This window comes from Sorex fumeus, unplaced genomic scaffold (genome assembly GCF_029834395.1).
Source record: "Sorex fumeus unplaced genomic scaffold, SorFum_2.1 ptg000035l, whole genome shotgun sequence".
NCBI lineage: Eukaryota > Metazoa > Chordata > Mammalia > Eulipotyphla > Soricidae > Sorex > Sorex fumeus.
The window spans coordinates 17220188-17292276 of NW_026606092.1; positions in this window are offsets into that span (position 1 = coordinate 17220188).

A 72089-nucleotide genomic window follows, 5' to 3' on the forward strand; every position below is an offset into this window, starting at 1 on the left:
GTGACAGCAGTTGGGTAGTGGAGGTTGGCTGCAGGGGCTGGGTCCCTTGGGGCGGGGAGGGCTCTGACCTGCCCCCCTCTGGGGTGCCCTGAGTGAAAACAGCCTGGCGTGAAGTCTGGTGGCATAGTTATGGGGGTCTCATTTTATGCTCCCTTCGGGGAGAAGCAGCCATGAGTTCTGGAGGGTGGCTGATGAGGAGATTATCTGGCACCAGCAGAAGGTATGGCTGATGGGTGTGACCCTCTGAGTCACTGAAGACTGGGGGAAGCAGGCAGAGGATCTCTGCTCCTGGGTCCGGTTGAACTCAGAGTCAAGGTCACATTCTTACACTTCCCAACTGTCCATAATTCTTCACCACTGACTGTCCTTATGTCACGTCTAGTTTGTTTCTTTCTTCAGTTAATTATTTTTACTATATATTTTTTGATTGAGATTATTGGTGGACAATACAATGATTTGATTGAAGGAAGCCCCTGAGTATTGTGGAGTATGTACCTTCTCTCCACTCAGATAAAGGAGATCGAGTCCTGGGTCTCTCTAGTATCAAGAGGTACTGGATATGAAGATTTTCAAATGTATTACTCACAATGAGGGTGTAGTTTGAGAAAAGATTGAGAAAAATCATCTATAAGAACTCTAGAAACATTTAAGATATTTATGTGCAAAAGAGATGAAAAATAATCTCCCAACTGGAAATCTGAAGCAAGCATTGGTAAATTTAGAAATGGCTTATAAGTACATTAAAAGTAGAAAAGTGGTGTAATGGACAGGTAATGGTGGTGATGGTCACTGTTCATAGATATCTAGTGCATTTATCTTCAATTAATTTAATACTAAAATTATGCCAAAAAATCAACAGTGTTGGAAAATTTTAGCACCAGTAAGAACTTTAGACAATCATAAATGGAATAGTATACACTTAATTTTACTATATGTATTTACTTAATCATTCACATTTTCCTTCCTTTAAAATTTTTAGTATTATTTGTTTTGTTTTTTTGGTAGAGTTCTGCCTAAATTTCCTGTTTGGCATGTATAAAGACATTGCTTTTCTCCATTTTCCTTCTCTTTTTTTTTGGCCACATCTAGCAGTGCTCAGGGTTTACTCCTGGCTCTGTACTCAGGTATTGTTCTTGGCAGTGCTCAGGGCCCCATATGCAATGCTGGGGATAGATCCAGCATTAACATTATGCAAGGCAAGCACCTTAAACACTTTAATATCTCTCCTGCCCAGGATATCATGTTTTAACATCTACAGAGTCTCACTTGGATGTGGAACTGTGCAGAGTTTATGTCGTCAATCCTTAAGTCCTTACCATTCTAGTAAAGGTGAGTGCATAAAAAATACAATCAAAGTTGAATTTTATTATCTGCTCACAAAGACCATGCACACTGACAAAAGGTGATATATTCAGGAAGATTTTGAGTGAGTTATAACTAATATGTATAGAACAAGATGTGTATATAACAAAATATATACATATTTTTGAAAAGCAATGATGCTTATCTGGTGATCTGGTGCTATTTCCTTTATTAATAATGTTTGGATTGGCATGCAAATTTAAGGATTTTTTGCCAGATCCCTTCCCTAGAGTGATTCTTGAAATCCATGGAATTTAGACCTAGTGGCATTGTGAGATTCACATCATAAGAAGTCAATAAAATCTGAAATATTAGTTGAACTATAAAGTTATTGGCTATAATCAGGTAAATAAAAAGAACAAAGAATCAAAGGTTCTAGTGTCCATGTGAAATTTCCCATTATCACTGTGCACATTTCCCATCATAGCAGCCATACATCTTGGTAGGTATACACAAGGTTGTATAACCTTCACATTCATTCTTACTATGAACTTGTAAATGAAAGTCATTTGCAAATGCAACTTTATTTGGAAATAAGATCTCTGAAGATATAATTCCCTGAAGATGAAGTCATGCTGAATGAGTGTGACTGGTATTTAATCAATGACTGGTATCATTTTGAGAAAAGAGAAATTTAGATATAGACATATAGAATACTGCCTTGGGAAGACAGACATTCTTTTGACACAAGCCAAGGAACCCCAAGGACTATCAGCAACTTTCAGAAGCTAGAAGATTGTTCTTTGGAGGGAAGATAGCACAGTCAATCTCTTGGTTTAGCACTTGACACTTCCAGAATGATAACAGAATAAGTTACTCTTATTTTAGCTATCCAGTTTGTGTGTCTCTGTGTGTGTGTGTGCATGCGTGTGTGTTAGCCTTAGAAAACCAACATAGAAAATCTTATGTTGCTCTCAACTGTAGATTGAATGACATAAAAAATGTGCTAACAACCATGATCCATCCAAATATAAAAAGATGCCTGCTGCATTGGTGGTAGAGGGTGTAACGGATCTTTGCTTTAGAGATATTACTTTTTATTGCTATACTAAGAGAGGTCAGAGGGATTCCAGTCTGGGTTTCTGAGGAACCCCTTGAGAAACACTTGAAAGAACTGGAAGGCCTTGGCAAGTATCATTGGTCAGAAGCATTTCAATATTTGAAAAACCCTTGGAATTTTATTAGTGTGCTCTAGAAAAATACCTTGGTTAGTTTAGTCTCCAGTATCTCCCAAATTAGGTAATTTCAAAAAAATAGACATTGTTAGAAGACTACTATCATATTTTCCCCTGGGCGATACTTGTGATGGGGGTGATTGTAATTAGTTTTGGGAACAACTGAGAGGCATTTTTTGTTGTTGTTGTTCATTTTAGATGGTAGAGTTTCAGGGGGCACTGAGTGATTTTTTTTGAAAAAGGTACTTTATGCCAAATAAGTTTGGAACCTTTGATATTTTTCTTTTTGTCACTAGATAGATATGTATGATTCAAGAGTGACCCAAATTGGGCTAATTTGTATGATGCTCAGGACTTTTATTATTTGGCTAAGGAATAACATGCCCTCTCTGAGGAGATGTAATAGAGAAAGAACAAGGTCTCATTGTTTCTTGTTGAAAATTGTAACCTGGAAAGAAGCTAGCCTAGGGACAGAGCCCAAAATCAAAGAATGGAAGAACTGTGGCAACTGCAGCCAAATCATCTGGAACTTTGATCAGTTGCACCTGTGCCTCTCCCACCCCCTGAACTATTATGTCACTGTCACTGTCCTCCCGTTGTTCATCGATTTGCTCGAGCAGGCCCAGTAACATTGTGAGACTTGTTACTGTTTTTGGCATATCGAATACGCCATGGGTAGCTTGCCAGGCTTTGCTGTGTGGGCGAGATACTCTCGGTAGCTTGCCGGGCTCTCCGAGAGGGGCAGAGGAATCGAACTCAGGTTGGCCATGTTGGCTGTGTGCAAGGCAAACACCCTACCTGCTGTGCTATAGCTCCTCTTTCAATGTTTATGCAGTTTTGGGTTGGGTTTTCTGTTGTTTCTAACAAGAAGCATCCTCACCGATACAATCTCTGTGACTTTCTTAGGAGATATGAGGTTTTCTTAAAATCATTTTGATGTCTACTAATGTAATTACTTTATAATTACCTTGTGCCTTGTGTTCTGTTAGTAACTGAGACTCTAGCCAGCATTCAAGGAAATAGGACACTGATGAAAGACTTCTATTATCAAATTTTGTTGTGATGGTGGTAGTGGTGCTGAAAGGCAATGGGACTTATTCAGTGGTAGTGGTTGGGTTCACATGGTACTTGGGATTGAATTCAGGGCCTCATACATGCATGCTTGTGTACTGCCACTTCAGTCACTCTTGGCTCTTATTATTAATTTCATATTGAGTCCCTATTTTGGAACGCAACTCAAAGGTGAACAGACATGTGTATGGTCACACACATACACACACACACACACACACACGGTTATTTTCTTCACTACATTACTAGCTAGACATCATAAAAACTAATTTGTGTTATAGGTGCAGCTGATGGGTCAAATGGTACAACTAATGGGAGGGAAACTAATCTGTAGGGGATAGTGCAAAAATAATAGAAAGTGTTAAATAAATGTGGCTTTGTGGAAGAAATGCTCTTCTAGATGAATAACTCTAAAATAAATCAAATCATAGTGCAAAGGTCAATTTAAATACAGGAGCTAACAAAGGAATGGAGATATAGAGAAATGAATACAGGCAGCTTGGGAAAAATTATTAAGTTTAATTTTCTTTTCCTCTTTCTCAGCCTGCAAAATAAATCTTTCTTGTGCAGTTCTGTGGGTCATTTCAAAAGCAGGGTTAAGGAGAGGGTGGAAACAAAGTACCCATGTTCTCTGTTGCCCTTTGAAACATTTCTGTAGGCTCAATGGATTTAGAATGCCTTGAATCCTGTTCATTTATTTGCATGCTGAGCTAGAGGCTTCTTCTGGTTTATACTTCTCACGGTGGTTACTGTCTATACATTGTTAACAATAAATATTAGAAAATGCAATTCCAGTTTTAGCTAGCATTGCAGTTGCTTTTGATTGATTTTTAAATTAGTATAATGCTTTTAATAATAAGGGAAAAATTTAAAAGGAAACTGTAAAAATGATAAGTAGCTTTTCCCAGGATGCAATTCATGTTAAATTGCTTGTGTCTGAAGAATACGGAACAGAGATTTTATCAATACGTGCAGTACCACACATTTCCTATTTTAGTTGCTAATTAATATTCAGGTGTGCAGTGGAATACATAAAATTAAATGCTAATGCTATTTCATTTGTGATTTGACATGAACAAGTTGTTACTTTATGCAATTGTGCCGTGTCTATGTACATACACTATTATTTTTTCTTTAAAAAAAATTTTTTTGCAATCACATTATCTTCTTAAACTTGTTTCGATACCATTTTCTAAGGACATGATAAAATAAATCTTGGTTTCAAAATAGTCATTGTGTTCTGTAGTTAGGGATATTGTGCAGTTACCGAGAGTATCTTGCCCGCATGGCAAAGCCTGGCAAGCTACCTGTGCCGTATTCGATATGACAAAAACAGTAACAAGTCTCACAATGTTACTGGGCCCACTAGAGTAAATCGATCAACAACAGGAGGACAGTGACAGTGACAATGACAGGGGTGATTAGAGACATTTGGATCTTTTTTTTTTAATTCATTTTCAGAAGGCCTCAGTTGAGGACTTAAGTTTAATTGACCCACCAGTACAGAATTTTAAGTTTTCCCTATATTTTGTTTCACTTAATTTGTGATTAAGTTCCACATAAAATTGTGAATCTCCTAATGTAAGTAGTTTTAGAAATATTGAATGCCATTTTATGTTCTTCATCTGTGCTTCCTTTATCAAGTATTTTTATGTAAAAATTTCAAAGTTAATGTATGAGGAAGTAACTAGCTACTTAAGTTAGTTAGATTTCTCTTCCTTGAAGAAAATTACTATAATGGTTACTTTTGCTAAAATGCAATTACTGTCACTATAACAATCAATCATATTTTTATATAAGAAACTTTAACAACTTTTGAATGCATTAAGAAAAGTAAATGAAAAAGACTCAGTGAAATACGACTAGACACCCAAACCTCTCCACTCTAACATATGATGTGAAAAAAAAATACCAAGCCATATTTTTGAATATTTTTTAGTGTCTTACTTAAGGTAACTAAAAATTTATAATATAGTAAAAATCATATTTCTTAGATTTCTACTAAATGCTACATACATTCAACAAGTAGTTGCTATTGTTTCTGTTAATTAGTATATTTCCAACCTATAGTCCTCAAGTTTTGTGAATTTGTCCAAAAGACATTTGAAAATATTTAATATTGTTATACTCCTACATATGAATATATGTGCATGTGAAAAGTGAAGGTTAAAACTATGAATAAGTTCATAAGTATAATAACATAATTTTATAAATAAAATATACACACATTCTTGACTTTAATAAAGAAGATGCTAGTTCAGGTAAGGAAAAAAACTAAAATGTTTTTTTCTCAAAACATAGTGCAATCACATTGAGATAGTAATTTTTCTATCTAATGCACCTGTGATATCCTTGCAAAGGGAGAATACTAAACACACATGAGATTACTGGTACTCAAGTATTGTATTCCTCACATAATAACACAGTGACCATAGGAAAAATTTACTTGGTTCATACTGTTATTTAAACACATATGTTATTTAACATGATTAATACATTCAAGTGGACATTAACAAAAATATATAAAAGAATAATATGATTCTCAAAACAGATTGTTTTATATGGCAATTATTCTGAAAAACAAAGTTAAATCTGTTACATAGGTAATCATAGCTCTGATCGCTCTTCTAATCCATCTCCCTTCCCTCTTTTATTCTTTTTCTTCTATTTTTTCCTAATGTCATTGCTAGTTTCATCATTTAACCAGTCTTCTCAACATGAGAGAAACTATTTCTGCCCTTCCTTAGCTCTTTCTTACTAATAATTTTCATTTGAACTCTGCAAAGTCTCTGTAGACTTCTGGTCTTAGTTTAGGTTCTATCAGTGTGACAAGTCTTTCTCTTGTCACCCAACCTATTTCCTGTTTCTAGAATTGTCTTTCCAAACTCCTTGGCATGATGCAATATTCCTGTTATATATGTTACCCTCAGTTTCTGGGGCATTTCTTTCCCCTGCACCTTGGCCTACCAGTGACATAGATGATCCACACATCCTAGAATAGTGCATGCTGCTTTTTCTTTCTAAAATACCATTTTTTATGCCTTCATTTAAAAATAATGGCAATTTCCTTCTCTATCAAGACCTTCGTTTGTAAGACCTTCTCTGACACATCAGTGGAAATTTAAGTGTTTGTTCCTCTGTGCTGTCATAACTCTCTGAGCATAAGTGGTTGGTAGCCATCTGTGTTTCCTGAACTTTCCTCTATGACACGAAGCTTCTCTTTGATATCCTTACTGCTTAATTCAGTGCATGACTATATAGGAAGCTTTCATATGTAGTGAAGAATTAAAAGAATTAATAAATCCTTCAGCACTTTCAGTTGTAAACCAATTTCAGTGTTATTACATATGAATTTACACTGTCAGGAAATAAAGCCATTAAGAGAAATAATAATTTTAAGTCATGCTTTAAAAATGAGCTTTTACCAATTTATCTCACAGTAAAACCCATCTCAATTAGAGGTCATTCTTCATTATTAGGAAGCTTGTCCATATGTTTCTTCTTTCCCCCCTTCCGCTTAGATGTTAAAAAAAATTAGGTTACGAAGGACAATGGGTAACAACTACATGCACAATTGTTAGTAAAAATTCCAAGCAAAAGCAAACCATTATGGGAAATCACTGAGTATTTTTTATTTTCCTCAAAGCTAAAGCTGGACATAAAGTTCATCTGGTGGCAATTTTTAAAGTGAATTTTAAATTGAGGCAGCATCAGGTCAGTGCTATCTATAGAAAACTGCATTTGGTTCTATTGCCAATATGTCGTTTTATTTATTTATTTATTTATTTATTTATTCTACACTCTTATCAGAGAACTCATAAATATCCTTCTTTATGCAACTGTCATGGTTTTTAGGAGAGGAAAAAATAATAATATAAACATATCTTTCTTATATAATGGAAACCTTTTAATTAAATCTAGTGGCTTTTATTTGGCCAGAATAGGTGTGTTATTAAAGGAAAGGCTTCTCCCTCATCCTAGGAGTATGGTGGAAATGGCAGTCACGTTACCTTGCATGCTTCAGTGTCAGGAGTGGGCTAAAGAACTAGTTCTGTTCAATCTTAGCTTTTCATTCTTCTGTCCTTTAGTGTTTGATGCAAGTACTAGGTATATGACCCAGACAAGGCAGTTTTGGAGTCTTTTAATGAGTTGTGCTGTTGGGAGAGAAAGAATTTACTTGTTTTGCACTTCAATAGATAAAAATACATGTTTGAAATCTAATGTTTTCTATCATGTGAAAAAATATTAGTATTGTCCTCCTTAGAAAAATGAGTATCAACCTTGCCAAGATTAGTTTGGAACTTAAATGACAGTGTGCATACAGAACCCTTTATACACTGTGAGGCACCTAGCACGTAGTTGGGGCTATTCTTTTTTGGGTCTTAGTTGTCTCTTTTTATTGTAACTTTATTTTTTATGTCATCAAATTTGGTGCTTGTACCATAATGACTGACTTTTAAGTTGGAAGACTTGTCTGATGGTTAGGCTCCATAGCTTGAGTTAGGGAGCTTTGATTAGAACCATAACACAGATATCAGGTACAGGGTTTCTGAAGATGTAGTTCAGATTCAAAGAGAAGTTTAAAAAAATAAAGACAGCTTTTATTTGTTTTGGAGCTGGGGACACACCTGGTGGTGTTGAGGGCTTGCTCCTGGCTCTGAGCTTAGGGATTAGTCCTGGCAAGGCTTAGGGTACCATATAGGGTGCCGAAGATTGAACCCAGGCCTGTCCCATGCAAGCAAGCACCCTGACCACTTTCATGTCTCTCTGGCACCGTCAAAATACAACTCTAATAGGTAAGTGTAAATTTTTTTAATTATTACTAAATTTTTTTTGTTTCTATCTTGACATATACCTTTAAAATAGTCACCTTTCTGATGAAACAAAGGAAATGAGCAATTCAAAGTGGAGAGATAATATACTTTAAATTACTATTATTATTAATAGTAGTATTATCTTTTTGGTTTGGTGGAGTACACCTATTTATATTCAGAGCTTACTCCTCGCTTTGTGCTCAGGGATTACTCCTGGTGGTACTCAAGGGACCATATGTGGTGCTAGAGATGGAACCTGGACTAGCTATTATCTGCTGTACGATATCTTTGGCTCATAACCAATATTATTTTAATAATAATTTAGAAATCTTGACATAGTTACTTGTAAACTATATGTCAAAGTTTTTAAACTATTATGAGATTGTGTTTATACTTCCAAGGAGTAGAAATGAGGTAATGGAATCATTTAGCAGGAGATAAAAGGTAATAAAGGAGTAAGTAATGTAAGGGCTGGGAAGAGAGTTCAAAGAACTGGAAACATGTTGGAATTCCAGGTTAAGTCCCTGTCATTGCATGGGCCCCTTCATACTGCTGGAAGCGAACCCTAATCATGAGTAGCTCCTGAATTTTGCTTGGTGTGTTCCCTCCAAAAAAATTATATAATACCAATGTCTTCTCGCTGAGTGGTGTAATCGCTAGGGTCTTTTTTTCCCTTTGAGTTATTTTCTAACGCCTGACTGTGTGTGGTTGGATTCTTACAACTGTAACTCTTACTCTTTAAGGGGACAAGGAACGAGTAGGACACTGAGACAATGGTGGGGGAAGAGTGTATTGTGGTGAGGAAAGAAAGAGAAATGAGAACTGCCTTGGAGATTCACCCTGTGTTGGCGAGACCTAGGGTTGAGAACTCTGTATCATTATTAAAGTTGAATTTGAAAAACACTGACAATACAATGGAGTCTATGTTCCATAACAGTATGACAAGGACAAAATTTATGCTCCTCATTTAGGTTTTCTCTGCATATTAATGAGAGAGATATTCAAGGTTTTATTTAAACTAAAGTATAAATCTAATTCATAGTAAAATGAAAGTTATTGCAGAATAATGCTATACTTTGATTCAACCTAGTCATGTATCTTTATGCATTAAATCATAGTATTTAGCTCATTCTTAACTTAAATATAGAGATCTTGTTCTTATTCTTAATATATATATAATTTATAATATATAGTATAAGCTAAGAACAAGCTAAATACTATGATATATACACACACACAAACACATCGTTAGTACTTTACATATTTAAAGAAAAAAATTTTACATATGGCATTTTCCCTCCATTCAGTGTTAAGTTTAACAGTTGTTCTAGACGTTATTAACAAATCAACTAATTAAAATTCAAAAATTTAATTGCAGTTAGTGTCAGAATATTTTTAATATGTGTGCATTTAAAATAATGATCAAACCTTAAAATCCATCTTTGAAGTTCGAGACCTTTCATTATTGTTTCCAACATGAAATGGGGCAGAACTTCAGCTTCTTTTACTTGAGGGGGTACTCAGAGCAGTGCTCAAGAAGGCTACCTGTGGTCACACCAGATGTGCTGGAGAGTACATGGTGGTGTTATGGAACAAACTCAGGACCATGCACATTCAAGACTGCACTGCTGTTCAACCTCTTTCTTTGGGGTGACTGGGTGAGTTTTATCAAAGCCCAAGGTGCTCAAGGACTACTCTTAACTCTGCTTGGCGTGCTTAGGGGACCATGCAGTTCTAGGGATTAAATTGGTATCAGTCATGTGCAAAGCAAGCACCTTTACCCCTGTACTATCTCTCTGGCCCTCCCAAGTTCTCTCTCTCTTTCTCTCTCTCTCTCTCTCTCTCTCTCTCTCTCTCTCTCTCTCTCATATTAAGATTGCTTAAATGTACTGGAAAAATGATTTACAGTGTTGCATGGGTGAGATCCCAGATTCTCTCCCAGGTTCTACATGCCTATTCCTCAGGTCTGTGGCTCTGATAGTTCCCACACCACCAGGTTCAAACAACACAACACAGCATGGCATGATGACATGACTCACTGCTGAGGGGTCTCCCCTCCCCATATAGAACATAATCTAAGAGGTATGGACAGCTTTTATTTTAATAAAATATCACTGGTTTTTCATTTCTAATTAAAAAAAGAAAGACTATCCATTGTGAATCTAACAGTGTATTATAGAGTTAAGAGCATGGATTCTGTCTCCAGAATGGCTGCCTGGCTAAGTTTCTTACTAGCTGTTCACATTCCCTGTTCACATTCTCTCACGTCCTTTCTTTGAGTTCTCTGTGAAATGCGACTAATGTCTACTTTGGTAAAAAACCACTGCCAGAATTAAATAAATGTAAATCTAAATGTAAACCACTTACGGTTGTGCCCGGCACAGGCAAGGCTTGATAAATGTTAGCAATTTTGATGTTTTTTTTTTTAAACCCTTTCTCAAGGGTTGATTTAGAAATATTCAATTAATATTACATTTTCAAATCACAATATGTCACACCAAATACACATTAAGAACCTGAAGCCCTATCATATTCTATTTAAATGAAAACTTCAGGATATCTAATCAATACTTTCAATAATACTTTCTATTGAATTATGTAAAGAAGACAATTAATTAGTTAAAATGAAGTTGTCTTCATCCATGTCACTAATATTCTGATGAACCCAAAATAAAGTATTTAATATACATGTTACAGGAAGCTTATAAGTAGTCTAATATAATAACTTTCTTGTTCCCAGGGTGCTTGTGATGTTTAATTAGTTAGCATTTGAAAAGTGCTTTGTGGATTAAAAGTGCTACGTAAGTGCTAAATCTTCATTGTTAGTAACAAAAGATCAAGTTTGAAAGAACACATCAAGCATATTTTACAAAGGAATTGTATTTTATTGTAATTTTTGCTTTTCAACTTTGTAGAACACTGCCATTAAAGTTTATTCTCCTAAGAGATAAAAGCAAAGCACTTTAACTGGAAATCTCAGCTCAGTTAACCCAGCAATAAATGATGGTTCTTTCACTAAGGCACCCCAAACCTGTGCCTTCCCCTTTTATTATTACTAATGTGATCATATTTAATTCAGCCATCTTATCACAGATACAAGTGTCCTGTAAGGAAACACTGACTAAGGGGCTTTTTGCCGGACAGAGTTATTTGAAGCCGTTTGAAATTTTGCTGGGTGACAGTGCATTACCCATGAATTTGGTGTTGAAGAAGGTAGTTGCAGAGTCAGGCAACCTCTTCCTGAATAACTCCATTCCCTCACGGAAAGAGCAATGGTTGATAATAACACACTGAAGTCCTTAGGGGCAGATACCCTCAGAGTCTACCTAAACAAACATTTTTATTTCCTAGATGCAGGTTCTGTGTTGAAACGATACTCTAAGTCATATACTTTATTTTTTTATTTTTATTTTTTATGCAGGAGTACTGCTATTTATTCAGTCACTGATTAGCTGATTGAATTGTGCATGAATGCCACCTTACTTTTTTCCCCCATTTTTTATAATTTTATTTATTGAATTACCATAAATAAGAGCAGTTACAAAACTTTCGGGTTTAAGTCTCGGCCATACAATGAAACACCCATACCTTCACCAGTGCCCATTCTCCACCCCCAGCAACCCCAGTATACCTCCACCCCACACCCTCCCCCCTACCTGTGGGGCAGATGATTTCCACATACTCTCTCTCTACTTTGATTACATTCAATATTTCGACACCAGGTCCACCATTATTATTTGAGATTTTACCCCAACACTCAGATCTGCTGAAAAGGCAACAGTAGACAATCTGTTTTCTATTTCTATATGTTCTATGAATAACATATGATGTTACATGGCTGCAGTAGTGGCTGCGCAATTTTGAAATTTCAAAATCTTAACACTTAAATCTGGAGGGATTTCTGCCCAAACCCGCTGGGTTTCGAGATTTTCTCCTGAGTCTCTGGGATCATGGCCATTAAGCAGCTTGATCAGAAGCCAGAAAGGCTGTTCGTGGTCGATGACTTGGGGTCTCATTGGGGATGGGGAGGACACAACTGGCTCCACCCCCATCTTATGAGGCCCAAAATGTCTCATAACTGCGGGCCGAAACCTGACTGTCCAATGGCCTCTGGGGGATGACGGCCACTGAGCCGCCAAGTGGGAGCAGGTGGAGTGACAACACCCTTTCCCCCCTGGGTTGGCCTAGCGATGGTAACCTACTGTGGGGTCCAGATGCATTTCTGCCAAAAGCCGCTGGGTTTCAAGATTTGTTTCTGAGTCTCTGAGATCATGGCCGTTAAGCAGCTTGATCAGGAGCCAGAGAGGTCATTCTTGGGTGATGACTTCGGGTCTCATTGGGGTGGGGAGGACAGGACCGGCTCCACCCCCATCCTGTGAGGCCCTGCATGTCTCGTCACTGCAGGCCCAAACCTGACTGTCCAAGTGGCCTCTGGAGGATGATGGCCACTGGGCCACCAGGGGGAACAGGCCCAGGCACAAAACCTATTCCCACCTGGGTTGGCCCAGCACCAGTAACCTACTGCAGGGACCGGACGCATTTCTGTCAAAAGCCACTGGGTTTAGAGATTTGTTTCTGAGTCTCTGGGATCATGACCATTAAGCAGTTCAGTCAGGAACCAGAGAGCCTTGCCTCCAATTATATAGCTGTGCCAGAGGTGGTTTGTGGGTGTGTTTCCCACATACCTAACTTTTGGCCGTTTACTTTCTTAGTAAACTTTGCCCCAAGTTTTTGAGGTCTGGCCAAAGGCACATCAGCAATTTTGGGGTATCTGGAAGTCTGAAGGTGCCATCAGGCTGCTGATGCACTAGCCTCACAGGTACAGATTGACCTGCTGGCAGCACCATACCCCCTTAAGTCATATACTTTAAAGGGATGAACATGATATGTAGACTATATAGCAAAATGAGAAAAAAACTTTATTTAAGAAAAGCTTTTAGGAACAAATGCGCCTCTCTCTCTCTCTCTCTCTCTCTCTCTCTCTCTCTCTCTCTTTCTCTTTCTCTCTGTATGTGTGAATGCCAGCTTGAGTGGTAAAACTACTTCAGTTGTTTTCATTCCACTTGTGGTCTTTGATGGATTATGGAAGGGATATTGGGCAGGTAAGGACGGTAGATGATCTTTCTTAAGAGCTAATGTCAAGCAGTGAAAATAAGTTTTTAGGCTTTTCTCTTTTTCAGGTGGCAGTAATTTCTCAGAGGGTCTGGAAAGTTCTTGTTGGCCTATCAAGCATTCCTTTACATACTCTTTCCAAACACAATTTTATACTCAGCCTCTTGCTTTAGGTTTCTGACATTTCATCCGGAAATTCCATTTTTTTTTTAGCTCAATGATTCTCATCTGGGAGTTCTTTATGAGGGCATCTGGAAATGGGAGGAGACAGTTCATTTTACTATCATCATTTGGAAAAAGGGACAGGGATAATGCTAAATCTGTTTCATGAGCTATCAATCATGTAATAAATAATAAAATAAAATAAAGGCCCTCCTGTTGATCGTCGATTTGCTCGAGCGGGCCCAGTAACGTCTCCATTGGAGACTTTGTTGTTACTGTGTCTGGCATATCGAATACTCTCGGTAGCTTGCCGGGCTCTCCGAGAGGGGCAGAGGAATTGAACTCCGGTCAGCCACGTTGGCCGCTTGTAAGGCGAACGCCCTACCACTGTGCTATCACTCCAGCCCTCCAGCCTCCACTGTGCTATTCATCAATCATGTGGAATAAATAACTATTTTACCCCAAATGAAAGCAATTCATATTGTGAGAGATACTGAGAAAGTTTACCTTAAGACTTTGATTCTTTTTAATATGTAAATAATGGAGTTGTCACTATCTCCAAGAACTGGTGATAGATTTGATAATCTTTCCTTGGAAGCAGTTTAGGTCACTGAATTTTAGCCTTTTTACACCTGTGGACCAGTTCAATAGTTCAATAGGAGAAATAATTTGTGTCTCTTGTTGAAGTTTAGCTTAAAGGTCATATTATTGCTTTGAATTTTGTCTTTGCACTTAAAAATCTGGATTTGTACTTTGGCAAGTTGTAACATCTCTGTCCCTTAATATCTGTCATCTGTCAAGTGGGGCATAACAGTAATAATACTTACTTTTCAGTCTTAATGAAATGACTAAATATATATGTTACATGTGTAACATAAAGTGGCCATGGTAGCTACCATACATTTATACATCATTCTATGAGGTAAAGGAATGTTAGTGTCAAAATCCTGACATTGAAGGATTAAGCAATTTGGGGGGGAAATGATACACAGAAGGCACTTGGATTTGTTGAGATTATTGAAAGAAGGGGTAGAGCAACAATTCTGTAGTCAAATGTTTTGAACAACACCCCTAGATGAATTGTAGCAACTCTAACACGTAGTTCCTGCTTCTGTATATTCTTCAAGCCAGATTTTATATATTTTTTAAAATTTTATTTTGTTTGGGGAACCACACCCTGTGATGTCGAGGATTACTCCCAGCTAGTGCTCAGGGGTTGCTCCTGGCTGTGCTGGGGGATTTTGCAGGACTGAAGATTGAACCATGGTCTTCCATATGCAAACTACGGCTTAGCTCATTTAGCTTTCTCTCCAGTTCTATACATCATGATTTTTAATGTTTGTATATATATATATATATATATATATATATATATACACACACACACATGTCTCAAGACACTTCTCTGCTAATATGAAACCATGAGTACAACTGTGCTGAGTAATTTTCTCCATGTAGCTGAACTTTCATGCAAGTCCAACTACTTCTTATGAGTGGGGAAAGGAATGTGATTGGGTATGCTTTGTATATTTGTAAAGGAGCTTTTGGAGACACAGGCAAATATAAAAAGAGAAAAAACAGGAGAGTGTTTTTTAGTAAAATTAAAAAAAATAGTAGGCAAAGAAGATGTAACTTGAATTAAGAGTGCTTGAAAAAAAAACTTGTTGGACCTTCAACCAGACATTCTTTATATGAATGACAGGTCTTGGTATTTATTTTATTTTAAATATGACAATATTTTTTAATAAACAGCGTGTGTAGCTTCATATAAATGTATTGTTAATCTCAGTGTTTAGGAATGCATATATCCCAACATCATCTTGGAAAGGCATGAGTTTTCTGAGATTGGATTACATCATTACGCCCACATAAATATGTAAACTTTATGCTGCATTTATTTAACACAACAAATCCCAGTCACTAAAACATCCTTTGTTCCTTTTATTTTTTCCACCACATGATATTGTTTAGTGGAGTGTTTTGCTTCCAAGCACATAAGCTATCTTTTAAATAAGTAAGAATTCATTTCCCTCGTGAAGATGTGGGTTGTCTGTTTGAAGTATTAGAAAAAAAACACTTTTGAATTTAATGTTTTCACTTACACAGATATGTGCAGTCATATACGTGAGTTGTTAGAGGTGATTACGCGGCATCTTTAAGTGTTTACCCAAATTGATGGTCTCTTCTTTATGCACACAAATATGTGGTACCACAAAAAGAGCCCACTGCCTAAGCCCTGTAGAGTGGACCTGTGACAGCCCTTTACCTTTTCTCCCACCTGGGGCAGAGGAAGGATCGCAAAGAAGGCAAAGTTGGCTAATTACTCATTTAGAGATGCAGCCAAAGGCCTTCATTCTTCTTTCTGGAAAAGCATCAAGGTGTGCTTATTTGTAATTTGCATCTTCTTTTAACATATTCGAAGCCAGAAAGGTTAAAGACAGGACAGATGAAAGTGCTGTTGAGAAACTGCAAAAGAATTGTTGTTAATGTAACAAGCAGTTCTGCAATGAATTGAAAAGGATCATTGAAACAAGATTTTTCTTTCAAAAAATATTTTTGTTATTTATAATAAGCCTTAAGATTGCCTTTTTTAAAGAAAACATAGCAAAGAGGATGAAAAGAATAATTTCTGACAACAAAAAACTATTAGACTTTTAAAAAAGACTACAGGATTTCATTTGTAAAATTCACAAACATGCTAATATTACTTCGATTGATGGCAGACAAATTTACTAAAATGGTAAGAAAAAAGAACAATAAGAACTAAAAAAATACTTTACTTTTGTATGATAAAAGAAAATAGTTCTAGAAACCTTTGCAGGTAATCAGCTTGCTACCTTAGTTCTGTAATTAGCAGTTATATTTGTAATGAACAAATATGATTTAAAATATCTATAAATAAAGAAATATGTTCTGTAAGTAAAAACTAAAAAAATAGGCCAACTCTACTATTTTCACTCTTGGTGTTTCATAATGAAAACCCTTAAGTTATTTTTATTTAAAAATTATATAAAATTTCATGAAGTCTTATTTACTATATATTTTCAGTATGGTATGCTATTCTGAAAGAGAGGGAGGGTAGAGGAGAGAGAAAAGAGAGGAAGAGAGAAAGAGAGAATGTTGCTAGTTTGTCTGAGTTGACTTCAACTAAACTAGTTTATTTATCATGTTTAATCTGACTGTTATATTTAAATGTACCTACACTTGTTTGTAATTTAGAGGGAAGAATGAATTATTAATTCTCTTTATTTTTCAGAAATGAAGATTATTTAAATTGGAGGACATTTGTATCATTGTGCTTACATCCATGGCCAGTTTTATGATCATTTCCCTTGACTCTGCAGGTACTTTGTCCCTCTTTCTATGAATTATTCGAATGATTGGGTTTCCCATAATTGGCATAATAAAATATTTCATGTTGAAGTTGGGGAAGACTTCTCAGCATCTGGGCCTTAAGTGGTATGAACATTTAAACATAATTGAAAGTTTCTCTTCTGCTCTTCAGGCTTGTGAACAAAGACGAATGGGTTTCTGATACCAGTAACACTGTAGGACATTTGAATTTCAAAATTGCACCATACAAAAGTATGTCAAGAAAATCATCGTGAAATTGTCTTCAGTACCTGAGACCTATTGTCTGCTTCTATGACTTGCCTTTCCCACCTTCTCAGTTGTGCTCAGAGTCTGCCTTTGCTGCTTCTGGAGGATTTGGAAAGCTCTGTTTGTGGCCCTGCCAGCCAGCAGACTTGCAGAGACGATAGATGCTTTTTATGCTTAAATCTATTTATTGTTTTTCTACTGGGCCAATTTACTGTTAGACAGTTGTCCTCCCAAATGCTGCCTGTTATTATTTCATAGAACATGCTCAGTCAGAAACGCATTCTTGTCTTCAGCCATTCCACCATGAACATGCCTGATCTCAGAAGCTCAGCAGGGGTCATGCTGGGTTAGAGCTTGGATGGGAGGAAACTGGCTGATTTCTATGTAATCATGATTTATAGCCATAAACTAATAATGTAGAAAGCTGCAGTAGGGGTAGAAGATCACAATGCTAAAATTATTTCATGAATCACTTTATTCTGTTTTAGTACTCAATTTAATTTCCCTCATTACACAGATTCTCTATTGAAGCACAGTTATGCCGGTATGATTTTGGCATGTCGGGATCTCAAGAAGTCTCTCTATTCTGCTTTTTTACTCTTGGGACTACAATTTTCACAAGCAATTGTGGTGGTCATGCAATGAAACCATGATACTGTTCCTGCCACAGTTCCTGTGATTCACTGTAGATTGGTTGGATTCGTTGGGATACTAAGATTGAGAGAAGATTTGTGCTCTCTCTCCCTTCCTTCCTTCCTTCCTTCCTTCCTTCCTTCCTTCCTTCCTTCCTTCCTTCCTTCCTTCCTTCCTCTTTCTCTCTTTCTCTCTTTCTCTCTCTTTCTTTCTTTCTTTCTTTCTTTCTTTCTTTCTTTCTTTCTTTCTTTCTTTCTTTCTTTCTTTCTTTCGCGCTATACCTGCCATGCTCAAGGCTTACTTACTCTTACTCTTGGCTCTTCACTCAGGAATTACTCTTGCTGAGGCTCAGGGACCCATATGAGGAGCTGGGGATCAAACCAGAGTTGGCCATGTGCAAAGCAAGCACCCAAAGATAGCTGTACTATCACTTTAGTCAGTCCTCAAAAGGCTTGTGCATTTTGTTTGGAAGAATTAAGGAGAACTGAGATTGCCTCTGGGTTCTCCCAGGAAGGCAAAGAAACTCCTAAAGCTCTCACAGAGAGAGGAAGATGCTCTACGGTGAATTTGTTTCCTGGTTGGAAATAGTAACCACAGATTGCAGTGCTTGGTGGATGGAGGGATATTTTAAGCAGAGTCAACTGGTCATGGGTGTTTGGCCAGAGTGCTCAGAAAGCCACTAGGGCTGTTCCCTGACACTGGGGGCAGATTTGCAGTGATGGGGATCAAACCTAGGACTTCAACACACCAGGCATTAGGCATGTGTTCTATTACTTGCTAGAGCTACTTGTCCCCTAGGCTTTTTTTAAATTTTTATTGGAGGGTTGTGCCCGGGGGCCACGCCAACCCATGAAGACCTGAAAGGTTTCAGTTTGTCCCAGTGTTCCTGGGAGCCACCATTACTTGGGGTGCTTGGGAGAATTATCCATTTTGGGGAAACAAAACTCAGGGCCTCTGTATAGAAAAGTGCTCCAGCACTTTGATATACCTCCCTTTACCCTTCTTTATTTTATTTTATTTCTATTAGGAATGTAAAAAATCCTTTTCTCTGTTGAAAAAAAGAGAGTCTATACCAGGTTATCATTCCATATTTTTGACCAGGGAAGGCCATATCTAGACAACACACTGAAAGAAGATCTGCCAACTTATGACTTTGTAAAAGAAGAAAATGAGCAGACGATTCATGCAAATTTATTCTAACCATAAAATAAATTGTGAAAGCCCCAGAAGTTTTAGAAATATAAAAAAACACTTTATTTTAAGTCTGTTGAGCATAAGAAAGTGGTCTAAGGTAAATTTAAGGATACTATGGCAAAATAATATCATAAATGCTGAGTTCAGAGAGAAGGGGCCTGAAGCGGGGCAGGAAAAGAGGGTTCCATAAAGAGATTTGGGGGTTTGGAAAGATTTAGATAGTATAGCAGAAGGGAAAGGAGCTGAAAACAAGAAAAGCAAGAGAGAAAAAGAAAAAAAAAACATGAGCAGCGCCAGAGAAGGAGGTTTTTGGAGAATGAAGGAGCAGCTCAGGTGGGAAGAGCCAGCGTGTGGTACCCATGTCTGACATGTGGTTGTGGTTGAAGAACTCACACTAGTGGTGCCTAGAATAAGTCATATATATATATTTGCTCAAGCGGGCCCAGTAATGTCATCACTGTGAGACTTGTTGTTACTGTGTTTGGCATATCAAATACATCATGGGTAGCTTTCCAGGCTTTGCTGTGTGGTCGAGATACTCTCGGTAGCTTGCTGGGCTCTCCGAGAGGGGTGGAGGAATTGAAACTGGGTCAGTGGGGCCGGCCACATGCAAGGCAAATATAGATATAGATATAGATATAGATATAGATATAGATATAGATATAGATATAGATATATACACACATACATTATTTCCAATTATGTTTGAAAAGATACTTTTTCTGTCATATTATTTCCACAACAGATTTGGGCTATCCAACTTGAGGTGAAAGCTATTGCAGTCTTTACTATATATGTTCATGGTTATCAAAACTACTTCCCTTTTATTCATGTAACAGCTGAAAGGCACCTTCTACAAAAAGGTGAGGCCTTCTGGTTGTTTTTGTCAAAATTATTTTTCATCAAGGTACTATGATTTACAATACTATCAATGATAGTTTCATGTGTACATCATGCTAACATGATATCTATCTATCCACACACCACAACTTCCTTCTCGATCCATTCATCCATTCATGGACATTTGACTTTTTTTCATATCCTAGCTAGTCTATTAAGTCACTGCCACTCTCACTGTCCTCCCTTTGTTCATAGATATGCTCGTGTGGGCCCAATAACATTGTGAGACTTGTTACTGTGTTTGGCATATCGAACACGTCACGGGTAGCTTGCCAGGCTTTGCTGTGCGGGCAAGATACTCTTGGTAGCTTGCCGGGCTCTCTGAGAGGGGCAGAGGAATTGAACTCAGGTTGGCCATGTCGGCCGCGTCAGCCGCATTATAGGCAAACTCCCTACCCTCTCTATGATCTCTCCAGCTCCTATATTAAGTACTATAATGAATATAGCTTTGTTTATATTCTTTCAAATCAAAGTCTTTTTGTTTTGAGAGGTAGATACTAAGACATGGAATTTTTATTCTACTCTTGAGAAAGGAAACCTTTATTCATTATTGGTGGGGATGTCATCTGGTTCAGCCTTTATAGAAAGCAATATGGAGATTTTTCCCAAAAGTAAGGAAAAAAGTAAATAGTAGAGCTTCCATGTGATTGAGCTTTAGCTAATCTTCTGGAGGTGGTCATGACGCATAATTCCCCAAACTCCTAGAAATATACCCTATACCAATCTGTAAGAGACTGTACAATCATTTTCTTTATCTGTTGATTTAATGATACCTGGCAACTAGGAAACGATTAACTTGCTATGGTGGCTGTATTAAAGTGCAACAGATGGGACTGCTTCAATAACACATTTTATTTTCTCACAGTTCTTTAGACTAAAGTTTTGAGATCTTGGTGTTGGCAGTGTTGGCTCCTTCTGAGGATCTTGAGAGAAGGATCTGTTTTCTCCTTTTGTCCTTGGATTGTAGATGCCTTTCTTTGCCCCATGTCTTAACAATGTCTTCAGTCTGTACATGTCTGTGTCCAATTTTCCTCTCTTATGAGGAAGAGGTAGATCACAAAGAAACTAATATTTACAACTGAAAAAATGGCAATCTGTGTTAGATAGTAAATAGTTTTGTAAAACTATCATCCAATATTTTGGGAGGCAGATGACATTGTTATTGAAAGAATAGCTCCACAGAAAAAGATTAGAAAAAATCAAATTGATAATGTGTATTGACTTCTGTTGGCTAAATTGGAAAAATGTTTCCCAAGATAGGTAAGTTTCCAAAATAGAAAAGACTAAAAAATGAGAGTTGAAAATTTAAGCCCTTAAAAGGTTGGCAAAAATTACCATTGCTAAACACCAGCCAGTTGAAAATAAAATTGAATTGAAAGAACAATAAACAGCATCAATATCCAAGCACTTGACAAAAATTCTATTACAGCTATAATTTTTTTCAGATATAATTTTTTAAACCAAACATGATGACATTGAGGTCACCACTACCTGACTGAGATGGCAAGGTGCAGCATGAAGAAAAGTACATTTGGAAGAATTTTGAAACACCTTTTTGTTTTTGATTTTGGGCGAGACCAGGTGATATTTGGGAGTTCTGATTCTGTGCTCAGGTATCACTATTGATGGTGCTTAGGGGAACACTCAGGATTCTAAAATCAAATGTAAGTGAGCTGCATGCAAAGCAATTGCCCTTCCCATTGCTCTATCATTCTGGCCCCCAATGTTTATTTTCAGAGTCAAACTAAAGGTACCCTGAGCAGTGAATGGCACTACCAAGCTCCTTTTCTGGGAAATATTTTATATAGGCTGTGTATGTGTCAAAACATTCTTGCTTTGACTATAGGCTAGTGTTATTTTAGGCTTTTGTGTACGTGTTATTTGGTATGATTGGTTAATTGTATTTTTTTTGAGTTGGTAGTGCCAAGAAATTTTCATATAAATTAGTGGTAATTATATCTTACTCATTTTGGTTTTTGAAAGATTCACTGAAGTGTTCTCTGTGTAGAATGTAGGAAAAACCTGTAAATAGCTCTTCTGGGCTTGACTTCTAAAATGTCTTATAAATTTCCTACACTCCATTTTCTCTATTTTAAAAATCTGGATTGTTCCAGGATAGTCTTGGTCTTGGTACTACAGTTGAATTGAGCAGAAAAGTGGGATCCTTGAATGGTTATATGTAGTAGGGTTAGGTTCCTCATCTACCTTAAACTTTCAAATCCCATCAACTCATTAAACTGTGTCATAGGTGAGAAATACTCCCTAACTGGTGCTAAACCACAGAAATTTGAAGGCTTTTCCCCCAACAGTAGTTGGCATAGTTTGATTGATAGGCTATTGATGTTGCTAGTAACTCTATTGCTCCTTCCATACTGGTTTATTCTTTCTCACACCTCCCAAATCATGTCTTCACTGAGCTCTTAAGTTCAGTGGCAGGACAGAAGATTTAATCAGTCCCAAAATTAAGGCTCCAATGGTCCCATACCCTCTCAATTTCCCTGGGAAGTAATCTTCTCTATGCTATTTTAAGTAGAATCTCTCTGTAGTTGATCCAACATTTATCTTTACAGTTTTGACTTCTCTCCTGGACCTAAATCTCCAAGGACTACTAAGCATCTTAGGAGCGGTGGCATAGCAGTAGGGTGTTTGCCTTGCACACAGCCGGCCTGCCCCTCTCAGAGAGCCCGGCAAACTACCAGGAGTATCTCAACTGCACAGCAAAGCCTGGCAAGCTCCCTGTGACATATTTAATATGCCAAACACAATAACAACAAGTATCACAATGGAGACGTTACTGGGCCCGCTTGAGCAAATCAATGAACAACAGGAGGACAGTGACAGTGACAGTGACCAAAATTAAGTAGAGTCTGAATTCCAAGTAAGAAATTGATGACTGTAGTCACTATCTTTCTCTCAAAACTTTGGAAACACAAACATTTTCTATAATCTGAGACTCACTCAAGTCTTTTTCTTTTCTTTCTTTTCTTTTTTTTTCCTGGACTGGGGACAGGCAAGGGAGTGAGGAAGCATACCAGTTGTGTTCACAGCTTACTCCTGGCTCCCTGCTGAAGGATCACAGCTGGAGGTGCTTAGGGGCTCATAAATAGTTCCAGGGATTACAGGCAAGGCAAGCACCTGTACTATCTTTCTGGCTGTCAAGAAGTCATTTTTCTTTTCTTTTTCTCTTTTACCTCTTTTTTCTTGTCTTTTTACTTCTCCTCTTCTCTTCTCCCCTCCCCTTTCCTTCTCGCTCCGCCCCTATCCTCCACTTTCCTCCCCTCCCTCCCACATTCTTCCCCTCCCCTCCCCTTCTCTTCCCTCCTATCTCGTCCCTTCCCCTCTCCGCTCCTTTATTTTTTTGTTGTTTTCTTTGGTCAAATGCAGTGTTGCTCGAGGCTTTACTCCTGGTTCTGTGTTCAGCGATTCTCCTGGCAATGCTGGGGCACCATACATGGTGCTAGGGATAAAACCCAGTTTGGCTGACTATAAAGCAAGCACCTTACCTGCTTATACTACCTCTTAGGTCTTCAAGAATAATTTTTGACCTCACCTGCCATTTGAACTTTCACCTCTACTCTAAAACCTGACAGTTTTCTTTGATGCTTCATGAACAATTTGTTCATTAAACAGGGTCTCCTTATCACTGATGCATTGATGGTTTTATCTGACTGAAGTCTTTCCCATAAATTTCATTCTTCTAAATGAGTTCAGAATTAAGCTTTAAAAATTTTGGATCATAATACTCTAAGAATTTAGGGTCACATTTTATCTTTTAGTTATTAATAAAATAAATCCACATTCCTTGACTTTGCGTTAAAAAGTCCTTATTCACTGATTCCAACCAAACATTTAAATCCCTACATGTGTGCTTCAGCCATGTAGGTTTTCTTTGCATTGATATCTCCACTTTAACATTCTCTGCTATTTTATGGTTGTTAATAAAAGGTCTCGATTACTGTCAGTCTCAGGATCACTAGGGAATTAAAAGAAATTATATCGAGAGAAATTATATTAGAAGAAATTATGCACTTATAGATATGGTGTCCCACTTAATATATTTCACATTTTCTATACAAGGCCGACCGGAGTTTGATTCCTCTGCCCCTCTCAGAAAGCCTGGCAAGTTACCGAGAGTATCTCGCCTGCACGGCAAAGCCTGGCAAGCTCCCCGTGGCATATTCGATATGCCAAACACAGTAACAAAGTCTCACGATGGAGACATTACTGGGCCCGCTGGAGAAAATCAATGAACAACGGGAGGACAATGACAGTATCTATACAAGGCAAACAATCTCTTTTTGGGGATGTGAATATGAACAAAAAATATTCTAGGAGCATTACAAATAATTCAAGTTCTTGGATATTTCGGGTGTTACTGAGTCAGAATTGACAGGATAGAGTTTATCTAAGCATTTTTGAAGTGTAGCAGATTAGGGAAACCGCTTCTATCACTGCAAGTTGAAGATAAGAAGGAATAGAACGAGACATCAAATATATACTCCAACTAATACTGCCAAAGTGCAGAAAAGGGAAATATCATTAGGAAATTGGGGAAGACTTGTTTCAACCAGTCTATCATCAGTTTATTTACAAAAGCTCAGAGCTTCAGTTTGAAAAGAAAACTCCCGCTATTCCTTTAGTCCCTGCCACTGGGAAGAATATCAATGAAGAGAAAGTTACTTCTTTAAAGTAGGTAATTTGTAAACACACTGCATTGTGGTAAATATATTATCAAGCAATAAAAAGACCACATGTGTTCTGGAAACCTATCCTTTCAAGAGACAAAAAGCACACTGACAAGTGATTAAAGCAAAAAGGCATGAGGAGGCGGGATGACAAAGACAATTGTGTTCAATTGATGATGGGAGCCAATTGGCTATCCTGTGAAGTGGGGAAATGAGAAAGAAAGGCGCCATTAAGGATTCTACTCTCTCTGTCCTGGACCTTATGTTTCTGCTTGGAACAAGGAAAGAAAAACAGCAATTGTACAGATCATCATAACAAATAAACTGATGGCAGAAAAGACTGACTTGCAAGTGACTCTCTGATGAGTCAGCCTCTCTATTCTGACCTCCTCATATGAATAGTAGCATTCTATTCATTTTGCTTTTGTTTTAGTCTTCAGCAATAGGCAAGCCATTGGGTGTCATACAGTGAGACATTTCAGGTAGAATGCAGCCGTGGGAGTGTCTTATTTTGGGATAGAATCAAATATTTGCATACCAAATAATTCTCTGTGTCATTTCTCTTTAACTTTAACGATAATCATGTCAAGGAATTCCACAGTTTGAAAAGGGTTAACAACATAGTATTTTGAAACCAGATCTGATCTGTTTTTTCAAGCTGTGCTGCATTTAGGAATATATTTAGTTCTGCAGATGTCTTGAGTCTATCATTGGAATTGGACTTTCCTATCAAAACTAGACACTGTTTTGAGGAGCAAGAATAGGGTCCTCAGTGCTATTTAGTAGGAGCATTTTCTTTTTGCCTTCTACTATGGGAAGCAGCATGCTCTCATTCTTCTCTTTTTCAGCTGTTCTGGAGTAGCTATCTCTGATTGGCATTCAGTAGAGTTATAGATTTTTTTTAATTTGGTGATTGTTTTTATAAGAAGGTCTTTAGGCATTGTGCAATTAAGTCAGTACCAGCACCAAAAAATAATACAGAAATGCACTGTAGCACTGTAGCACTGTTGTCCCATTATTCATGGATTTGCTCGAGCGGGCACCAGTAATGTCTCCATTTGTGAGACTTGTTGTTACTATTTTTGGCATATCGAGTATGCCATGGGTAGCTTGCCAGGCAGGATACTCTCGGTAGCTTGCTGGGTTCTCCAAGAGGGACCGAGGAATCGAACTCGGGTTGGCCACGTGCAAGGCAAGCACCCTACCCACTGTGCAATTGATCCAGCCCAATATAGAAATATATGTTATAAATTTACAAACAAAAGATTAATTTTTAGTCTTTCTAAAGAAAAAATTTAGAAGTGAGGGAAGGTGAGGTAATTAAAAAAAAAAAAGAAAAGTGATAGTAGTTTTAGTAGTTGAATATTCTATACTGAGTCTCCAACTCGTCAAAGGGTGATGGGCGGCGACCCAAGTTGGGAGTAACTCAAAGTTATATTTGAGGTTAGAATAAACACAAACAAGGACTATTCTTCTTTAAATTGGAGACTGGAGTTTTAAATGCTCTAGGAATCATGGAGTATGGCAAAATGCCTAGCACATATCTCATCTGATTGAATAGAAAAAAATCATTCAGGGTAAAGTGGTTTTCTATTGCTATTGTGTTATTTTGTCCAATTTTCCCCCAAAGGTGTGATTTACATAACAAAGTTAGCAAAAAAATTTCTAGGCCTAATTATCACTTTCAAAATAGAACCTGGAAATCAGCCACTGGTAACTGAAGATTACAGATTGTTTTTTAAAAAGCAAATCTTGAGTTCAGCTCAAATGTTACCTTTAAAAAAATTGTATTTTTTTTTTTTTGCCACATCAAGGGGGGGGGAAGCTGCTTTCTTTTGGCATCAAAGAAAGCAGCTTCCAAGCTAATTCATAACTCAAGTACTGTCAGTTTAGGCCATACTAAAGTTTTAGGTTTTTCAAAGTTAAAAAACAGAAAGACAATTGTGCCCATATAACTTATAACAACAGTTGATCCATGTAGTACTCTACAAAGTTTTTTTCAACTTGTAAAAACCAAGATATTTGTTGGAAACCAAAAAATGTGTCCCATTCTTTTCAATTGATGTTCTATTACAGAAATAGTAGAGGAAGAAAGGAAGAGCATAGGGTCTGAGTTAAGGCTCTCTGAAGTTATATTCTGGCTCCATCATTTCCTAACTCTGTTCTTAGACAAAGTTTTTTAGTATGTATTGTTATTGTTTTTTTGTTTGTTTTTATGCCACCTCCAGCAGTTTCCAGGTACTATTCCACGTTTATACTCCCAACAGTTGCCTGGGCTTGATATACCTTCCTGTAAGGAAAGCATGTCATCCAGTCTAGTGCGTTATTTCTTCAGCTCCAAATCCTTGAACAAAGTTTTAAACTTCTTTGTGCCTCAGTTCTTTTATCTATAAAAGGTAATAATAAAATGTCTTCTCTCATGAGAGTTGTCAGAAGAGTATATGAATTAATAGATAAATAGTGCCAAATAGAAAATATTATTTATTCTAACCTAACATTTCCTCCATTGAATGGATAAATTAGACTCCTGTGTATAGAATGCTATTTTTGGTTGTACACCTGACAAAGCTAGTCAAACTTTATTTAAAATGTAAAAGTGCTTGAAATTTTCAATTTCAGTACTTCTTATACTAAGATCATAGAGATTTTTTTGTTTTCTTCCAGTTATTCTATGAATTCATGTTTAACATCAATCCTTGAATCCAGACTGAGTGAACTTTCATACATGTTGTGACACAGAGGTTCAGTTCCATATATGAATACTCACTACTCAGTTTCCCCAACAGTGTTTGTTGAAGGTTTGCTCCAGCCTTATTTCATTCTCTTGACTTTTCTGTTGTAAATTAAGTGTCCATTTCTTTGGGAGTTTACTTCCAGGCTTCCAATTTTTGTCTGAGTGCATGCTTTTACCCCAGTAAAAGCATTACCTCAGTAATGCTACTGAGTGATTACTGTAGCATTATATTCTGGGGTAAAGGCAGGAAAGTTGATGGCTACTACTTTATTTTTCTCTGGATTGATTTTGCTATTTTTGGGGTGAGGGGCAGCTTTTGGTTCCATATGAATTATTAATTTTAAATGTAGAAGTGCTAAAGTAAATAATTTTTCAAAAATCAGTATTTTGAAAATTAAAAAACAATGTGGTTATAATCATCATGCATGGGAGGACCGGCGGGGAGGCCCAGGTGTGCGGGTCCCGGGGTTGGGGTCTCCAGGCCTGCTCGGATTGGGGCTGGGCCTTCTCCACTTAGACCCCCCATCTTTCAGTGGGTATGCGTCCACGCACCGGCTGCTGCCGGCGCCAGGTTGGTCCCATCGGTGGCTAGGACGCTGGGGCTATGAGACATCTTATTCTCTCGTTTCTCCTTTGGAGAACCCGGCAGGCTACCTAAAGTATCCTGCCCGCACAGCAGAGTCTGGCAAACTTCCCGTGTCATACTCAATATGCCAAATACCAGTAATAATGATGGGTCTCATTCTCCTATCCCTGAAAGAGCATTGAATATGGCTCTTCTAAAATCTCAGGGCTGGGAAGAAGGAGATGTTACTGATGCCTGCTCGAGGCAATCGACGAACAACAGGATGATCGTGATTGTGATCGTGGTTATAATTTAAGCTATTGCAATGAAAACTCATTTGGACATCACTTCTATATATAGGATTTTATCTTCAAAATTTTTTAAATTTTATATTCAATTTTTCTTTTCTCCCTAAAATGTTGGACCACAGCCAATCTTTATTGTGTGACTAACTGGTAAATATAAATATTTTTCCTAACTCTCATGGAAAACACTGTGCTAATAAGTATGAACAAAGGAATTGTGGCAGTTTAGCTGCACATATACGGAAAATATAGAACATTGATTCTAATTTGCTCGATCTGAGTCTGTGGTCTCTCTAAGACATTTGAGATGAAAAAGATAGATTATCAGTCTTTAAGGAGTTTACAAGCTAACAGCATCAGCAGTGATGTTAGTAGAACCAACTGTTATTGAATGACTACTGTACGCTTTGCTTTTCTTGTTGAGGCGACATACCCAGCAGTGCCCAGGAGAAACTCCTGGCTATTGCTTGGGGCCAAATAGAATCTGGGTGTCCAACTCCAACTTGCAAAGCTTGTAATCTAGTTCATTGAATTATCTCTCTGTACCTTGTTATTTTCTTTATGCCTCACAAAAGCTCTACAGGTATATCCTGTTGTTTGAAAACTCTGCTCTGGAGATAAGAGAATTATATACATTTACCTAAGTACCTGTTTTTACTAACTGAAAGAAATTCAACAAGAACATTTGTTTTCACATAAATGGCAGAATATAAAACTGTCCTCTGATTATTTGTTTTGTATTGGGGGCCATCCCTGGGTACTTGGGTACTGCTTCTAGTGGTGCTTGAGGGATCATGTAGTGTTTGGAATCTAAAGGGGTCTCCCACATGCAAAACATGAGCTTAACCCCTTGGGATATCTCTCTGACCTCAGTGCTTGTTTTGAAGCAAGACATTTGGAGGAGACACACATCCCAAATAACCAGAGTGGCATCATCAAACTCTTTCCTGGACCTACTTATACTACATCCATGCATCAGGTCATTCCTGATTTTATTATATATTAGTTTTATTTTATAGATTATTGGATAAAAATTGGTAGCTATGTTTGGGTTTAAGAATGCTAACATTTTCTCTCCACAGATTAATAGTATTGCTTTCTCACTTTACCCTATTTGGGCTTACAAAAGACTTCATAAAGAAGTTGTACTTTCTCATAGAACTTAGTCCTATTACCTTTTTGAAGATGGGGAACATGAGGCTTAAATAAATTAAGTAGCATAGAAATATTTCCAAGTATTATTATGGAAAAATATGCAAACAAAACATAATGAGAGTAGAGCTAATCAAAGCCTGCAACTCCTGTGACATGATGAACTTATGCTATTTAACTACATAAAAATTCACATAGTTACATATGGCATATAAAATATTTGTTTTAATACAAATAATATTACTCCAAGGCACATATTATTATCTCCAATTACTATCCCACTTTTTTGTTCTTTTGTTTGTCTTTTAGGTGATTTGGGCTGGGGGCTATACCCGGCTGTACTAGGGACTATCACTGTCTATATCGCTTCCCAATAGTGACCACTGGTAGTGCTCAGGGACCTGTATGTAATGCCAGGAATTTGAGCCAGGGTCGTGAATGCAGCTGATACAATCACTTCAAGACTAGTGCTTTAGCATAGAAAGATTGCACTCATCTGTGGAATATAAAGTAACTGAATGGGAGACTAACACCCAAGAGTAGTAGAGATAAGTGTCAGAAGGCCTGCTCCACGGCTTGGACTCATGCTGGGGTAAAGGTAGCTTAGATAGAGAAGGGAACACCAAGTAAAGGATGTTGGAAGGACCCATTCGAGTTGAAAGATGCGTGCCGAAAGTAGACTATAGACGGAACATGATGTCTGCTCAATACCTTTATTGCAAATCACAACACCCAAAAGGAGAGAGAATAAAAGGAAATGCTTTGCCACTGAGGCAAAGTGGGGTGGTGGGGGATGGGGTGGTGGTGGTGGGAGGGATGTTGGAAACATTTGTGGGGTAGAATGGGCACTGGTGGAGGGAGGGGTAAACCATCACTGTATGATTGTAATGCAAACATGAAGGTTCGTAAGTTTGTAACTGTACCCCATGGTGATTTACTAATATAAATAAATAAATAAATAAATAAATAAAAAAGACTAGTGCCTTAGGGCTGGAGATATAGCACAGCTTGTAGGGTGTTTGCCTTGCACGCGACCGACCCGAGTTCGATTCCCAGCATCCCATATGGTTCCCCGAGCACCGCCAGGAGTAATTCCTGAGTGTATGAGCCAGGAGTAACCCCTGTGCATCACCAGGTGTGAGTCAATAAGAAAAAAAAAAAGACTAGAGCCTTACTTTTGCGTGGGTTGATGGGCAACACTTTGTGGTGCTTGGGGTTTGATACCATCTTACTTTTGGGGGGTTGTTGAGAAACACCTTATGGTGCTTGGGGTTTGCTACTTTAACTATATACATGGAACCATTTGATGTTGGGGCTCAAACAAGGGTTGGCAGCTTTCCAAGCAAGTGCCTTAACCCCTATACTAGCTCTCTGACCGTATACTATATTTTTTAATTGACTTAAAAAAGTGTCAGTGAGGTGAAAGTCATAACTGAAATGATTCACTATCATCTCTTTCTCACTTGGGAACTATGTTCTGCGTTTTCTCTTTCTCCTGAGTTAGATGATCTGTGGAATCTTAATCTAGGTTTTTAATATTTTAACGTATCACTATCACTATCACTATCACTATTACCCCATTGTTCACCTATTTGTTTGAGCGGGTGCCAGTAATGTCTCTATTCATCCCTGTCATGTGCTAGTGTAGCCCAATGGCATACTGGGGGCTCTTTCAGGGCCAGGGGGATGAAGACCATCATTGTTACTGTTTTTGGCATATTGAGTATACCACGGGTAGCTTGCCAGGCTCTGCCATATGGGAGGGATACTCTCAGTAACTTGCCGGGCTCTCTGAGAGGGATGGAGGCTTTGGGGGCAGCATCTAATCACATTTACAGGTGTTCCCAGCCAAGCATATATGCGGGCAGGATACTCTCGGTAGCCTGCCGGGTTCTCTGAGAGTGAGAACTAGACAATAAGAGGTTGTGCAGCTGCGAATATTAAATATTAATTAATTAATTAATTAAATTTAAAATATGTATTTTAGAGTATATGCATACTTTATTGGGTGTACATATTTTATTTTTTTAATTTCATGTCAAAACTGGGACATTGTCATTCAAATTTTGCTATGGTTCTTAGTTCTAAATCAATGTGGTGTGTATAATAATTTTACATAGTAAAGGCAGACAATAAATATTGATTTGACAGATTATCAATGATATATTGGTTGTCCATACTATGCTGATTAAGAGCCTGGGCTCAAAACAATAACTGCTTGGATAAAAATACTGCCATGCCACAAAAAATTGTTATACACTTTTCTCAAAGTCATTTTACTAAATAAATATTTAAAACATGGATAACCAGCTGCTATAATGGAGGAACATAAACTACAGTGGGAGTGAGCTCTACTTGAATGCGTATAGCATAAAGAGTGTATTGTGCATTCTTGTCCATGCCTCTCATATCTCATTGCATTTAATGCAATCTTGCATAGCTACATGTTTTACACACATCTCCTTGCACTTAATGAGAACATAACAGACCTCAAAGGTGAATATTATATTCTAAGGTTGACCTCTGTGTATTTGTTTCTTCATATTTATAAAGATAGTGGTAGTAAATATCTGCTAAGATTATAATAAGAATTAGATAAATTTACCCATCACTGTGTGTCTAACATTAATAACACTTTCAATGTTAACTATTAGTTGATTAACCAAAGAATAATGAAATAGAAAACCCTATGGCCTTTGAGATGGGTTGTCAGGTATGAAAAGGCCATATTTAAAAAAGGATAGAAAGAAGAATCCAGCAGAGAGAGAACAGAACCATTTTCCAGCTGGTTTATTAGATTAAAGTAGAGCAAGCTGACTAGCTGCAAAAATTGTGCTGTGTATCTATGACCACAAGTACAGAAATAGCAACAGTTTTTAGATTTAAACATCCTTGATAATTTATTGAAAAATCTTATAAAATGAATACTTTAGGCAATTACATGTTCACTGATTAAACCACAGAAACTAAACTTTAATGAAAGAAAATCAGCTTAACTCTTAAGTGTACCAATCTAACGGAATACAAGTCAGAAAATGCTAAATTTAAATTCTATGAAACTGAAAAATAAGCAGATGAAATTGCTTGTAAATATCAATTGGATGTTATTTTGATTTCTTAACTAGTTTTATATATGTAAATAACATTCATTTGCATAAAGAGAATATTAGTTTCATAAAAATGCAACCTTATCAAAAAATACTTACAGGAAAATAATCTGTAGAAAGAAAAAGGGACAGTGCTCATCATATCAGACTAAGCTAAAATCATGAGTGCCATGAGTCTCAAATATGCTATTCCTCTCATTGAATATTAGAAGAATATTCACATTTTCCTGTGCTAAATATTAAAATTATCCTTGACAAGTCAGAGTGGTCATACTGATCATTGTTCCTATTATGAGACATTGTCCACTGTTTAAACTGACCTGTTTACACCTCTACAATAGGTTATTGGGTGAAAAATATCACATCAGATATTGGAGAAATAGTACAGGGGTAAAGGTGCTTGCCTTTTATGCAGCTGATGCTAATTCAATTCCCAGAACTACATTGTCTCTTGGCATTTCTAGGTGCAGACCTGGTGGTCCCCACATTTTATCCCTGGATATGGTTCTAGTGGTCTCTACAATCCCTAGGGGGGTGTGAGAAATCCCTGGTACCTTAGGGCCTTTAGCCTCACTTTATCCTTGGATCCTTGTATTAAATCGATGACCCTATTAGTTGTAAATCACCAGGAGCCCCCCGGATCTCCTGGGCACAACTTGGGGTAGAAACAGAACAAAGCAAGAAAACCCCAAGTCACTCAACCTTCTTTGTTCTGAGCAGTCAATAGTTATTCTGGTACAATTTACAGGTAGCTTATGTTCATTGGGTTTTTAGTTCAGAGAGATGTTTTAAATTGCATTTTGCTAGTATTGAAAAAATGTTAATTTTATTGTTTCCTTCAAATGATTTTCTCTGGATTTCTGTGTTACTTTGGTTAGCACTCTTACTCAAGTATAAAGTGCTTGTTTAGGCTACTCTGAACTCCAGAGTTTTGAAAACTCAATGGCAGTTTATTATTGGAAACAGTGCAAAGTGATGTTTCTATTAGCTATACTAAAATAAATAAATAAATAAATAATGATTTAAATGGCTCATTAATGAGGAATTAATCATCTCTCCCAACAAGGTAATATTTAGGAGTCAATAAATGCTAAAGATGGTTGGTTTGTATTGTTTTGCCTTTTTCTCTGCCATAAACAGACATTAGTTTGGAGTTGATAATCTTAAAGTTGCAAGAGGGAGAGAGGGTGAAAAACTGACTATAGTTGTAAGAGAATCAAGACAAGAGTTTGTTTCTCTGTAATGGTTTAATCTTTCATGTCTGTATCTGAGAGATACATCGGACACTCAATGAGAAAATTCACGTTTCTGAAGATTAGATATTGGTTCTGCCTTTGTCTTTCTGTTTTGTAAAATTTCACTGATCCTTCAGGAAAGAAATTATGCAATCTGTGCAGTCTGATGAGTTCTTCCTGTGGAAGCTAAAAGACAAATGTGTTAAAAGAAAGGAAATGAATTCCATCCCTTCCTTTTCCAGGTTCCATTAGTGCTCTGAGTTCCAGATGGAGTCCTGTTACTAAAGACCAACCCAGAGAGATGCTGTCAGGCAGCAGGCAGCTTGTGAGAAGGACATGACAGAAAAAGGATTTGTTTGCCCCAGAGGTCAGAGTCCACCATTCTTCTGAAGAGGGAGGTAGTAAATCTAGAGAACTCCTAGCTTCCTTATAAATGATTCAAAACTGGACCTCTTGCTGGTTGCTGGGCAACACATCTCCCTCATTTCCACAAATTCTTCTCAGGGAAAAACATTCCTATGTGGAATTCTTTCCTCTCTTCTCTTTCTAGATTATCTATAATATTCACTTTTTAAAAAAACCCACATTTTTATGGTAAATAGTTTGAAGTTGTCACCTGTCAAGCATCACTTACTCAAGGGGACCTCTGGACACCTTATTTATAGATATAATCTTTTTTCTAGCCACATTCTTTATGTTTTTCCTCATGTATTTTTGTTTTGTTTCTTGGGTCACACATGAAGGTGCTTAGGGTTTGCTCCTGGCTATGTGCTTAGAGATCAGTCCTGCAAGTCTTGGAGGACCACTGGGCTCCAGTGATGGAATAAAGGTTGGCTGCATACAAGGCAAATGCCCTATCACCTGTATTATTGCTCTGACTCATTTTCATGTATTTTCTCTATAGAGTTTATCATCATTTTTACATATTATATATTTCACTTACTGACCCATTTATCTGAACAGAAATTTCCATGAAAACAGAGTTTATCTTTTTTACCCACTATCTTATGTCCTCAAAGCCAAGAACATTGTGTATGCCTACTGGTCATTTCATGAGAATTATGAGGAATGTACATTGCTGGTCCCATCTGCCTATAAGTTAACATCTAAGTAACCTCCTGTTTGACCCTGAAAGCTAACTTGAGTCCTCCAGTCTAACTTTGACAACTGAATTGTTCACAGATACAGTTTTTTGTACAGTACAAGGAGAGTATAAGATATCTACTTGTGTCCTTTAAAAAATATTCAGCCTTGTCTTTTACTCTGTTTTTTTTTTAGTCTTTCAAGAGGTTATTAGCTGTTCTAATCGCACTTTTTTGTGTGTGCTGATGTGTTAGTACAATCATTTGAGTTATCTTGAATTCTCCTTCATTGGTCTCAGTGCTGGTACTGGACATAGTTCTCTTTGGCTGAGTCTCCAGGAGCTTTCAACTGCCTTTACCAATGTTTACTTCATCATCAGCTTTGACCCTCTTGCATTAATGCTCTTCCTCCCTTGCAGAGTCAATTGATGTATCTCTGAATTTGATTTTAGGACAGAAACAAGTACAACTAAAACTGTTCCTAGAAGGAGTTGACTCTGAATTCTATAAGCTCCGATTCTTGGGCCTTTATTTTTAGGAACTGAAAAAATAAGAATTCCTAAGTCAAAAATAACTATGGCCACTAACAATTTCTTGCTTACAGGTAGATTTGCATATGGAATAGTATCACATTATTTTTACACGCTAACTCCCTAACTATAACTCCTCTAACTCCCTAAGCTGGTATGTCTTTCTCTGACTTCTCTGGCCCTTTCATTACTGTTAAAAATCTATTTCTAGTTCAACTATTAGTCTTTGGGCTTGATGATTTGGGCTGTCTAGTCTTGGACAAGGACTCTGAATTCTCCGGTCACAACTTTAAGCTAGCTATGTTTGTTTCTCTTAGAGATGGGGAGATTGAACTCTAGCCTTTTCTTTCCATAGTGAGGATTCCTATTTTCAACCTGGTTAAAGTAGGAATGTGAAATAAGCTAAGCACATGGACTTCTGTTCTATAGATACTTACCCTGAGAAGATTACACAAATACTTTATAAACTTATGTGTTTACTACTATCATTGCTCCAATAATACCCAGGTCACTGGGTCATCTTGCAAAGCACATAATTATGTTCCTGAAGCACCTGTCTAAGGAATTCTATCTTTTCCTATCCAGGACATCTTTAGAGTTTTGCATAGATTAGAAGAATGGAGGGGGGTTATCCAGATGGGATTCTTTGGCACTCTATAGTTCCTTAGAATAAAGCTTTTCTCACAGCTAAGCTCTTCAAACTTGGAGCACATGACACATATTTAATATCAAGAGCCGCCTGCATTGGGGACAAGTGGACTAGGATATTATTCAGTCAAATAGTGATCCATGCCAGGGGTGGGGGGAAAGGTTTTGTTATTGTGGACATGGGCTGGCTCATAATTATCTCCCCACTGGGAAGTCTTGATGTCATCAACGATGTGATGTCAATGATCTTTGTGTGCAGAAACAAAGGCAGTCTATTGCATATTCATCAATTTAAAATTTAAAATATTCATAGGCAAACATTTATTGACCATCTTCTATGTACACATTGTTGGGTTTGGAAATAGATGTGCTGAAGCTTGTAAAAACAAGACCTAATTCCTGCTTTCCAAAAAGAATTTAATGTTTTGTGAGGGAGACAGAGAAGCACAAAAATTATACAAAAGGGTAAAAAAAAGGAGGGTATAGCAAGCACTGAGTGTGGGGGCTGTGAATGGAAGTAGCCAGCAAAAATTTCTAATTTTGAGCATTAGTGTTACAGTAGATGCAACTTTTATTTCTTTTGCAAAGGAAGAATAAAAAAATTCTGTGATCTTTTTTATAAGTCTATTAAGCTAAACTACTTCCAACAACTTAGAAAATTTGGTTATTCATGAGCATAACACCTTTTCTAAAAGAAATAAAGTTAATTTTCTACTCTTCTGCAAAGGAGGTCATTAATTATACATTTTAGATTTCATCAATTTCAGTTAGATGAGACTAACATTTTAACTAGATGTCAAAGAAGACATAAGATATTAAGTTAGATACACTGGATGACAATAAATGGTTATTAAAAACATAATTTTGTTACTTTCATAATTTTCTCACTTGGGTGTCTAATTGAAGGCCAGAGTTTCACATTTAGGCAGCCAAGTCAATGTACAGCTATCCTGTGAGCTTTAAACAAAGGCTTTGGAAACCATCAAGTCATTTCCAATTAAGGACAAATGAAAGGCATTTTTTTTTAGAACTCAGAAAAAAAATCAACAAAAACACCAACGTGTTCAGTAGAAACCATATATCTGCAAAGGAATCAGCCTATCTCTCATCCTGCCCCCCATCCCCCACCCACCCACACCTCCCTCCCCAACTAGGCAGTTACTGTTTTTGTGATAGAAAATGTATCCTGAAAACATTTAACGTACATGATCCTGTGTTTTGGGAGCTCTTGTTGCCAACAAATATAGGCAAAGAAGGAATGAAAGATAAAAGCACTGTTTGACATTCGAGGGTGAATGTTTCCAGATCACTGTTCTGTGTTCAACTTCTATTGTATTTCAAAAATTGTCTTCTGTTTATACAACCCCCTATCAGGAGAAACAAAAGCAGCACTATGCTCTTTCTCAGTGTTACAGGGGGTGTCCAGAGCAATATTCAATTTTTCATATTGGTTTCCACTCACTTAGCCCAGATTAATACATGGACAGTTGCTTTTAATAAATCACTTAATTTAAGGGAGTCAATGAAAACTATTTTCTAGTTTTAATTGTTTTCATTAAATTTCTTGGGTGGGCATTTATTTTCTGGTGCATATTTAAGTTGGTTTTGTTTTTCCTTTTAGAATATAGCTTTGAAAATAAAGTTTTTCTTCAATTACTTTAAATTTACATACCCAGAGTGCAATTTAAATAGTTCAGACAACTGTGTGATAAGAGGCTGATTCATGTAGATGCATCTTCTTGTTCATGATTTCTTGTCCTATGGTCTGTACTATAAGTATCTTGAAGCAGTGATGAATATCTGAGAGAGAACTGGAGTGAACCACACCACAAAACGTCAAGATGGTAAATTATACTTAGCTTTAGTACTGCATGGGATGCTTAGATTACTAGACATACTTTCTCTATGTTTTTGCAGCTCATTGTTTTTGTTTTTGTCTTTGTCCAGTCTCTGTTAGGTTTATTTTGTTCCTTTGAGATTTTGAGTTCCTTAAGAGGCATGGTTACTCTCTTCTGAAGCCCATTTAGCCATATAAAATCTATTCCAGTACTCCAACTCCACACACGGTGGGGTTATTTAATAGATAAGTGTTAATAGATAGACCATTTTATTTCTTCCAGTAACTGATTGGAATTGGGTTCTTTTTTTCTTTTATATCTTACCTCTTTGGGACACATGTTGTTCTAAGCAAAATCATTGACCTTAATCTGCAGTGTGGGACTTAAACAAAAAAGTTTTAGCATTGATATGCATTTGAGATAGCAGAGAAATGGGTCATCTAAAGGGAAGCCAACAACGTAGAGGTTTTATGCATGCAAAAAGCTTTGGTTTGTAAGTAACCATGCACTATTTGCAACTGTCACTTCATTTTTTGTTTCCAACTATTTTTGGTGGGTTTGGGGAGGGGGTTTGGTAAAAACCCAGCAGTGTTCAGGGCCCACTCCTGGCCTCATGCTCAATTATCACTTCTGGTGGTTCTTGGGGTGACTATCTGTGGGGCAAGGATCAAGCACCTTAGCCCTTGTACTATCTGGCTCTGTTTTCAACTATTAAGGTCTGATTTTTTTTTCTGTGACTTCAGAAGACCAACTCATATTGAAATGCTTATTCACAGTTTGGCTCCTTCTTTTCAATATGAGGTACAGGCATTAGAATATAAGATTACTGTTATATGTGATAGAAGCTGAGGAGACAAATTACCAGTGTTTGGAAGGGCAAAATAAGAACTTTTAAGAGGAAGAAGTAATATTTCGTAGGTTTTGGAGCGCTTCCCTTCTTTTCCATTTTCATTCTGTCATCATTTTCACTTTATTAGAAAACAAGAATCCATCTGTTTTCTATGTGAAAAGAAAATGTTTCTTAATTGTATTTATATTCAAGCCAATAATTCCAAGCAACATGATTAGTCTAAGGCAATAAATAAATGACTTCAATTGAGTACTTACAAAGGCCACTGACCTTCAAGTTTTCAGTTGTTCTCACATTCTCCAGTTTCTTGGGTAAAACTTTTCCTGATTTTCCAAATGCTTCTCCAATTTTCCACTAATCCTTACTAAGAATTTTACTGAAAACTGAGGTCAGTAGGAGGAAAATGAATCACTGCACAGAAGAGAAAACTTGCAGCAGCAGCTATCCGAGGTTTATCTTTCAGAAGAACAGTTGGATAAGTCTAGAGCCAAAGAAACTGTATCTAAAACCCATTTTATTCATCTACTTATAGGACAAAAGACTATGTCTAGACAACAAGACTTATTAGACAAGTCAGAAAAAAAATTTGACTTTAAATTTTGACAGAGACTTTCCTCATATAATTATGTTGTAATGGAACCTAGAAATGCCAACTCCAGAATATAACATAGCTTAGATAATCCCTGACTCTCAGTGCTTAACTGCTTCAGTTCAAGTTTTTGTATATGCCCCTGATTGATACTTCACTTAAATAAGTGACTTTTAGTACACATAGTTGCTTACATAAGCAGAATCATTTAATTTTTTAAAAAATTTTTATTAGTGAAACACCATGAGGTACAGTTGTAGACTTACAAATTTTTGTGCTTGGGTTTCAATTATACAATGATCAAATACCCATCCCTCCACCAATGCCCCTTTCCCACCACCATGGATCCCAGTATCTCTCCCACCTCCATCCCCTCCATCCCACCCTGCTCTGTGGCAGGGCATTCTCTTTTGTTCTCTTTCTCCTTTTGGGTGTTCTGGTCTGCAAAAGAGGCATTGAGTGGCAATCATATTCGGTCCATAGTCAGAATCATTTAATTTTTAAATAAATATTCAGTTATGGCAATTGTGGAATGAATATGCCTTACTTCTTATTCTTTTTGTTCTAAAAATAAATTCCAAGAGGAAAATATGTATACTTATTTGTTATGTTTTGCTTTTTGGATTATGGATCACTTGAAATTTGGTACCTGAGTAGAAAGTAAGAGTGAGAGTATATGGGTGGTATAGATGAGTCAAATAGTTATAAAACCAAACCACAGAAAGCATGTGATTCAAAATACAACAACAAACTTAAGATATGCTTGACAAGTAGGCAGACTTGGGGTTTGAGGGAGGGAATAAGCAGGGAGGGGGACACTGATGGAGGGAAATTGACACTGGTGATAAGACTGATGCTGGATCACTGTACTCCCAGTATTCAACTATGAATATCCCAGTATTCAACTATGAATAACTTTATAAATGTTGTTGACAATAAAAAAACTATTAGTGTGAATTTGGAGATTTTGAAATATAATTGAGCTATTTTTTTACTTATATCCATAACACTAATCAGTAATCATTAAGGATCAAAATATCATTTAATATAACTTATGCACCCTTTGTATTCTAGTGATAATGTTCATCCCTCATAGAGACACAATGTTCTGTCCTTATAAAGTCTATAGGCTAGAGGCTCTAAAACCGCAGAAATGAAATTGCACCTGAGACAGATGTGAGCATTCTTAGAATTAATTCTCTATTAATAATTGTTCTAGTGACTAACAGTTGCTTAGAACATGGTATGAGCTGTCCTTCTGGGATGAGTAAGGATTCTCTGAGTCTTAGTGAAGGCAAAGAGAAAAGAAGTCCTAGATAACTTTGAATGTTGACTGAGGAGAGAACAGAGCTTTCATGATGAAGTTAAAGTAGAAAGGAGATCCCAAAGAAGAAGGTCACTCAAAAATATGAGGCTGGCAGAAGAAAATGGATTTGAAAAAAGAACAGAATATTTAGCTTTCCTGTTTTGTACCCAGAAATCTTGAAAAGAACTTTCTAAACTTTAGTTGGTATTTTGAAATAAAAAGCCACAAATCCCCAAAGCAACAAATCCCACCCCTACTGAATTTTGAAATCTTATTTCTTTTTAACTAATTACCATGGCTTTAGAAATTTAGCGACATATGTAGTTATTGTACTACTGTGATTATATAGCAGATATTAGTATGATGTTTAGCAGTACAATATGTGCTTATTGTTTTATTGTGGATTAATAATTGTTTATGAAAACTTGGTGTGTTCAAGCACACCTATACCTAAATCTCCTCTGGATATATTGATGGCTAATATTAGTAAGGATAAAAATCCCAAATTTGCATTTTTACACATGTTTCTCCATAGGCCACAGTTTAATTATATAACTGAGGGATCAAAGTCCTGTGAAAGTATGTTTGCTTTTCACACCAGGAGCCAAGTTTACCAGCACTTGAGGAATTCAAACAGAAACTGTTTACTAGCCAGAGGCAAGGTAAAGGCCATAATTAGATAAATGCCCAGTGAATAGAAAGATAAGCATAAGCTCTTATCCATCCACTTTTGTTTGTAGTTCATTGTTTGTAGTACCCATTATATGGATTTCTCTCTCCTATCCCATTGAAGTGCAGAGGACCAAGATCAAGGTTTCCTGTACTCTAATGCTGGGGTGCATCTCAGACTTGGGCTTCCAAAGTCTTTTATGTGTAGGTTGATCAAAGCTTTTAGTCATAAGCTAAAAAAAAAAAGTTCAGTCTTTTTAAAAAACAAAACAAAACACCTTATCTGAGTCTTATCTCAGTCTTCTATGTTCTGAGAACATAGAATTTCTGCAAGAGCTGTCAGATCAAGACTAAATGCAAAACATTGTGAAATAATGCAGTCTAGTGCTCTGATCTACCTCTTGGCAAGATTACCCAAAGACCACTGCATTCACTCTTGCCTGATTGTGCTTGGATGCCTCATGCTGAATACTTTCTCAAGAATCAGATGTATCCACAGCCATGTTTGTGAAATCTGTTTCTCTATATTTGGTCATTGTTTCATGTTGTTTCCTCTCAAGTTTTACTTCTGGAGTCTCAGAGGGTTATATTTTCTTACTTGTCTCAACCAAGGTTTGATGCTTGCAAATGAGACTGGAAGGAGCAATTTTTTTTCTTTTTTTTTCTTTTGGCAAGACTAGAATCAAGAAGAGAATCTATCAAAATATTGAGAATGTTTAAAAGATATCAGGCAGCTACCAATGATAAAGTTCCAAAGGCTATGACTAAAGAACCTCATTCAGTAAGGACACATTTATTTCAGGATGAACTAGAAATTAAAATTAGGTGGCATGTTAACAGGATGCACTGACTAAAAGTTGGAGGCTAAGATCTTTTTTGAATGTTGATGGGTAGGATTTGGACAAATTACAATTTCTAAATTGCAAACATCCAGAATACCTAGGGATAAACTTAACATGAAATATGCATGACCTGTGATAAAGTGATAAAATGTGCTGAGGGGCATAAAAGAGTACAAGAAATGTAAAGACACCTTTTCTTGGCTAGAAACACTTGCTAATGTAAAGATGTCAATGATCTCAAAGTCAATCACTGTTCACTCTCACAGTAAACCTAATCAACTCTATTCTTGAGGTTCCTACACTGGAGAAAACCTGACTAAGTGATTTTAAAGAGTGTTGGAGTGTATTTTGTCAACAATATTTTGGAAAAAATGATCATTAATGAATGCAACAGTTGATAAATATGACGAAAGAAAAGTGACGAGGGGTGACTTTCCTTAGCTAGAATCAAAGTATTAGTAAATAAAGTAACGTGGTTCTGCTAGTGCAGAAAGAGAGGAGAGATGACAGTGAGTTTAGAGAGAGTCTCAAGGTAGTAGGAAAATAAAATATATAATAAAGTGGCTGTGTCAAGAAGATGGATTATTTAATGAGTAAATGTTAAGAAAACTGGTTAGTCATTCAGGGAAAAAGTTCAATACTAACTTCAATCACTATGTCAACATAAAATCTAAATGAGTTAAAGATTTAGTGTTAAAAAAATGAAACCATAGAATTGCAAGGAAAAAAAGAGCAACTACTAGTAGTACAATCTTGGTGTGGGAAAAGTCTTATGTCAACACACACACTCTCCCTCATTCATATATCTTGCAAGAAAATATTGAATTATTAAGCAACAAACATACAAAAACTAATAGAACAAAATGATTTTGAACCAAAAAGAAAAATTGGGGAAATATTTGAAACAAATATTTGAGACTGTATTGGCACCTAAAATCATGTGACAACATATTATGAATATTTTGAAGAATAGTTCTCAATCTTCTCACATACATGTAATCTATGTTCTATTTATGTATATTTCTTCCATAGCTTAGTCCTTTTATGCTTTTTTTACTGTTTTAATATTTTATAAAACCAAGTAAATCTATGCTAATTTTTAAAAAGAGGGACTAAAGCAATTGTACAGTGGGTAGGGCACTTGCCTTGCAGGAGGGCAACCCAAGTTGGCTCCAAGGCACCACATATAATTTCCTGAGCCCTTCCAGGAGTGATCCCTCAGTGCAGAGCCAGGAGTAGGCTCTGAGCACCATTGGGTGTGGCCCAGAAAACAACAACAAAAAGATTTGATTAATTCATCTGGCATTTAAAAAAGTTCAGGATAGTAAAAAAAAAGTTTGTTGTCCAATGTATTAAATCAAGTTTTGCATATTGAATATTTTTCCCTTGACAAAAAAAATCTTTAGAAGAGTTGTATTACTGTTAAAAATAATGAAAAGTCTGCTGAGATTATGCAAACTCTTCTAGCTTCTTTTATTTCTCCGGAGTCAAGGAAGAAAAGGCAGGATTTTAAAAGGGGGGATTGTGTTCCTTTCAGATTGTTATTCTAAATCTGACTTGATGGCAGAATCCAAAGTACATCATCTCCCAGATAAAGCTAGCTGCTTGCCAGACTGCTCTGTTACAATTGAACTGTAAACGGCTCACATCAGCACATTCTGTCAACTTTATATAAACCCCACTTTATGTAATGTGATTATAGATCCCCTGAACACTGCTTTGTACCTGCTGCCTGCAGACTGATTCTTTTGATATTTTATAAGACTTAATGACCCTGAAAAGCAGACCTGGCTGGTGTTGAGGACATAGGTAGAGATAACAGGTGGTTAGTGCCTTAATTTTTTATTTTATTAGAAGTCCATAACCCATGTGCAAAAGAGAGTAGGGAACTGTGCTCTTTTTCCTTTCGTATTTCCCGGCACTCCTCCTCAATCTCTGTCTTTATCATATCCAGAGATGTTTTTGATTCCAGGCTGACTTACTTTGACCCCAGGCTCTAAACTCCATAAGAAGACCATGTTATTTGTGTGGTCTGCTGGTTCTTCTGTGCAATGTGATGCATGCTTCAAAATGTCACTTTGTTTTTCTTTGACAGTTTTCTGTGATCTGGCTGACCTGACAACAGGAAGAGCTACTGGGAGATTCAGTTCTTAGCCACAAGTATTTATTGAGTTTCTACTGTTTGTAAAGGCCAGATAAAGCAAAATCCCAAACTTAAAGAATCTGAGGGCTAAGTAGAGACACAGAAATCAGACCATCTATATAATATGATAATGCTGATAAGATTCTTTTGTTGTTGTTTTATTTTATTTTTACAGGGAAGGCAGGCGATACCTAATGATAGTCAGGAGTTATTCCTGACTCAGCATTCAGGGATCACTCCTGATGATGTGCTTATATATCACTGTCCTCCCATTGTTCATCGATTTGCTTGAGCAGGCCCAGTAACGTCTCCATCATGAGACTTTGTTGTTACTGTGTTTGGCATATGGAATACGTCATGGGTAGCTTGCCAGGCTTTGCTGTGCGGGCAAGATACTCTCGGTAGCCTGCCAGGCTCTCCAAGAGGGGTGGAGGAATCGAACTCAGGTCGGCCATGTTGGCCACTTGCAAGGCAAACAACCTACCTGTTGTGCTATCGCTCCAGCCCGCATAAATATCACCCAATGAATATATGGGTTGCTGGGGATTGAACATTAGTCTGCTGTGTGCAAGGCAAGCCCCCTACCCACTGTACTATCACTCTGGCCTTTTAAGAGAAGATTCTTGAACTTTGAGTACAGGAAGCATACCCAGAATCCAGGAAACTTTTTCTGGAGGGATTACTCTGCACTGAGTCTTGAATAATTTTTGAAATCATGCAAAGATAAAAAGTATTCCAGAGATTTGAAATGATATGGATACATGGTTAGAGATAATCCTAGATTTCAGAATTAATTGGAAGGAAATATTTCATTGATGGAGACTGAAAAAGGAAGTACTGGATGGGGAACTCAAAATTGGGCCTTATTTTTAAGGCAATGTTGAGTTCTATGTTTCTTTCCCTCAAATTCAACTATTTTTTTCTTTTTGGGTCACCTGGCAATGCTCAGGGGTTACTCCTGACTTTGCACTCAGGAATCACTCCTGGTGGTGCTCGGGGAACCATATGGGATGCTGGGAATCGAACCCAGGTTGGCAGCATGCAAGGCAAATGTTCTACTTGCTGTGCTATCACTCCAGTCCCCTCAAATTCAACTCTTGACCAGCTTTCCCATTATTAACTATAATCTCCAATATAGTTCATGGATCACAGCAGTGATGCCATATTTCAAGTGTAAATTAGTTTCCTTCAATTTTTGCTGCTAAAGTCTAACTTCTAAAATGCATATCAAATGATAATCCAAATTGTGTGCCCAAACCTCCAATGTTTTCCTTACATTTCGTGTAAAGCCTATCATTGTACCAGTGTCTGAAAAGCAAGGACTTTCTTGACTTTGCTAGCCCTACTTCGTTTTCAACCAAACTACATGATATTTTGAGGACATGCTGGCATCTCTCTGACTCAATGATTACATTTGCAAATCCTTCATCCTATATTGCTCTTTTTGTTTGTTTTTATTTTGGGGCCATACCTGGTGGTCCTCAGGCCTTACTCCTTGTTCTCTCTGTACTTGGAGTTCACTCCTAGCAGTGCTGGGGAGACCATATGGGATGCTGGGAAAGGAAATCAGGTTGACCATATGCAAAGCAAATGTCCTATCTGCTGTACTATTGTTCTAGCCCTCCCAGGATTGTTATCTTCCCTTTCTTGTTCATATCTTTTAGAATCAGTCCTACCTCCTCCTTTTCTTTTACTGAGAATGCACCTTCAGAACTACCTTTTTCTAAAATGTCTCTCTTTCTGTTTCCCTTTTCCTGCTCTATGTCATCGTAGAGTTGTCTAATTATTGCCTGTCTCATGCACAGGGAAGTAAACTTAAAGAAAGCAAAATTGTGTCAGCTTTATTATTGTGGAATGAAATGAATGAATGAATGAATCAATGGAGGAATTCAGAACCATTAAACACACAGAGCGAACGGATTTGTTGTGAATCTTTTTAGGCGGATCACTTTGATTGCAGTGCAGAAGATGCACGTAGGGGTAAATTTTGGGTAAGGGGAGGTTGACAGAGAGGAGTACTGATGTTAATATTAGTCTAGGTCAACAATATGAAAGCCAGAATAAAGGGAAATAATACTTGGTGTGAACAAAGAGGAGATATATTTGAAAAGTATTTTGGAAATAAAATTGAACAAACATGATCAAGTTACCTTTGGGGCCTCCCTTTCAGCTCTTGTCTACATAAGGGAATGTCAAAGGATGCTGACACTGGAAATGGTTCAGAATGAGTGGAGATAGGTCGAGGGGAGGGGCAGGGTGATGTTGCTTGAGTGTCTTCTGGTACCCATGTTTTTCTGTTCCAGCATTTCCCTCAGTTAAAATTGCCAAGGCATTCATGTGTCTCCTGTGAAATGTAGAAGCAAAGTCTTGCTGTGGATATGAATGACTATGATGTATTTTTGGCACCAGATAGATGTTCAATAATAGTTTTAATGATAGTTTCTGCAGCAATTGGATTTACCCTGGAGGCTGCCCATCTCTCTAATGACTAAGGCCAACCCTCCTTAGTTTATAAGATCTGGAAAAATTACAGTGTGAACTGGTAATGCTGGGGGCTGTTATACAAATTATACCAGGTCTGTCTCTGAGGAACTTATCTGAGTCCATACCTCAAGAGACTTCAAGAAGGCTGACTTCAAAGGAATTACTGCACTTATTATGAGCACCACAGAGAATGTATCTACTGAAATTAGAATGGGATCAAGAGTTCCTACTTCTAGAAGGATTTGATCTACTTGACATTTTTGAAAAGTGAACTGTAGTATTTGACAATTAGTAGAATGTCACAAGTTTGTTTTCATCCTGGTTTGGGAAAGCTCCTTTGTAGCTTGAGAAAAGTTATCTTAGCCAAGGGAAGAATTATGTGGCCTCAACTCTATAAACTCTCAATCCAAGAGAGATTTTGAAATTAATTTTGGATGATTGAAACAAAGATCTTTCCAAAGAAAAGGTTTATCACATGGGTGATTTAAAACACTACTAAAATTGCCTAAGTGATGACCTAGAAATCTGACAATGCGATAATGAATTCTCAAACAAATAAAACAAACAAACACAAAAATCACATTGGAACATCTCACAGTTGGCAGGATAAAAACTGGCAACAATGACTTCTGGAAAAGTGAGTTGGATCTAACAGTACTAAAATGAGTTTGGGGACTATAACATGAAGTCAACACTTTCATGAGAATTTTGGAATGCTCAATTTCCCACAATCTCATAATTTCTGTGCCTGACAATTGTAATTATTCATCATCAACTTGACAGTCAAATTTGTTTCCTGTAGTGATAATATACCTGCTACCATCCTGACCACACTAAGGAAATAGCTTTTTCTTTGATAGGTTTGTTCATTTTAAAGCTAACTTTCTGTGTTAGCCTAACCAGTCTCTTACATTATTCATAATCTAATCACCATTCATGCTTCTTACAGTAGTCACTTTGGAAAAAATCAGGAGATACTCAGTTATCTCCACGTTGTAAAGAAAAGACCACTTCACTTTCATCACATAAAGCTAATTAATCACTTGGGCAAGGTACAACATACTACTTCAGAAAATATTGTTCATTATTATGGTTTCCAAATGTCCTGTGAATTTCCTAAGGTATCATAGATTTAATATATGAGATCTTATAAATTTTCAAAGAATCAAAATCTGTGGTGGTTAAGAAAATATGTACTGTACAGTAAGAGTACATCATATGTTTAAAAAAAGAGTGATAAAAGGGAAATTAGAATAATTATAAAGAAATAAGCATCTGATATTTATAAAAATAGATTCATTTGAAATCTGTTCACTGGGCTGGAGCTATAGTACAGTGGTAGGGCGTTTGCCTTGTGTGTGGGCGGTCTGGCAGACCTAGGTTTGATTCCTCCACCCCTCTTGGAGAGCCTGGTAAGCTACCGAGAGTATCTTGCCCGCATGGCAAAACCTGGCAAGCTACCTGTGACGTATTTGATATGCCAAACACAGTAACAAGGAGTCTCACAATGGAGACGTTACTGGGCCTGCTCAAGCAAATCGAATAACAATGGGAGGACAGTGACAGTGACAGTGAATTATTTATTCAACAAGTTTTGTTTACCTCTGATACAGTGACATTTGAACTCTACATAAAGAAGGTGATGGAATAAACTGTGCAGACTGAAGTTTCTCCGGCATTTCTGTGAAAACCTTTGGTAAGATGAAATGGCAATAAAGTGAAAGACAATTACCAATATGTAAATGGAAAAATTTTCGAGCATTCGCAGACCCCCAAATAGCCTACTAAATCATACCAAATAACCCATGAAAGTAAGAAAAATCCCTAACACACAGCGAAAGCAGAACTGATGTGATTCCTGCACTGCATGTATAAAACAGTTCCTGGGGAATATGCCGGGCAGTGCTATTGTTGCTTTTCAGGACATGCTGCCTCTATTAATGCTGTTGCTAGTTTTATTTGTTCTTCTTTTGTTACAGAGCAGAGTGATATTACAATTTCCAAGCAGGAGGAAGTTCCATGCAAATACTTGAGGAGGGAGCAGGGAGGGTGTGGTGAAGGAATGAAGAGGAAATCACATGCTGAGTTTTGGGGCAGAGCAATGTAAGGAGAATTGAGGTCAGGAGGTGACCGGGTTCTCAGCAAGCTGATTTCATTCTAGGTGATATGTGGAGACTAGCATGATTTTCACATGATATGGCAAATTCAATTTTTTAAATTATTAGTATTTTTTTTTTGCCACACACCCAGTGATACTCCTGGCTCTACACCCAGGAATTAATCCTGGTGGTGCTTGGGGAACCATATGGGATGCCAGGGATTGAACCTGGGTTCGATGCAAATGTGTGCCCTTTCCACTTTATTATCAATCTAGCTCAAATAAGGAATAGTTTAAAAGGTTCAGCCTGTTTGGTATGTTGGGAATGCATTCATTATATGGGGCATAGATGAAATCAAGTATATGCTTTATTTATTTATTTGTTTATTTATTATGCTTTATTTATTTAAAACAATTTTTTAAAAAATGGAATCACTGTGAGTCATGTGTGCTTTAAAGGGGAAATCCAGGAGAGTGGGTTCTACTAGTGGGAGCAACATTGTGCAATGGTAAAAAGTGATGAGATTCTGGCTATCTTATAAAAGCAACAGCATTGTGTTGTTTTGTGATATGAGAGGAAGGTGTTACTCAAGGATAACTCTAGGGGTTTGGGAGAACAACCAGAAGGGGAAAAATGTCATTTGTGCTGGAATTTTAAGGAGGGATAAAAAAATTTACCACAATCATGTTGGCCTACAAAGAAAGGTATTTTTTCATAGTTCTGGAGGTCTGAAGACTAACGTCAAGGTGTTGGCAAATCTTCTCTCCCTCTGCAGGCTCTCCTGGAGAATCCATTCTTTGTGTCTTTCAGCTTTGACAGTTGTTGGCATTCCTTGCTGACATCACTCTAATATCCATCTCAATGGTCACATTAACTACTGCTCTTTTGTCTCCTAAGGCATTTTTCTTTGAATTTAAAGGCCTAGAGTGAGTAATTCAAGATTATATTTGAACAATAATATCTGTAAACCCTCTTTGGACTCGAATATATATAAATATATATTAGACAAGGGCATCATCATTCACTCACCATACCATTTATTAAAATGGAAATTGTGTAAAAAAGCATATAGCACACGAGGAGACAGGGATGTATACGTATAATTTTTAATGATTTTTTTTAAAGGCTGGAGCGATAGCGCAGTGGTAGGGCGTTTGCCTTGCACGCAGCCAACATGGCCAACCCGAGTTCGATTCCTCCGCCCCTCTCGGAGAGCCTGGCAAGCTACCGAGAGTATCTCGCCCACATGGCAGAGCCTGGCAAGCTACCCGTGATGTATTCAATATGCCAAACACAGTAACAACAATGTCTCCAATGGAGACGTTACTGGGCCCGCTCGAGCAAATTGATGAACAACGGGAGGACAGTGACAGTGACAGATTTTTTTTAAGCTGAGAAGATACCAGGATTAAAAATTCATGTAATATTGTTAAAGATATCTATTATATTAGTCCTATAAAAGGGTTTCTTCTATTTTCATAAAATTCACCTTTTTTCAAAATTAAATCAACACTCTCATTCTTCATGAGATGTTTTAACTCAAACTATAAATAGATAAACTATTTATATTTTATTCCTTTTCCTTTGCACCAATCAATGATAAGTTAAGAAATCATTTGTCATAATAATTTATTACATTCTATTTCATTTTAGTATATCACTGTCACTGTCCTTCCATTGTTCATTGATTTGCTTGAGCAGGCCCAGTAACGTCTCCATCGTGAGACTTGTTGTTACTGTGTTTGGCATATTGAATATGTCATGGGTAGTTTGCCAGGCTTTGCCGTGCGGGCGAGATACTCTTGGTAGCTTGCCAGGCTCTCCGAGAGGGGCGGAGGAATCGAACCAGGTTCGGCTGGGCCGGCTGTGCACAAGGCAAATGCCCTACCACTGTGCTTTCGCTCCAGCTTTAGTATACATAAAAATAAAATATAGCATATATATAGATTTATTGTATGCTGTTTTATTGTATTTTATTTAACAGATAATTAGTGTCCAGAATGTGTGCTTTGTTGTGTGAGGCTTTTTATAGATACAGAGATTATCATGAAAGAATTTCCATTTTTTAAAAAAGAATTTCTATTATTAAAGATCTTAGGTATAGTAATTTGGGCCAAACCAACCTGCCCTATCTTCCATCCTAATGTGGGTTATTAAGCATATAGCTTATTTCGAGTAGGTGTTTTGTGAGTGAGCACATAGATGATTTGGCCTCTTTTGTTAGATAATGTTGATAATGGTTGCAAAATCTTTTTCTTGCTTTCAGTTTCACAATCCTTCTTCCTCTTTACATTGAGAAAGTTTAGGCAATCATATATAGTGAGCTGCAGGTTCCAGAAGTGCTCAAAATGCAGGAACAAGACACCAGAATGAATACATAGTGGGTGGAATCAGTTTATTTGGAGGAGCTTTTCCTCGAAATAACCCATCCTACACTCTGATTTGGAAAAGAGAGAGTTTGCTGAAGACATAGAAGTGCCGGGAAACAGCTCATAAAATGAAGCTAATGTAAAAGAAACTGTAATCTTGGAAACTAAAGCAAGTTAGTGACAAATGGTCCTTTAGGAGTTTAGGGAAAGGGAAAGTATTTTTTGTTGTTTATCCATGACTGCTCAATAGGAGGACAAGACTATCTTTGGTGTCACTAGTAATCGAATTCCTTTAAAAGTGAAGAAATCTCTGATGTCTCAGTTTGACTTAAGTAGTTCACAGGACTATGCAATCTCTTTTGCTGTGAACCTGAGCTTAGCAGACACCTGATTGTTATGCCTGACACATACTATGAACTCCACAAGATGAGCTATTATCATAAATTATTATTTTATTTTCCTCACCGATTTATCGTTTCTCCAGTGCTATCAAACTGCTGAGGGTGAAACTGATGAAAATGAGTTTGTGAGGCTTCTTGACCCCATCTAGAATGTGATGAGTCTGGTCAAGTTGTGAACAATTATTCAGTTACTCCTGAAGCAGTTTACCAATTCTCTTTTTACAGCAAAATCAGAATATTTCCTCATATTCAGAAAATATTTGCTAATAATTGCTATGTCTCATCAACTAATTATTTAATTAGGTCTTCTTATTTAGTCATAGTGAAGCACTGTTTGATTTTGCCCTTCTTCCTCAAACACAATAGGTCATTGATATCTATTAAGTAGTCTAAACTTCTTTAAAAAGTATTCAAGGGGCTGGAGAGATAGTGCAGTAGGTAAGGCGCTTGCCTTGCATGTGGCCAGCCTGGGTTCAACCCTTGGCATCCCAGATGGTCAACTGGAGAACTTCCAGGAATGATTCCTGAGTGCAGAGCAGGAATAATCCCTGAGCATCACCAGATATGACCCCCCAAAATGAAAATAAAAAACAAAAAAAAACAAAGAAAAAGAAGTGTTCAAGACCCTGTTACCATTTGATTCTAACTTACTTTCTCCAACACTCCACCATCTTATTTTGAGGGTAACACTGTAGCACTGTCCTCCTGATTGTTCATCGATTTGCTCCAGCAGGCACCAGTAACGTCTCCATTGTGAGACTTGTTACTGTTTTTGGCATATTGAATACACCATGGGGAGCTTGCCAGGCTCTGCCCTGCAGGCAGAATACTCTCAGTAGCTTGCCGGGCTCTCTGACAGGGATGGAGGAATCGAACCTGGGTTGGCCACATGCAAGGCAAACACCTTACCTGCTGTGCTATTGCTCCAGCCCTATTTTGAGGGTACCTTTAAAAGCAGTTTATTAAATGTGATGCAGTTTATGAAACTCTTGCTCTCTTACTTCTATGTCCTTGCCTGAGTGCCTTCTGCCTCCGGCAAAGACACAACTACCTACAGTTTCTCCTCTCCTCATTAAAAACTGTCACTTTCACTCATGGGCCAGCTCAAAGGGCCTTCCTCAAATATTTCCAGTTCCCTACTTTGAATGACTGTGGTCACAAATAAATAAATAAATAAATAAATAAAAAGAATTTCTACCCTGTAGTGATAAAATGAGAATTAAATGAGATAAGGTGTGTGTATAAAGCTGTTGGTGTATTCCTTAGCACATTATGTGAGCTCAGTGTATTTCTGTTTGAAATTATTATATTACTATTACTTTGTCCTCATTACATAGTGAGCATGGTTATTTTGAGGTTAAGGACAACGCATGTCACTTATCTTGTTATTCTGCTTAGCATATAAGCACATATGTGCTTAATTTTGAATGTATGTACAGTTGACTCCTAAGGACATGAGTAGATTTGGAGCGATAGCACAGCGGTAGGGCGTTCGCCTAACATGGCCGACCTGAGTTCGATTCCTCCGCCCCTCTCGGAGAGCCCGGCAAGCTACCGAGAGTATCTCGCCCGCACGGCAGAGCCTGGCAAGCTCCCCGTGACGTATTCGATATGCCAGACACAGTAACAACAAAGTCTCCAATGGAGACGTTACTGGGCCCGCTCGAGCAAATCGACGATCAACGGGAGGGCCTTTGTGAGACAACATGAGGTACAGTGTAGACTTACAAATTTTTGTGCTTGGGTTTCAATTATACAATGATCAAATACCCATTCTTCCACCAGTGCCCATTTCCCACCACCACAGATCCCAGTATTCCTCCCACCCCCCATCCCCCCATCCCACCCTGCCTCTGTGGCAGGGCATTCCCTTTTGTTCTCTCTCTCTTATTGGGTGTTGTGGTTTGTAAAAGAGGCAATGGGTGACAATCATGTTTGGTCTATAGCTCTATTTACATGCAATTTTTTTCAGTAATTATATTTGAAAAAATGTGAGATTTGCAATAATTTTCAAATTAACCATGTTGGCAAAAAATACAGAAAACTTTTTAAAAATTTTTTTATTTATTGAATCACAGTGAGAACAGTCACAAGGCCTTTCAGTTTAAGTCTTGGTCAGTCATACAATGATCAAACACCCATTCCTTCACCAGTGCACATTTTCCACCACCATGAACCCCAGTATACCTCCCTCCCATTCCTCCCCCTGCCTGTGTGGCATATTTCCACTTTACTCTCTCTCTACGTTGATCACATTCAATATTATGACAAAAGACTCACCATTATTATTTGGAATTTTCCCCAACAATCAGACCTGCCAAAAAGATATCATTATAATTTGTTTTCTATTGCTGGTTATGAAGAGCATATGATGTTGCGTGGCTGCTATTGCAGTCACGCAATTTTGGATTTCTGATATTCTAGTAATAAGTCTGGAGGGATTACTGCCAAAAGCCGCTGGGTTCTGATATTGGTTTGTGTGCTCTGAGATCAAGGATGTTCAGGAGCTGGAGGAGGTGTTTGTGGGTGGCAACTCGTGGCTTCATCAAGGCAGGGAGAAGGGCCGGTTCTGCCCCCCATTCCATGAGGTTCCACGTGCCTCGTCACTGCAGTCTCATACCTGGATGTCAATTAGGCTCTGAAAGACGGAGGCCACCATGACACCACCACCAGGGGGAAAAGGTGAAGGGTCAAGCACCCTTCCCCTCCCAGGGTAGCATGGTGCCGTAGTTTAATGCACAGTCCAGATGCATTTCTCTTGGGTATTATATTTTGCTCGAATTTTCCCACTACCATTCAAGCCTGCCTTTCAGGGACAGATGCTAGATCATTTACTTTCCATTGCTCACTTTACATATCAGGAAAGGTCTCACAGCCATGTAAGAAACTGCAAGATTTGGAAGAATGGTCCTGGTGCCCACATACCAAAATCATGCTTGTAGAAGCTCATGGTTGCCGGGATTCCATCTGGAGAAGACAGGGAGACTGCATCTGCCCCATATGGGACCTCCTGGCGATATTGGCTTGGTATGAGGCCTGGAGAATTCTCCGGGTGTTGTGGAGACCACTGGACAGGTTGCTTGATTGCTGTGTGCAGCAAGATGGTACTGGGGGCAGATTGAAAGTGTGACTTCCGGGGTCAGGGGCTGACTGGGAGCCGGGTTGGAACTGCCTGGTCAAGCGCCCCCATGTGGTTTGGAAGAATAGTCCTGGTGCCCACATACTGGAGCCATACTTGTAGAAGCTCACGGTTGCCGGGATTCCATCTGGAGAAGGCAGGGAGACTGCATCTGCCCCCTCTGGGACCTCCCAGAGATATCAGCCCAGAGAGTTTTCCAGGTGTTGTGGCACCCACCGACCAGGTTTCTTCACTCAAATACAGAAAACTTTAAGAAAAATTAGATCTGTCACAAATGTGCACAACATATGTACGTGATAATCAATTACATCATTCACGGTATTATAAATAGTTTTAGCTGTATTTTTTCGCCACCAATACTTTCCTTCCCTATTTTTTTTTTGGGAGAACCATAGCCAATTATGCTCAGGGCTTACTTCTGGCTCTGCACTCAGGAATCACTAATGGCAGGTATTGGGGATAATATGTGGTTCTAGGGATGAAACCTAGGTCAGTCATACACACAGCAGGCACCTTACCTGAAGGACTATTGCTTTTGTCCCTTCTCCCTACTTTTTAGTAAGAAATTTACACATGATACACATATGAAATATGCATTAATCCACTAGTCATGTTATTGATAAGGCTCCAAGTCAGCAGCAAGCTATTTGTAGTTGTGATTTCAGAGTCAAAAATCATAGGCAGATTTTCAGCTGTGTGACTGGTTGCCGTACGGTACAGTAGGACCAAAACTGGACCTCTGTGTAACCGATCTTCTCAAAGCTGAGCAGGATGAAGATAGAATTGTAGAGCTGCATCTCTCTGCAGTGTCTCTGGTCCATCTCATCCAGGATCTCAATCAGCTCGTTACCCGTCTTGGTGGGGTGGGCACAAGCAGCCTCATGCACTGTCAGTTCATGGAAGGGGCCATGCAACAGGCAGCCAATGTACTTGTACTTGTACTGGATCACCCTGTCCTGGCACTCCTTCTGGTGCCTCTCCAGGAGGGAGCAGGGAAACTGGTGCAGACAGAAGCCGCACTCGCATGGCAGCTCGCTCATGGCCTTCTCCACAGCCAGAGAGAGAGAGAGAGAGAGAGAGAGAGAGAGAGAGAGAGAGAAAGAAGAACCCGGCAAGCTACCGAGAGTATCCTACCTGTATGGCAGAGCCTGGATAGCTATCTGTGGCGTATTTGATATGCCAAAAACAGTAAATACAATGGGTCTCATTCCCCTGACCCTAAAAGAGCCCCCAATATGGCAGCGTTAAGAAGGATGAGGAAGGAGAGGCTGATAAAATCTCAAGACCGAATTAGGCTGCCAAAAGGAAGGACTAAAATGACTGTCTGTACTTTCAATGCACATAAGCTGGCATTGGATGCATCCATCGAGGATTGATAATGCAAGTGTGAAAGATCAATATGACATCATTGGTCTGACAGAGACAAGAAGGCATCAACCATATCATGCCATTTTCGATACTTGAAAAGAACTGTTCCTCAAAACATGCGACAAAAGAGGCATCAGTGGTGTCAGTGTCCTTGTCACCACAAACTTGGCCATGGGCATTGATTCATTCGAATGCCTAACAACCTGAATCAGACAATTACACTTGAAAAGATGTAATTATCTCACTGCCATCAGTTTCTATCTTCGTTGTCTACGCAACAACATCCAATTACAATGAAGAAGAAATTGAGAAGTTCTACATGGATCTGGAGAAGTTCTATAAAGAAAACTACAACTTTTACAAGATCATTGTCAGTGATTTAAATGACAAAATAGGACTGAGAAGATCAGCCGAAGAACTCAACACCAGGACCCATGGCCTAGAATGGATCGAACATGGTGAGAGACTGTCTGAGTTCATCATGTCAACCAAGAACATCCATGGTAATTCACAGTTCCAGAAGGCCAAATTTAAACACTGGATATGGGAGTCTCCCAGTGGACAGTTCCACAACAAAATTGACCACATCATATTCAATCCATGGTTTTGCCTGACTGATATCGCTGTTGTCCCAAAATTCCAAACGGGATTGGACCACTGTCTCCTTGTGCAAAATTCTATTTCACAGAGTGGGGAGAAAGGGCTGCAAAGTTTAAGAAGAGAAGTCCCAGAATGACCATCAACTGGGAGCTCTTTGGCACTATTGTGGCAACATGGGAAGATACCGTTGTTGACAACATTGACGAGGAGCACGGTCGACGGGTTCGGCACCTTCATGTGTGAGGAACACCGAGAGAGAGAGCCACAAAAGATGCATGTCTTCCAGTCTACAGAATGGGAAAGGATATTCTCCGAACACACATCTGACAAGGGGTTGATATCAAGGATATACAAAATACTGGTTGAACTCCACAAGAAGAAAACATCCAACCCCATCAAAAAATGGGGCAATGAAATGAACAGAAACTTTCTCAAAGAATAAATCCAAATGGCAAAAAAGCACATGAGAAAATGTTCTACAGCATTAATTATCAGGGAGATGCGCATCAAAACCACAATGAGATACCATCTCACACCTCAGAGACTGGCCCACATCCAAAAGAACAAAAGCAACCGATGCTGGCGCGGATGTGGCGAGAAAGGGACACTGTTTCACTGTTGGTGGGAATGTCGACTGGTTCGGCCTTTCTGGAAAACAGTATGGACGATTCTCAAAAAATTAGAAATTGAGCTCCCATTTGACCCAGCAATACCACTCCTGGGAATATATCCCAGAGAGGCAAAAATGTATAGTCGAAGTGATATCTGCACTTGTTTGTTCATTGCAGCACTCTTTACAATAGCCAGAAACTGGAAGAAACCTGAATGCCCAAGAACAGATGACTGGTTAAAGAAACTTTGGTACATCTACACAAGGAGTACTATGTAGCTGTTAGAAAAGATGAAGTCATGAAATTTACATACAAGTGGTACAACATGGAAAGTATCATGCTAAGTGAAATGAGTCAGAAAGAGAGGGATAGACATAGAAAGATTGCATTCATCTGGGGAATATAAAGAAACAAAATATGAGATTAATACCCAAGAATAGCTGAGATCAGCACCAGGAGGATTACTCCATAGCTCAGAGGCCAGCCAGGCATTCTAGGGGAAAGGGCAGCTCAGATAGAGAAGGGAGCACCAAATAAAGGGTGTTTGGAGGATCCTCCCAGGAGGGGAGATGCGTGTTGAAAGTAGACTATGGACTGAACATGTTTGCCACTCAAAGCCTCTTTTGAAGACCACAACACTCAAAAGGAGAGAGAGAACACAAGGGATTGCCCTGCCACAGAGGCAGGGTGAGATGGGAGGGATGGGGGTGGGAGGGGTATTATCCATGGTGGTGGAAAATGGGCACTGGTGGAGGGATGGGTATTTGATCATTGTATAATCGAAACCCAAGCACAAAAAATTGTAAATCTACAACTGTACCTCATGGTGTTTCACTAAAAAAAAATTTAAAAAAAGATTATATACAAGAAAAAGAAAGAAAGAAAGAAAGAAAGAAAGAAAGAAAGAAAAAGACAAGTAAACAAAAAAAATTGGGTCTTCAAGTTCTTTGGCTTCTTGTTGACCTTCATTTAGCTAGGTCCTTTATGCTAACAGTTTGATTTACAGTGAATTCAATTTTGCTTGAAGTGGGGAAGACAGATGGTGTAGATGGGAATCAATACAAATCCTGGACACCAAGTAGGACTGAATTTCCTTGGTTGGCACGATTTCACATGAGTTGTTGAGCTTTACTTTGGGGAAAATAAAGCAGACTTAGACACAGGAAAAAAAAGATGCATGTCTTCAAAAACTCTTGAGCTCATTCACCAACATGGCTTGGCCTCACACAACTGCAAGGGAAACTTCCAAGCTCGCAAAGCAGAGCAGAGAAGTAATAAAAGAAGACCTCAGAGAAGATCAGCAGTGTTGGAAGATGTGGCAGAAGCCAGGAAAAGCATTCGAAACGCTGGCCTGTCCTTCGCCAACTACAAGACCAAGATGACTGCCCTCCGACATCCTGATGGATCTATCACATCTTCCAGAAGGGCAATGGAGAAGATTATCCATGACTTCTATCTTGGATCTCTTTGAGAGTCACATCCACCTGCCCACATACCAAATTCCACAGGAGAATATGTCGTTCCCAATGTTCTCCCTTCCGAAATCTGACATGCCGTTTCGTTGGTAAAGAAGCAAACAGCACCCGCCCAGACAAGGTCAGACCCAAACACCCAAAGAATCTGCCGTCAGTACTCATCGATACACTGGCTCAGCTCTTCACACACTACCTGTCTGAATGCAAGTTTCCATCCCAATGGAAAACCAGCAGGACTGTACTACTGTACAAGAAGGGTGACATCCACAACATTGGCAACTATTGCCTGATCTTACTGTTTTCTGTCCTCTACAAGCCGTCTACAAGCTGTTCACTCGAGTCATCCTAAATAGGATTGGCAGAACACTAGATGAAGGACAATCATGCGAGCAAGCCAGGTTCTGAAAAGGATTCAGCACAATCGACCATATCCATATGGTAACCAAGCTCATTGAGGTTTCTCAGGAGTTCAAGATGCTGCTCTGCCTAACGTTTATTGATTTAAAGAAGACCTTTGATTCTGTTGAGACTGAAGCGGTCATCAAAGCCCTAGCCAAACCAGGGTGTTCAAACTCAATACATCAGGATCCTCCGGGAGCTGTATTATGGATTCACTACCAGGATCTCACCAATCTACAAGGAAGTAATCATCCATGTCAAGAGTGGGGTTCAGCAGGGTGATAGCATTTCACCGAAACTCTTCAGTGTCATCCTTGAGAAAGTCATGCGACGATGGGAATGGGAAGGAATGGGAGTGAAGATAGACGGTCGGCAACTATACCACCTCTGCTTCACTGATGACATCGTTCTAATAACACCATACACTAGCCAAGCGACACAAATGCTGGCCGACTTCAACAGTGAGTGTGGAAAGGTTGTACTGCAGTGGAATCTTATGAAGATGATGTTTATGAGAAATGTACTCATTCCTGATGTTCCATTTACTCTCAACACAATGAACATCTCCGAATGCAATAGTTATGTGTACCTAGGTGGAGAGCTCAACATGACGAATGACCTGGCACCTGAGTTGTGCAGGAGGAAGAAAGGAGCTTGAAACACCTTCAAGAGCATTGAAGAAATAGCTAAAAGGACAACAACCTTTGGGTCCGGGCACATCTCTTTGATTCCACTATTCTTCCTGCATTAACATACGCCTCAGAGAATTGGACCCTACGAAAACAGGATGAGAATGCTATTCGGGTCTCCGAAAGAGGAATAGAAAGAGCTCTGCTTGGAGTATCATGCTTCACTCAAGTGAGAGAAAGAATCCAGAGAATCAGGGACTCTGTCTCATTTGCCAAAGGATTGAAAATCATATGGGCTGAACACTTAATGAGATTTGGAGACAACTGCTGGACTAGAGCCATTACCGACTGACATTCCATGGGATCTCAAAAGATCGCTTGGCCGCCCACATATAAGATGGTCAGACTTCTTCGTCAAGACCCTGAATAATTGGTTTGAGGCTCTTAGTATTCCTGGAGTGAACAGACGCCATTGGGATACACCAGCACTTGATAGGGACGAATGGAGACATTACTGGCGCCCACTCAAGCAAATCGATGAGTAACGGGATGTCAAGTGATCAAATGATCAAGTGGCTGGTTGCCACACTAATCCTCTCATTGTTCAAGGTTCAATTATATATCAGTTTTGTTCTTTAGCTTTATTATATTTTTCTAGAATGCAGTAATAATATCTTGTGTACTGCAGTAAAATGTTCAATGTTCTGTTAAATATTGCTGTTATCTATCTATCTACTCCCTGGTAGAAATAAGACTTGTTCACAAACATTTGCTAAGAATACCTGTTACCTACCTAGTCACTTTGGGCAGATATAAGATACATCCTCCTTTTTTTTTTTTTTGCATTCTGGGTCACACCCAACGATGCTCTGGGGTTATTCCTGGATCTGCACTCTAGCCAAATTACTCTAGAAATTACACAGCCGTGCTTGGGGGACCATATGAGATGCTAGGATTAAACCTGGTTCATCTATGTGCAAGGCAAATGCTCTACACTCTGTACAATTGCTCTGCCGGCTCCCCTTTTTCTTGAGGGGGCATCTATACGTGCCTGTGCTCAAGAGTTATTTCAGACTCTGTGCTCTGGGGTCACTCCTGGTGGAGCTTGGTGGACCAAATTGGGTCCTGGGGCTCGAAACCAGGTCAGCTGCATGGAAGGCAAGTGCCCTACCTGCTGTATTGTCTCATCAGCTTGGGAAGATAAATCTTGACTGTAGTTATTATGAATATTGGCAATCACCTAGTCCAGACACATTCTTAATAAAGTTTGAAGGTAATGTTTACAATTAAGAAAAACTGAGCTTATCATTTGAAATTGGCATTGTTATACTTAATGTTTGAATATGGTAATAATGAAGGGCCACTGAATTGAACAGTGAACATTATTCTGACAGTGACATTTCTCTTTTCACATGGGAGAACTGACAATATCTTAGATAAGTCCAGAATTAGAGAAATATCTCTGATCTAGTGCCAGTTACATACACATAGCTCCTTCTCTTAGTTCCACGCAATGCCTGCCTTTTATCTGCTTGCCTCAGAATTGACATATATCGCCCCAGACAGAATTACTATTGAAAGAAGATATTTGATTTCTGCATTTACAATTACACGGGAAAGATTTTCTGTCTTCATAAACCATTTCTTTAGGTAATTGCACCTAACGTAACTTATATCAAATCTATTATTGCATCAAACATGAAGGGTTCGTACGTCTTTTTATCTTAAAAAAATTTTAGCACCCATTTCCCTTCCTGTAGGAAGATTGTTCTTTGCAGCATCGCTAATGCTGGTTTCTTTGAGAGCTTTTTGACCTGCCCTATATTGAGAGACTAGAAGGAATTATGTATATTTTCATGAATTTTTAATATAATTGAAGAGCACTGCTTGGATTCGATCTGGAAAGTAATCCTCTGGTTTTGCATAAATTATTTGTATGGATTCCTGGGTGTCATAGTCAAGTATCTTCTGTGCCTACCCCAGAGTATGAGACTTTGGTGATATGTTTAGTGTGGTTCCTTGAGACCCATAAAATACATAAACCAATGTTACCTTTATAAAATACAAATTAAAAAATTATGCATAGCAAGGTTACATGGAACTATTAAACTCTCAACACTTCATGAGTTGTTCGGAACTCTCTTCTGTTATTTTCATAGTAAATAGCTTGTGTAAATTCTTAGCCTAACACAATTAACATGCACTATCTACATTTTGCAATATCTGAAAAAGTGTCTTGTGACACTCAAACCTATATATTACTTTCAGAAATAAAACCTAGGCAATTATGGTTATTACGAGAGTGGAAAGAATACTAATTGCATTTTCTTGTCTGATTATGATAACATTATTTTAGTTAAAGAATAAATTCAGAGATGAAGGTGAGATTATGAAAAGAAATTTCTAAGACATTCGAAATCATATACAATTTTTTTTCTGGTGGCCCAATGTCGTTCTGTTATTTTTTGTCAGTCATGTGATAAAACTTATGCACAGTTTTCAATATTTGAATGGTGCCCTTTGTACATATGGAATATAATTCTAGGAACAAAGCTATAGTTTTGTTTTAGAAAGAGATTGTTTTGAAAAGAAAGGGAGATCATAACTCAATCATACTTTTAAAGCTAAATAGATATTTTTTTTGTCAGTGTAACTAAAATTCAGTGTACTAGCATTCCTTTTGCTTTTTAATAAATAGAATATTAGTTCTCATGGTGGATTTCTTGCCCATTTGTCTTGTTTCAGCAAGTGTAAGAGGCCTAGAGATATTAAATAATACTATAAATTGTATCTTTTACACACAAAAGATACATAAGCGACACAACTTAAGTTTCTTAATTTCTAATCCAGAGTACATTTTACTACTATGATTTTTTTTCTTAAACTCTTTTCTCTGAAAAATCACTGCAACAAAGACTGGATTTATTGACTGATGTTTAAGTCTTCTCCAAATTCATATATCGAGCCTGACTAATGAATGCTACTAGTATTTGGAGATGGGCCTTTATAAAATTATTAGGATAACACCAGTTCATGAGGGAGGGACTTCCTGATAGGCTTAGTTTCCTTATATGAAGAGTCAAAAGCAAACATCTGGCTACCTTCCCACGTGAGAATATAGATATATGTTGACCATCTGCATATCAAGAAGAAAGTCATAATTAAAACAGTCATGCTGGCACCCTTGTCTGTGCAATCTTAGCTTTGAGAGTGTGAAAGAATACATTTTTTTGCTTTATCCAGTTTATGTTATTTTGTTATAGTAGTCTGAGAAATATAATTTATTTATTTATTTACATTTTTTGGGACCACATCTGGTGGTGCTCACTCAGGTGCTCACTTATTCAGACCACTTCTGTCTCTGTGCTCTGGAATTACTTCTGGTAGTGCTTTGGGAACTGTATGCAATATTGGGAACTGAACCCAGGTCAACTAGATGCAAGACAAATGCTCAACCTGCTATGCTATTTCTCTGACTCAGATAAACATTTTTAAATATATGGTCAGAGCAAATATATGAGAAGAGAACAGTGCAGAGTCTCCTGCCCTCGCGCCTGGCTCTCCTCACCGGGGCCCCTTGGTAGAGGGCGGGTTGAGTTTACCTCCCCGCCCCGAGCAGAGCCCCGGCAGCAGAAGACCTTCATAACCAGCCACAGCCATGCTGAGATCACTCTCCACATGTCCAGACAAGCCTCATGCATGAAGAAACCGGCAAAGGAACCCAGGCATGCGGGTCCCGGGGCTGAGATCTCCAAGCCTGCTTGGATCAGGACTGGGCCTTCTCCACCCAGATCTCCCATCTTCCAGTAGGTAGGTGTTACACCTACCAGCTGGTGCTGGTGCCAGGAGGTCCCATCAATGGCCAAGACCCAGAGACTATAAAACCCAGCTCCCAGAAGTGCGTGGCCGCATTGACGGCTGTGCGACATATTATTATCTCGTTTTTACTTTGGAGAACCTGGCAGGCTACCGAAAGCATCCTGCTCGCATGGCAGAATCTGGCAAACTTCTCGTGTCATACTCAATAAGCCAAATACCAGTAACAATGATAGGTCTCATTCTCCTGGCCCTGAAAGAGCATTGAATATGGTTCTTTTAAAATCTCCAGGCTAGGAAGAAGGAGACATTACTTGTGCCTGCTCAAGGCAATCGACGAACAACAGGATGATTGTGATTGTGATTATGAATAATCCACTAAAGATGATCCAAAACGGTTTCCTTAGAGGGATGTATGTGAAGATTTCAAGATAGATGTATTTCATCCTGGAGCCATTAAGCCCTTGATTACGGACATGTTGTTAAAGTTTGAATTTTGTGGTGCAGAGATGCCTCTGGACTTTGCAATAGGTCTATTTCACTGGACTACTACAGATGGGAGCAGGTAATGTTCCTCTGCTTGACCCCAGAAATCTGGGTGGCCTCCATTTTCCAGAACTCAATGGAAAGCCCAAGTACGGGGACAGTAATGGCAAACAGCAGGCCTCACGAGATGGGGGATGGGCCAGCCCTTCTTATCCCTCCACCCAGATGGGACCTTGAGATGATGCCCACCAACTGCTTCCTGCTACTATTTAAGCTCCTTAATGGCTGTGATCCAGTGACACACAAAGAATCTCAGAATCGATCAGCTCCTGTAGAGATCTCCTCAAGCCCTATTTATCTAAAAGTTTTAGAATTCCAGGAGCACATAGTCAGTATGCTGTTCATAACAAGCAATACAAAATAAATTGTCTAGCATTGCCTTTTTGACAGGTTTGAGTGGTGGCGGGAAAATTCCAAATAATAATTGTGGGACTGGTGTTGAAATATTGAATGTAATCAAAGTAGAGAGAGAGTATTATGAAAATTGTCTTCAACACAGGCAGGGGGAGGGATGGGATGGAGCGATACTGGAGATTTTGGTGGTGGAAAATGTCCACTGGTGAAGGGATGGGTGTTTGATCATTGTATGACCGAAACTCAAACATAAAAGCTTTGTAACTGTATCTCATGGTGATTCAATTTTAAAAAAAATTGAGCTTTCTATTTATTTTTTTTCTGAGATTGGTTGCTTTCTACTTTTCACCCCATCAAATGTGCTACTCTTGGTACATCAGTGGTATAGAGTATGAGATGTTGCACAGTAACAAATGTGTCATGCACTCCAGGAATTCTAAAGTTTTAAACATGGTGATACAGTTGGGGTTCATTTAATTTTTTTAATTGGATGGTGACTTTGTCGTCCAGAGGCATTTCTACAGCGTGTTGCTCTTGTGTTGCTCTTTTTTGGGAGATTTATATGTGAGGCTCTAGATCATGGCTGTTAATGAGCTTATATGGCACCAGAGGCAATTCATGGGCATTACTGCCAGTCTACTGGAAGCAAGGGAGATGGGGGGAAGCCACCCATTCTTGACTCTCTGTGAGTCTGAAGATTGCAGTCACAAGTCCTGCATACCTGGGTTTTCAGCAGATTCACTCATAGATCAGGCTTCTCTGAGCCTGTGAAGATCGGCCATGAGCAGGAAGGGATTGAGTTCTGGAGGTTTTCAGCTTCCAGGGCTCTGTTGGGGCAGGTAGGTTGCCCTGGGTGAGAAATTCTGGTGCAGGGTCTGGAGGCATCTCTGTGGCGTGTGGCTCTCATAGATAAAGTATTAGTTTTTTTTAAAAAAAATATATTAGTATTTTTGAATATATAGTTCATGCAATTTCTGTAAAATTAAAAACATGTGAAGGCATATAGACAGAGTCGCTGTCTCTTCTAAACCTCATATGTCCTATACATAGAAGCAATATTGTGACTGGGTTATTATATATTTTTTTCTGAGATGCTTCAGGCACATATAAAGTTACAGATATCTATATTTTTCTAATCTTTCATAGAAGAGATTGGTAACTTATTAAAAGTATCAATCTTAACTTTGATTTGTTTATACACTTAATCATATTCTTTGGGAGTCTTTCATAACTTATCCATAGAGTAGCTACATTCTTTTTAGTAGTTGAATAGTATTTCACTTTCAGAGAGTCATAATTTATATAAACACTTCCTTTGTGGTTTATATGCTAATTGTTTCTAACCTTTTGTGATTTAATATTATTCTGCAATGTATCTCTTTGTGCATTTTTATTTTTGTGATTGTCAGAATATAGTAAAAGATCAATTTATAGATGTAGAAATATTTAGTCAAAGGGTATATTTGTACCTAAAATATTGATATTCTAGTTCTTTTCCAAAGGAAAGATGACAATTTATTATTCTATTTATAATTTCTGAAATTCATCTGTATGCCTGTGTTATTGAACATTTTGATCTTATTAAATTTTATTTTCTCTAATTATGAGGGAGACTAAATATTTTTCCAAGAGTCATTTATATTTGTTCCATAACTGCATTTCCCTCATCCTTCATGAATTTGTTTTCTTCTGCAAACACTATAATTTTTAATTTCTCACGCTCGAGTTTTCTTGCCAGACTGGTTGTTCCTCAGTCACCACTGCTGGATTTTCTTCTTTTATAGCCCCTTTAATGGTAGAATGCCCCAGGGCTTATTTTCAGGTCCTCTTTTAAAGAAAGAGAATCTACTCATTATCTAATGACCACCTTCTATTCCATCTAAGAAAGGAGACTTTCTCAAACTTGTACCTTCAGATCCACTCTCTTCTCCAGGCTTCTGTCTAATTGTCTTTCAACATCTTACTTAGGTTTGTAAAAAGAATAACTTTGGATAACCTCTTCCTCATAAAATTCTCCCCATTTCAGCACAGAAACCTGCTATTACACAAAAGATGAAGCAAAAAAGTGCATGTCATCTTTGATTACTCTCTGTCTCACTCTCCATAACCAATTTATCAAGAGTCCTGCAAACTCTACTTTTAGAATTTTAAATATGTCCTGACACTGACTAATTCTAATTATGACTATTGTGCCTTTAGCATTTGTACTATCACTCATACATCTATTGATCAATCCAGTGTCACCAACATTATTACACACCTAGACAAAAGCAGAAATTTTCAGCTTCCAAATTTGATCATTACATGTATTTTGTACATGTATTTTGTACACAGCAGTCAGTAATATAGGTTTATAAACCAGACCATAAATTCTATCCATAAAAAAGTATTTAATAACTTTTTTGTAGGAACTTTTTAAAATTCATTTTCCTGAGATATAATTAACATATAACATAGTGTAAGTGTAAGGGGTACAATATGATGAATCAATATATTTATGTATTCATTCATTATTATTCAAAATGATTACCAAAATGAATTTAATTAACCTCCTTTACCTCATATAGTTATAGTTTTATCACTTTTCTCTAAGAATTTTCAAATTTTCCTCAGTAATTTTCAAATAATAGAATCACCATGTTTCACATAGTGTCTTCAGAACTGGGAGTTCTAGCTTTTAATTTTTTTTCACCCAATTCCTTCATCACTACTTGCTACCTCTGGCAATCACAGATTTGTACTATGAGTTTGATTTAGTTGGATATCACATATGACTTAGGTCAAATTGTGTTTGTCTTTTCTTTTCCGACCTATTGTGCTTTACATAATGCCTTCAAAGTAATTCATATGTTAGGAAATAGCAAAATTTCCTTTCACACATCACATTTTTATTCCATTGATCAATCAGTGATCATTTAAGTTGTTTCTGTTTCTAATGACTTTAACTCCATTAGTTAGATTTAACAAATTTTTAAATTCTGACTTTGGCCTTCGGTGATTTAGCTTCTGATAACTCTGTGATTTCATCCTGTTGTCTTTCATCACTCTCCTGTAGTTTCTATACTGACATTCTTTTTGGGGGTAGGGGTGGGATGGGGTGTTCGGCCACACCCAGTGGTATTCAGGGCTTACTCTTGTCTCTGTGCTCAGGTATCACTCCCAGTGGTGCTTGGTAGAGCAAATGCAACAGCTGGAATAGAAGAGGATCAGCCACGTACTAGGCAAGCACCTTAATCCCTGTATCTTTTTGTCATACATACTGGCATTTCTAACTAGATATTTGTTGAATTTTTTTGGGGGGGATGGGAGGATAGGCCTGTTATACCCATTGATGCTCTGGCTTACTCAACACTGTGCTCAGGGATCATGCCTGATGGAGTTAGGGGCTCTATAAGGGGTACTAGGTATCAAACTGAGCTGTCCATGTGCAAAGCAAGTGACTTACCTGATACTGTCTCTCCAGTCCCATATACTGATGTTCTTAGTTTTCTTTGAACACGTTGAACTTTTTTTTTGGTGGTTTGGTTTTGGTTTTTGGTCCACATCTGGAGATACTTAGGGATTATTACTGGTTCAGCACTCAGGAATTACTCCTGGGGGGCTCAAGGGAGACTCAATCCCTGGAGAGGCCACATGCCAGGCTACATGCCAGGCTTGACTGCTGCTCCGCCTCTTGGCCAGCTTTTTAACCTAAGGCAATCCTGAAGGGTACAAAAATCACAGATGTCACAGGCATAAAGGAAAAGATCTATTATTTAATTCAACAGTGTCATGGACAGTAAGTGCTTTGAATTCTGTGGGTTGGTTTTTTTGCTATATTAAAATTTCAATCTTGTCTTCTGGATATCCCAAAGTTTGTTTTCATCACTTAGAATTTTTATGTGATTGTGCTTTCCCCTCAACAGGACAGTTAAGATTGAGTGATTAAGTTAAGCTGGTAAGAGATGGGTGGCTCTCTCTCTCTCTTTCTCTCTCTCTAATAAAAAGAGAAACTTTTATTAAGTTTTCTAATTCCAAAATTATTTGTAATATCTGCACTAACTACTATTTTGAGGACTGATAATATACCAGGCCCCATGCCAAGTGCCTTATTTATATTAACTTACTTAGTATGAAGAATCTTAGAAGAAAAGTGTGAACATTTCTATATTATTGGAGAAGAAACTAGAACATGATAAAGTTTCAATTTGAATCCATATATGTCCAAAAATTAAAATTTAATATTATGAATAATTCTGTGCTAATACATTTTAAAATTTGCATGGAATAGATAAATCCTACAAATGTAAAATTTAGTATGAGTGAAGATAATTAAGAAAAGTTTAAAGGGAAAATCTGAATAGACCTATAAAAGTGTAAAACTGTGTTTTATCCTAAGTAAGGGAATATTGGCTTTATGTTAAATACTGTTATATTATAGGAACTGCTTAAGTATATGCATTAACAAGTAAAAGAGTCTAATAAAAATCTCTAGATGTTTTGCTCATCTATATGTGTGTAGGTTTCACCATGTTCACAGTAAAAAAAAATCTCTCCCATATGTAGGATGAAAAAGAACAAATAATCAAAGTCATTGGAACTGAAGATATTGTTTGGAGAATTGAACTTACATAGGAGGAGACCTTGAGAGTTGTTCTCAAGACCTTGTTAGTTTGATGTGGGCTCTCTGGTGAAGGAAATGGTATTGGAATGATAAATGCATGAAAAGTATAACTGAGTATTGTAAATGTTGGTACCTTAATCAAAATTGAATGGTTAAAAAATCCCTGAATCCATTTATGTCCAATTCCACACATTTTAAAACAACAGTATAATAAATGTGTAAAATTTACCTCTTCCATTTATTTTTTTATTTTTCCTCCATCTCTCTCAGAGAGCCCAGTAAGATACCGAGAGTATCCCGTCCACATAGCAGAGCCTGGCAAGCTCCCTGTGGCGAATTTTATATGACAAAAACAGTAACAACAAGTCTCACAATGGAGACGTTACTGGCGCCTACTCGAGCAAGTTGATAAACAACAGAAGGACAGTGCTACGGTGCTATTTTTGTTTATTTTTTAAATAGTATTTTTGTTTTGTTTTGTTTTTGTTTTTTGGGTCACACCTGGAGATGCACAGGGGTTACTCCTGCCTCTGTACTCAGGAGTTACTGCTGGCAGTCTGGGGGACCATATGGGATGCTGAGAATTAAACCAGGGTTGGCTACGTGCAAGGCAAAGGCCCTAGTCACTGTGCTATCACTCCAGTCCCTGCCTTTGTCTTTTAAAAATGTTTTGGAATGTCTTTTTTTCCCTTACACTCATCAGGATGGTTGATATTTTAAAAAGCCCATAAAGTAATAAGTATGGAAGGATGCATGGACAAATTGGAACTTGAATGCACTGTTGGTGCTGTAAAATGATATCACCATTGTGAAAAACAGTATCTTGATTTGAAAAAAAGTTAGAAATGTATCACTATACAGTTCAGAAGTTTTTTTTCCTAAGTATTCCAATGAAATAAAAAGAGTCTCTCAAAGAGGTATTCCTCACCCATGTTCATAGCAGCACTATTTATAATAGCTAAAACATGGGGGCAATCCAATTGATTGATGGAATAGAAATGTAAAAAATTTATGGAGTTGACATGAGAAAGGTGGTATATGCATATAATTTAAATTTTACATTCTTATAATATAGAAGAAAATTCTGGGAACACTTTGCCTTGCTTTTGTGAGGTCATGATTTCAGTCCCCAAGTGCTTCGTAAATAAAATAAAGCAAGAAAAGGAAAAGAAGGGGTACGGAGGAAATTCTAACACACCCCTCAACATGGATGAACCTTAAAGATAATATACCAAAAAAATAAGCCAGTCACTTTATCCAGAATTTGGACCTCTAGATACAGGAAATAAATGCTTTATTTATATTCTATATCCAGAGGGCCAAATCCACAGCAACAGAAAGTAAAATGGTGACTTCCAGGACCTTAGAGAAGGTATAGAATTTCAGTTTTATAGATTACAAGTTCAATACATGTTGCACAAGAATATAAATATTCTTAGCAAAACTGAATTATACACATAAAAGTGGTTAAGATAGTAAATAGGCTCTTTGTATTTTACCACAACTAAAAATTATTCTTAAACATACTGGGTGGGCTGAAATGTCGTATAGACTAGCAATGCTTGTGAATGTAATTTTGCTATTTAAGATAGTGGTCCTAATGGCAAGCAGGTCAAGATTACACACAATGCAATTATTCTAAGTTCCAGATTAAATTTTCTACTGCATAAATATGTTTATGAATAATTTTTACAAATATCATCAAGGTGTTGAATAATTGTTAAGAAAAACTGGTGAAGTATCAAAACATTGTATCATGTCTCTAAAAATGCTAAAAATAAATATATTTTTGATTTACAAAAAAAATGCTAGTTGAAGATGTTTTACTTGAGGACACTCTATATTCATTGTGTGCATGCAGACCCATATCTAAACCTTACATATTCTGTTTCTTTAGTTAACTCTGAAAAAGTATTTTCTTTAATACCTTCCCTGTGTGACAAATACATTTGTTCATACTTTCATCAAAAAATTCACGTCTATTGTCAAACATCATGGTCAATGTTACTTGCAATGTTTTATTTGGGGGTGGGGGGCAGGCGAGTGGGGTATTCTTCTAAGCAGTGTTCGGATGCTCCCTGTGATACTTCAACAGTGAGGCTAGATAGTTCAGTGTTGACCTGAGGATGTCATGTTGCTCAGACTCTACAGTTCGGACATCACAGGGCTACTCTGGCAGTGCTTGGGGCTACCAGGACTAAACCTAGCTCTGCTGGGGAGATAGAGCTTGTGATGCTAGGTTTCAACTTGTATATGACCACTGAGCTATCTCCCTGTGCCCTATAAGGTCTTCTCAGAGCATATATTTTATTACCTTTGCAATATTATCTCCTCTTCTTATGTTTTATATAAAGATGGAAGCAATACACATTTTTAGTGAGAAAATTCCTTTTAATTCATAGGTTTTTTTTCCTAGTGAATAGATAATCCCATTGTTATTTTCCAATAATGAAATTTCACATTGCTTTGGGTTTTTTTTTATAATATCATGGTGTATTATTTTTGATTTTTAAAATGTCAAAAACTTTGAAGTGTTTTGATTTATAGAGTGTAAATAGATGCCAGTGGATTTGACAGGAAGCTGGAAGCTTCTCTGTGCAAAGATATAGGCCTACTGTGGATATTTGAAATGCCACCAATAATGATTCATTACTTTCTATTAAACTTTTGCTTCATATACGGGTTCTTTTCTAAATTGCAGATACTCCAGGAAGAATTAATAAACTGAAAAACTCAAACATATTGTGAAATAATTGATCACAACTTTTCTATGATGAGGGACTAGAAAAGAAGTACTGATACTTCTTTGAAAAGAACTAGCAAAGGATTGTCCCAATCAGGTCAACTATAGACTAAACCTGTCCCCTTCTTTTTGTTTTTATTTGTATTTTTT